The sequence below is a fragment of the Rutidosis leptorrhynchoides genome, chromosome 1 (assembly GCF_046630445.1).
Source record: "Rutidosis leptorrhynchoides isolate AG116_Rl617_1_P2 chromosome 1, CSIRO_AGI_Rlap_v1, whole genome shotgun sequence".
Classification (NCBI taxonomy): domain Eukaryota; kingdom Viridiplantae; phylum Streptophyta; class Magnoliopsida; order Asterales; family Asteraceae; genus Rutidosis; species Rutidosis leptorrhynchoides.
Window position 1 is genome coordinate 621386893 of NC_092333.1, and position 72089 is coordinate 621458981.

The following is a 72089-nucleotide window of genomic DNA, read 5'->3' on the forward strand; positions in this document are numbered from 1 at the left end:
TCGGACAGTGCAAGTCTATATGGAGCACGGGCAACCGGTGCAGCTCCTGATACAAGATCTATTTGAAATTCTACAGATCTAAATGGAGGTAATCCCGGCAACTCTTCCGGAAAAACTTCAGGAAAATCTCTTGCCACAGGCACGTCGTTGATGCACTTCTCTTTTTCTTTCTTTTCGACTTTATTAACATGTGCTAGAATAGCATAACATCCCTTTTCTAAACACTTCTTGGCTTTCAAACAGCTAATGAGTTTTAGCTTTGAGTTACCCTTTTCTCCATAAATCATCACCGGCATTTTATCCTTACAAGGAATGCGAATTGCCTTCTTGGCACACACAACTTCAGCTCCTACTTTGGACATCCAGTCCATGCTGACTATTACATCAAAACTTCCTAATTCTACGGGTATTAAGTCAATTTTAAATGTTTCTCCGGCTAAATTTATTTTACAATCGCGGCAAATTTTATCGGCTTTAATTAGTTTACCATTAGCTAACTCAATCATGTACTTAGCATCTAGAGGTAATGATGAACAATTCAATTTAGCGTAAAAGCCTCTACTCACGTAACTTCTATCGGCACCAGTATCAAATATAATAGATGCGGATAAGTTATTAATGGTAAACGTACCCGTAACAAGCTCCGGGTCTTCACACGCCTCTCTAGCATTAATAACAAATGCTCTTCCTCGTGCAGATCCATTATTCTTCTCTGGATTCGGACACTGGCTCTTATAATGACCCTGTTTTCCACACCCATAACAAGTAATGGTAGCCAAAGCAGTTCTATTTGCATTGGTGGCAGGAGTCTTGGTACCATTTGTATTTGTAACGAGAGCCCTACAATCTTCAGCAAGATGACCCTTTCGATTACATTTATTGCATACCACATTACAGTAGCCAGAGTGATGTTTGTGGCATCGGTTACATAAAGGATTTTGTCCTTTGTAACCAAAGCTTAAACCACTACCCGCACCTTGCGTGGTTTCTTGTTTCTTAAAAGATTGTTGTTGATTACCTCGATCATAACTTCCATTCCACTTTCTTTTGTTACCTGATACCTTCACATCAGTATTGGATGCTTTCTTATCCAAGATGACCTGATCCATTAGCTCATTTGTCATGGTTATAGCTTCATGAATTGTCTTAGGTTTCGATGCTGTAACGTTTGCCTTGACCTTTGTGGGCAAACCATCTTTGTACATTTCAATCTTCCGTTCTTCGGTTGGAACCAATTCAGGACATAGCAAAACTAATTCCATGAATCGCTGATTGTAGTTGGTGATTTCAGTACCAACAACCTTCAGGCTTCGTAATTCATCTTCCAACTTCCTAACCTCGTTCCTTAGACAATACTCGTTGATTAACATTGTTTTGAATTCTTCCCATGGAGTATCATAAGTTACATCTCCTCCTACAGCCTTCACAAAATTTTTCCACCACGTGAGTGCACTATCTTGTAACATGATCTAAGGATGTTTTAATATCTCATTTTGTATTAATAACAATAAGTTATAAGTATATTTTGAAACTACTAACTTAAGTTTTCAAAACAATAACCATACGTAACGTTATTTGACATAAATACTTATAACATATAATGTTTATACATATATCGTATATGTAATGTATTTAATCACTTTTAAAGACCTAAATACATAAAACAATATAAGTATATTCACAAAAGATAGCTATATTTGAATTCTCATTCCATTTTTCACAAAATTTCTATACGTATATCTAGAGTACATGTACTCGTATCATACCTAGCTTCTATACGTATTTACTATTGGTATATACACATCAAATCACCACCAACCAGCCCTTGTTCATGCCTTATGTATAAGGTAACTCTCTTGTTCATGCCTTATGTATAAGGTAACTACTTTTGATGTTTAGTATGACTAATTACATAAAAATACAACATGAAGTTTTGTCCATGTTTTTCCATTAATCATGTTTTTATGGCCTTAAATACATCTTCCATTTTCAAATTTTACTACCTCATTTCTTTAACCAAAAACACACTCTTAAGAAACTCCATAACCATTCAGCTAGTATCCATGAAGATCTAGCCATAAAAACATCACTTAATCACCATAAGAAAACTCTTACAAAAACACTTCAAGAATCCTTCCAAGAACACAAGTTTACTTCCAATCTTTCATCCAACTCCATCACTCTTTTGGTTCTAGATTTTTACTTCTCTTTTACAGCAATCTTGTCCAAGTAACTTGAGGTAGTAACTTTGTTCATAACCTTATTCGATTCATATATATATAGCTATCTTATTTTGTGGTATAAAATTTTAACAACAAGAACATAGTTTGAATGTTTTCAAACTTGTTTGCAAACTAAATAGATCCTTCTAACTTAACTTTTAAAATACTTCAAGACCTGTAATATATCATAAATATATACTAATTTAACAAGGTATAACTTGGTTTTTCAAAGAACACCTTAAAAACTGAATTTACGACGTCGGAGTGCAACCGGGGGCTGTTTTGGGTTGGATAATTAAAAACCATCTTAAACTTTGAATTGGAGGTTTATTTTCTGGAAAAATGATTTTTACTATGAATATGATAACACATAAAAATTTCATGATTTAACTCAAAGTATAAGTATTTTTAGAAAAATAATCATTTAAGGTTGTTTACATGATGGAAAATGATTAACTTCATAAGTTTCACTAAAGTTTGACCTATGACCTGTGATTTCGAATACAAACTAAGGTATTTACAGTTCATAGTCTTAAAGAGGGACTCGATCCAAGGAAGTGGCAAGTTGAATCAACGAAAACGGAGTTGTAACGAAGAAACTATGACCAAAACGAGATCGGATATCTAAGACTAGTTTAGCTACGAAAATAATTGGAGAAAATTAAATAAATCACATCTTTTTAAAATAACATGATATTTTATATATATGTACTCATAATTTAATTTTATATGATTCAGGATCACCCGTAAACAATACGAGAAGATTAATCATAAGATCCCATGATTGTACGTAACACGTCATTTGACAACACCGGTACTTTATGTACGCAACACGTCATTTGACAACACCGGTACCATGGGTCAAGATTAATCTCGACCAATACATATATGATGGGGGTTTTTATTTATTTCATTGGGGGTTTATTAAACACCTAAAAATGAACCATTAAAATTGAATTACTAACATCGGACTGCTAACTACGGACTAAGGAATTATTAAAAGTATTAAAAGTATTATAAGTATATATATGTGACGTTTGTTTAAAAAGAAAAGGTATTGATATATTATATATGGATAGGTTCGTGATATCAATCGGAGACCAAGTCAAAATTACATATCTTCAAGACGAAAGTGAGTATATAGTCCCACTTTTAAACTCTAAGTATTTCGGGATGAGAATACATGTATTTTATGTTTTACGTTATGGACACAAGTAACTGAAAAATATATTCTACGTTGAGTTGTACCACTGGCATACTTCCCTGTAGCTTGGTAACTGTTATTTACAGCGGTATTGTAAACGCGAATCCTGTTGATAGATCTATCGGGCCTGATAACCCCAACCGGACTGGACGACCAGTATTCAACGGTTGCACAGTACTTCGTTTCGTGACTACACTTGGTACGGTGTAGTAAGATTTCATAATAAAGGGAATATGCGACGTGATTAAATGTTAAGTATGGTTACCAAGTGCTCAACCACTTAGAATATTTTTATTAAAATGTTTATATGTGAAATCTTGTGGTCTATATATATATTGCTGCCGGCATTAAACCTATATCTCACCAACTTTATGTTGACGTTTTAAACATGTCTATTCTCAGGTGATAACTAAAAGCTTCCGCTGCAACATGTTGAATTTAAACAAGATCTTGAGTATGCATATTTGTGTCAAAAATAAAACTGCATATCGGAGGATTTGTAATGTAAATTATGCTAGAAATCGTATTGTTATCATCACATGTAAAGTTTGTAAGTCTAAGATTATCGCTAAACGATAGTCATCTTTTTATTGTCTAAAGCTATTTACTTAGTAAAAATTTATTATTTAAAACTGTTCTTATATATATAAAGAGCATATTGAATAAATATGATTTTGGACCTATTCTGTAAACAGCTGTAACACTCGGTCGACATTTCTTTAGTGTTCATAATGATATAGTACATATGTATGAAGATTTAAAATGAAAGTTGAACTGTAAATCGATTACGAAGATTTTTGGCTTCATGAAAATATTTTTACCTTTTTAAGATTAAATACTAGTACTCCGTACATATAAATTGGAACAGAAAATAAATAATTATCGAATCTTTTTGATCAGGTTTCAAACTGTTAATGAGTGAAATAATTAAATATATTTATTCTAAAAGTTTGGGATTTTTAGGAACACTTTTATACGACAACTGTTTAGCAATGGACATGATACAGTCATCCGGGATAAACTGTCGGTAGAGATTACTAATTGATGCATGTTTAAATTTCAATGAGAATTAATTATCATTATATTGCCAGTTGTTTAACATAACCACTTGTGATATTATTTTTAAATTATTATTATTATGATATAAGATATATAGCTATAGATGACAGATAGATAGATGAATATATATATGCAATTTTGATCAAACCCACTTCAAGCCATTTACATTTTTGCTTTGGTTTCACATTCGATCAAACTATCACCTAGCTTCATCATCATACCACGATCAAAATTGACAACCACATCGATCACCTTGTGAACAACAACATCACCTTCTCCCTCTTTTCAGTTTCTATTCGACTAAAATCTTATTATTTAACTGTATTAGATTTTGTTTTTGTCTCTTAAATTGATTCCATCTGTTTTTTTTATCAGTACAATCCAAACTATAAAGTGAATTAATACAGCTAGCCATCCACTTCTCCTGTTATTTTCCCCTGTATTTGATTTAACACCATATCGATCTTAAATCCTTATTTAACCCCATCAATCCCAGCTATATTCGATCCAATCTAATTCACTCAAGAACTCAACACCACACTCATCTCATTCGGCACACCAACATCGAACCACCACCTTGTTTTCCCATAAACCCGTCACCTAACCATAGTGATTCATATCCACCTTGAGACCACCCAAAATCACCGAGGACCTTCACCTTTGGTAACTATCTCCATCAAGATTATCATAACCACCACCTACATCACCTTCCAATCGTCATCACTCAACCACCATAAACTCACCAACTCTATCACCACCTCTATCACTCTCTCTTATACCATGAATCACCACCTTCACCCTACATCACAAACCCACTTTGATCAAAACTATTACCATCGACTCGAATTTTTTGAAGCATACAACCACCATAATGAATCTATTTCCAACACACATATTATCATCCTTCTCGTTGCTGTAGAGTATCCGAAAGCCACCATTCCTAATCATTGCTGCCGTTGTATTTTTTTTTCTTTTATTTCGAATGAGATCATCAAACTCACAATAGCCACTAACCTTCTCATACTCCTTCTCTTTCTCTCATTATATTTTGATTACACCCGTCATCACCATCCATTCAAGAATCACCACCGAAACAGTCCAAACACCACCACCACTACTGTTGTTACTTGTATCCGTTTCTGTCGAGAAGAAACCTACAACCTGTTACTTGAACTGCAAATTTTCGATGCTATTATTGGTGTACTTCTGCTCGATCATCACAAACCCAAACGACACCACTTTTGAACACAACCATAAACGCCTCCACGAAAACTTGCTGCATCTTGTTACCGTTCCTGTTGAGAATCAAAACACAAATTTTGTTAAGATAAGTGATTGAGTTGAAGATATTAATCGTGAACGAATGAGGGTGATTTTATGTGACTAGCGACATAAAAATATGTTGGTAATAATTAAAGAACGTATGAAAATGTTGAACTAAACCCTACTTGATGAACTAATAATGGAAACCAGCTGTATATTGTCGGCCATCATTTTATTTAAGCCATAGAATACCGAAATCTTTAATTAAGGCAAAATGGGCTGTCTATGATGTATGATTGGGCCGAGGTTCCATTTAGGATTGTGATTAGGCATGCTAATTGAAGAAGGAAAGATAGAAACAGAAATAAAGACGAAATAAAAGATATTGGGGTATAATATAATTCGGAAATGTACTTATCGTGTCGGAAACATATAAAGGTTAAGGTCTAAATTTAGTCAGAAATTTCCGGGTCATTACAGTACCTACCCGTTAAAGAAATTTCGTCCCCGAAATTTGATAGAGGTTGTCATGGATAACAGTAAGAATGTTTTCATGACGAATATGAGGTAATAATGGAGTTTTATCTTTATTGGGATATATAGATAAAACGATTCGATCATGTGAAGCGTACAAGTGAAGCTATTACAAAGGAGTGAAATGAGTAATATGAAGTTATCTAATTCTCTGATACCACATGTAATAACCCGTCCTTATCCCCCTGGACGAAATCAACAACATCTGGTTCCATTGCGATGATCGACTCCAAGTAATGTTCTTAACACGAGCAAATGCACAGCGGAAGACTTTATTCGTACCTGAGAATAACATGCTTTAAAATGTCAACATAAAGTTGGTGAGATATATAGGTTTGATGCTAGCAGCGTTATAACTATGGACCACAAGATTTCATATTTATACATAATACACTCCTCGTGTATGGAAAAGACGTTGAGCACTTGGTAACCATACTTAACTAAAAGTCACAGCAGCATACTCTTAAATAAACCCTACACCGTACCAAGTGTAGTAACGAGAACGAAGTACTGTGCAACCGTTAAATGCTGGTCGTCCAGCCCGGTTGGGGATGTCAGCCCGATAGATCTATCAACAGGATTCGCGTTTACGCTCCTCACGTAATTAGCAGTTACCAAGTATAAAGAGATATGCCATGGTACAACTCAACGTAGAATTTATTTTTGATCACTTGTGTCCATAACGTAAATCATTTATAAAAACAGCGCATGTATTCTCAGCCCAAAAATATTTAGAGTTTAAAAGGGACTATATACTCACCATACTGTATTTTGTAGTAAAAATACATATAACATCATTGAATAAGTGTAAGGTTGGCCTCGGATTCACAAACCTATATCAGTTGTATTTATATTAACACACATTTTTGAAATCGAACAAATATATACATATTATTTGTTTATCTAGACAGTAATTTTTAATTATACCAAATTAATATTTATAATTATAAAAATGATGATACTATTATTATTAATGTGCTTATGTTACTAATAATAGTTATAATATAATAAGAATACTAATATTTATAAAAATTGTATTATTTTTATAATAATAATATTTAATCATATTCATAATAATGATAATAATATTTAAAATGGCAATTTTAGTAATAATGACAGTGTTAGTAATATTTATAATAATACTACTGATAATATTAAGAACAATACTATTTAATAGTAGTACTAGTATTGTTAATATCATAAACTATATTAATGAAACCAATCGTGTTATTTTTAATAATATTAATAATACTGTATTTCTATTCAATAGAATTGATAAATAATAATAATAATCCTAAGTAATATTACTATTTGATAATAGTGTTAGTATAATTCCTAAAATCGTAACATTAATAATTATATTTTTAAATTATAATCCTAATAATAGATGTTAACTATTATTTATAATGATAATAACATAACAATAGGAATAACAATAATCTTAATAATAATACAAATAATTAATCACATAAATATAAAAGAAAGTAAGCTACCTCAAAAAGCTTTTCTAAAAAAATATGGCGGTTACAGGACTCGAACCCGGATCCCTCGTAAACCCGTTAACACACTGGACCATTGGGCTGTTGCCCACTATTCGAAATTATCATAAACCCTTAGATATATAACCCGTGTTATTCTTCTCTCATGTTTTCTTCTTCACTATCGTAATTCGCTCAGAACCAAAAACCACTCCCTCAACGAATTAATTATCTGGTTTTAGGAATTTCAATTAAGGCATAAACGTTTATAGAACAGTGGTTGTGATTAATCAAAACAGAAAGAAAAAAAAATAATAAATAATTGTGATATTCACCGGATGAACACGATGAACTCATACAACGATTTCGAAATTGTGACTGTTATAGACCATAATTATTACTTGAAAAAGATTTTAAATCATCCCAAGAATATTTTTGAAACATCAATTGAATCTGAAACATCAACTAGTCTTCGAATTTCTCCAAAATCAAACCGTTTGTTTTTTTTTATAATTCTTTAACTCTAAAATTCAATCTTGTTGGAAAGATTTGAAGAAAGATCTTTTGCAGAAAGTTTATAATAATGAATCCTAACTAGACTACGTTATTACATTCTGCGTTTGATTTTGAATTTGGGTTTGAGCAATAAAGGCGAAGAACAGAGCTTTATGAGTCTGTTAATGAAAAATTGAGGTAATTAATCATATAAATGGAAGTGACAGAGATTGTAACTGATATCTAAAAATTTGATGAACCGTTTGAACACCATGGTCTGATATCGTGATTAATCTGCTGAGTTATATATAAAAAATATCTCGACATACTCTCACGGGTTCACAGTGAGTAAAAGAAAATTTTAATATGCTGATAGTGATGGCTTATTATTGGTTATGCGTATTTTATCAGTATTTTCATCCTATATATCTGTATTTTATTTTTTTTATATTTTATATAACTACATTGTAGATATTAATCTTAATAGTTAATAACTATATTAATTAATAATATTAATACTTTTAATTTTATAAATTCTGATAAAATAACAATAATAAATTTTTATTATTATTAATGATACTTATGATAATAATTATAATAATAACAATAATACTAATAGATTACAATTACACATAATTATTTCCATGAAAGATTTTAAATATATATATATATACATATCTTTTATAAATTACTTCTTTTTCAATATTCATATAAAACAAGTATTTCCTAAGTAATGTATTCAAAGTTTCTAAAATACCATAAATGTAACCATTACATAAAAATTCTATTACATAGATATATGGATTAAATATACCTATATATTGAAATTCATAAACTTAAAATGTAATATTATACATTAAATGTTTTGTTAATGTTTTTAATTTATCATATACATACACATGTTTATATAAATATTTATATATATATATATATATATATATATATATATATATATATATATATATACATATTTATTGAGAAAAAGGTTATTCGTGAATCGTCGGTAATAGTAAAAGGGTAATTGATTACCTAAACATAGATTTCAAGCTTTCTAGACTCAATATTACAAATTTTACTTATCGTGTCGGAAACATATAAAGGTTAAGGTCTAAATTTAGTCGGAAATTTCCGGGTCATTACAGTACCTACCCGTTAAAGAAATTTCGTCCCCGAAATTTGATAGAGGTTGTCATGGATAACAGTAAGAATGTTTTCATGACGAATATGAGGTAATAATGGAGTTTTATCTTTATTGGGATATATAGATAAAACGATTCGATCATGTGAAGCGTACAAGTGAAGCTATTACAAAGGAGTGAAATGAGTAACTATGAAATTGTTTTAACCGATGACGTGGCTAGGATTGATTTTCCAGAATTTGCTAAATTTTAAAGAGAATCTTGCGTAATAAGATTGGATTCTTCTGCGATCAGGATCTTCGTTGATTTAATGCGGCAATCTGTTTCGATTTCTTTGTCGGATATTTCACTATAATTTTACCCCTTCGTTTCCTTATTTTCCACAACTTATACCTTCTACTTTTTCTCCTTAATTCCTACATTAAGACATTCGTCAATATGCTCCATCCCATTCTGATCCTTGATATACTCTTAATTTTCACATCTATTATCCTTCTCTTTCATCTACCACCGGAAGAATCTATTTACCTCTACTATACTCTTGGGTTTTTAATGTTTCTAGTTCTCCCGTGTCTTTATATCGCTATCTGCATCGATATATACGGTTTATAATTTCTGGGTGGTTGTTGGGTTTTATATCTTTCCTTATACTTCGGTGTTCCTGTTTCTGTCTTCTATAATCATTGTCATCCACAGTTAATGCTCTCTCCTATTTACTGTGATTTTTACTCCAATTTCTATTTCGAAGCTTCGTTCTTTCGTTTCCTCTTCTTGCGATTAAGCATCTCTTGTAATGGTCCAGAATTTACACATATGAATTTTGGAATGAACATAGCTAATGCTTTTTAAAAGAAATGGTAATGGCACGATTTTGATTTGTCAGATTACCAGAATATCCTGGAAAAGATGGAACTATCAAGATGATATGTTTTCTAATATGTTTGGAGATTGAATAGAATGTAAGAGCCGTGTAACATGGCACATGATGATAGTACTGTGAATCATCACATTCCATTAGAACTTAACATGACTTACTGTAATATAATGAAGTTGATCAAGTTTCATTATATTATACTAATTCATGTATCAGTTTCCAACACTACTTCAAAACATTCCTATTTTAAACTCGAAGGTTTCAGAATTTAGAAACTAATACAGCTTCTTTTATATTGTAACGCAGAAATTACAGAGAGATCATTGATCGTATATAGGAATAGTTATGAAAATATCTTCAGAAATATGGAGAATATGTATAACGGAAGATATGAAGATATCTTATAATATCTAAGATAAGATGATGATGATGAATATCATCTGGAAAGGTTTAGAATAAGGATTAGGGTTCTTACTAACAGTTTCAGCAGACACTGAATCGTTTGGATTCTTTGAATACAGGTTCAGTTCTTGTGATTTATCCACAGCCTCTTTCATACTTTGCTCAATCCATTTTCCAATTCCAACCCCTTCTATTTTTTTGAGCTTTACCAACACACTATACTTTATCATCAAACTTTTAATTGTTAAAGTCGTTTATGGTTTTTGCTGCTTCATCAGCATTCCAAGAACTACTTCGCAGTTCAGGGTGTTTTTCAAAAACTTCTCATTCGGAGTATGAAATTCTTAGGGATAGACGTTTTCGGTATAACTGGGAAAATTTCTACGAGATTTTCAAAATACTGATTGCGGATTTCGCCAAAGAGATAACGAATTGCTGGTACATCTGCTGATGATGTTGTGAAATATAAAAGGTTCTCCGGTACGACGGCGAAAGGACAAGGTATAAATATCGAGATTATAATAGGAGTAGTCTCACTGAGAAGTCGAAGTGGAGCTGTGACAAAATTAGCTTCCTGAAAAGAAATTGCAGGGTTGTTTTTGCTAATAAATGGCAAAGGATTCAACACGATATGTGTTAAACTATGAATTTGGATTCGAAAGTTTTTCAGTTGCATAAATCTTTTCTTCTGTAGATGAAGTGTGGTTGGTTCATCTTTTCGATCGAGGTGTTTTCAAGAATCATGAAAAGTTGTGAATGTGAATTGTAATCGTCAAGATACGAATGAGGTTTAAGATAGAATCAAGTGGCAAACTTGAAGATTAGTTTAGTTTCATATGTTATAATCAATAGTTTAATTCATTTAATTGTCCAAAGTTAGCAGTCCAATAGTCCGATTGTCCAATGGTCCAATAATTTCATATATAAATTAAATATATAATATTCGAATTAATTAATACGTATCGTTACCCGTGTACCGGTCTCAGTGTCGATCACAACTCAAAGTATATATATATTTTGGAATCAACTCCGACCCTGTATAGCCAACTCCCACCTTCACATATAGAGTGTCTATGGTTGTTCCGAAATATATATATAGATGGGTCAATATGATAAGTCGAAACTTTGCATACGTGTCCCGTTATTTAAAATGTGTAAAATAAATAAATATATATCATAACCCATTATACAACGTGTTGTCTCAGAATTAATCCGACGTATTGTTGTACATGTGTCCCGACGGTATGTAAAGTGCGGAAATTAAATAACAATAAATAAAATTGCGAGAATGTAAATTGCGATAAATTAAATGTTAATCAGTCAGCTGGGAACAGTTAGCTCGGAACAGTTAGCGTGGAATCTTAACAATATTTCAATTAGTTAATTCATTTGTTTCTAACAAATTTTAATTTGTCCGATGTTTCTTCATTATGCCACTTGTTGGATTATGATAGGTCAAAATTCAAATATGAAATTTGAATGGAAATGGTTATTCTGTGGTGAACGGATACGTATATCGGTGATTGTAAGTAGGATAGCAAAGGACCGTTGAATCAGATTCGAAGAATGTACAGTGTAACTTATTAATGTGAAATCTAAATATTCCGCGGGTATTACCTACCCGTTAAAATATTTTCATCATTAATAATTTGTACGAAGGAAATTTTAATTCCAAACTTTATGAAAATATATTTGCATATATATTTTCGTCGGATGTAACCATGGATTTAATGAGTCAATAAGATATTAAACTCATTTGATTTATCGTTAACACTAGATTACATAATCTCTAAAACATTAAAGATTACATAATCACTATGTCGAACGAAAATAAATGGGATAGAACGATACGTAAAGCGAAGATAATTGATGTAGAATGATATGTAGAACGAAGATCATACTTGAAGTACAGATGATGATATTGAAGCGTGTGAGATTGATATCCGAGGCACAGATTATGATGTTGAGGTTTACAACGTGGTTGTGGTTGGGTGTAATAAGGGTACTGTTGGCGTTGATGGTGGTGGTACTGATTATGCTGCTGGTGCTGCTGCTGGTGTTTGCAACCTTCGCACCATGTTCTCCAAAGCCGTCACGCGAGCGCGAAGTTCGTTAACTTCTGCTAGTACACCGGGATGATTAGCGGTTGGAGTGAGCGAATGAACAAAATTTCGAGATATGGGATAGTATATAATCGTGACGAGATACTCCAGAAATGAGAGAGAAAATGGTGTTTCAGATAGGTTCGCCGGTAAGTGCTTCAGGTTCGTCGCTAAGAGGGCAATTTGGCGGATGAAAAGGATCTTCGATGTGGAATGATCTTCGGATATCAGATGATATTCTAACTATATAGAATATCTCTATATATAATACTAAAGATTTCGTAGACTACAGAGGAACCTACGGTATATGTCAGGCAAGTATACAGATGCGCTAAGATATGAATTTTGTCCATACACTATCGATGCACTTAATGCAGTAAGACGTGTCTAGACTTAAGAATGATAAGCAGGCAATTCCCTAAGGATGATAAGTAGATGATTTCCGACTAGATATGATAAGCAAAACTTTTGACATGTAGACACAACCATTGTTTAGAAAAGGGATGTTATGCTATTCTAGCACATGTTAATAAAGTCGAAAAGAAAGAAAAAGAGAAGTGCATCAACGACGTGCCTGTGGCAAGAGATTTTCCTGAAGTTTTTCCGGAAGAGTTGCCGGGATTACCTCCATTTAGATCTGTAGAATTTCAAATAGATCTAGTACCAGGAGCTGCACCAGTGGCTCATGCTCCATATAGACTTGCACCATCTGAGATGAAAGAGTTACAAAGCCAGTTACAAGAATTACTGGACCGTGGTTTCATTCGACCAAGCACTTCACCGTGGGGAGCTCCGATTTTATTCGTCAAGAAGAAAGACGGATCTTTCCGAATGTGTATAGATTATCGTGAATTAAATAAGTTAACTATCAAGAATCGGTATCCACTACCGAGAATTGATGACTTATTAGATCAATTGCAAGGATCATGTGTTTACTCAAAAATCGACCTAAGGTCGGGCTATCATCAACTACGCGTCAAAGAAGAAGATATTCCGAAAACTGCTTTTCGGACACGCTACGGTCATTATGAATTTTTGGTCATGCCGTTTGGATTAACGAATGCACCAGCTGTATTCATGGACCTCATGAATCGAGTTTGTAGTCCGTATTTAGATAAGTTTGTTATCGTTTTCATTGATGATATTCTTATCTATTCCAAGAGTGAGCAAGAGCATGAACATCATTTAAGATTGGTATTAGAATTGTTAAGAAAAGAACAATTATACGCCAAATTTTCTAAGTGTGCGTTTTGGTTGAAAGAAGTGCAATTTCTTGGCCATGTTGTTAGTAGCAAAGGAATTCAGGTTGACCCAGCTAAAATTTGAGGCCATTGAAATATGGGAGACTCCTAAGACACCAACGCAGATACGCCAATTTTTGGGTTTAGCCGGTTATTATAGAAGGTTTATTCAAGATTTTTCCCGAATAGCTAAGCCGTTGACAGCGTTAACGCAAAAAGGGAAGAAATATGAATGGACCTCTGAGCAGGAGAGTGCATTTCAATTACTAAAGAAGAAGTTAACTACGGCGCCTATTTTATCGTTACCAGAAGGGAACGATGATTTTGAAATATATTGTGACGCTTCGCGACAAGGTTTTGGTTGTGTTCTTATGCAACGGAAGAAAGTTATTGCATACGCATCCCGACAATTGAAGATTCACTAGCGGAATTATACGACGCATGATCTAGAACTGGGAGCAGTCGTGTTTGCATTGAAGATATGGAGACACTACTTGTATGGGGTTAAATGCACTGTGTTTACTGATCATAAAAGTCTTCAACATATTTTTGATCAGAAACAGTTGAACATGAGACAACGTAGGTGGGTCGAGTTAATAAACGACTATGATTGTGAAATTCGTTATCATCCCGGGAAGGCGAACGTGGTGGCCGATGCTTTAAGCAGAAAGGAACGAGAACCAATTCGAGTTCGAGCGATGAACATAAAAATTCGCATGAATCTCAACTCACAAATCAAAGAGGCTCAACGAGAAGCACTTACTAAAGAAAATATAGAAAATGAAATAATGAAGAAGTATGAGAAGCAACTCGTTATACGGGAAGAATGAATTCGATATTTTGCAAATCGTATTTGGGTACCGAAGTTGGGTGGATTAAGGAAGTTGATATTGAACGAGGCACATAAGACAAGATACTCGATACATCCTGGAGTTGGAAAGATGTACCAAGATCTTAAGACACATTATTGGTGGCCTAATTTAAAGACAGACGTTGCAACATATGTTGGGGAGTGTTTAACTTGTTCCAAAGTCAAAGCAGAACACCAAAAGCCGTCAGGGTTACTTCAACAACCAGAAATCCCAGAATGGAAATGGGATGGTATTACCATGGATTTCATCACGAAGTTACCAAAGACTGCCTGGGGATACGACACCATTTGGGTGATTGTTGATCGTCTTACCAAATCTGCACATTTCTTGCCTATAAAGGAAACGGATAGAATGGAGAAATTATTACGATTATATATAAAGGAAATTGTTTCAAGGCATGGAATACCTATTTCCATTATATCCGATCGGGATAGTAGATTTACATCAAAGTTCTGGCAATCACTACAGGAGGCCCTAGGAACTCGTTTGGATATGAGCACCGCATATCATCCGCAAACCGACGGGCAGAGTGAAAGAACGATTCAAACTCTTGAAGACATGCTCAGGGCATGTGTGATCGATTTTGGAAACGGATGGGATAAATATCTACCATTAGCAGAATTCTCGTATAATAATAGTTATCATGCGAGCATTAAAGCTGCGCCATTCGAAGCACTGTATGGAAGGAAGTGTAGATCTCCTATCTGTTGGAATGAAGTAGGAGATCGACAATTAACTGGTCCCGAGATCATACATGAAACTACAGAAAAGATAGTACAAATTAAGGAAAGATTGAAAACAGCCCGTAGTCGCCAAAAGAGCTACGCCGATGTTCGAAGGAAACCATTAGAGTTTCAGATCAGTGACATGGTTATGTTAAAGGTGTCACCATGGAAAGGTGTAATACGTTTCGGAAAAAGGGGTAAATTGAACCCAAGGTACGTAGGCCCGTTCAAGATCATCGAACGCATTGGACCGGTAGCATATCGACTCTAGTTACCGCAACAACTCGCCGGAGTACATAATACCTTTCACGTCTCAAACCTTAAGAAGTGTCTTGCAAAGGAAGATCTCACCATTCCTCTTGAAGAAATCCATGTCGACGAGAAACTACAATTCGTCGAAGAACCAATCGAAATCATGGACCGTGAAGTTAAACAGCTCAAGCAGAGCAACATACCGATCGTTAAGGTTCGTTGGAATGCTCGAAGAGGTCCTGAGTTTACTTGGGAACGAGAGGATCAGATGAAACAAAAGTATCCACACTTGTTTCTCGATGACGCAAAATAGGTACAATTTTAAAATTTCGGGACGAAATTTATTTAATGGGTAGGTACTGTAATGACCCGCACTTTTTCGATCAATTTATACTTATAAGATTAATATTTACATAAATTAAACCTTACCAACATGATAAGCAATCCAAATTGTTGAGACTTATGTTTTCAAAGAGAGTTTTACACAACGATTGACCGTCTAGTTTGACCGATGATATCACGAACTATACAATATATGATAATTATACGTTTGTGTATATATATGTATATATACATATTTAACATGATCTAAGGATGTTTTAATACCTCATTTTGTATTAATAACAATAAGTTATAAGTATATTTTGAAACTACTAACTTAAGTTTTCAAAACAATAACCATACGTAACGTTATTTGATATAAATACTTATAACCTATAATGTTTATACATATATCGTATATATAATGTATTTAATCACTTTTTAAAGACTTAAATACATAAAACAATATAAGTATATTCACAAAAGATAGCTATATTTGAATTCTCATTCCATTTTTCACAAAATTTCTATACGTATATCTAGAGTACATGTACTCGTATCATACCTAGCTTCTATACGTATTTACTATTGGTATATACACATCAAATCACCACCAACCAGCCCTTGTTCATGCCTTATGTATAAGGTAACTCTCTTGTTCATGCCTTATGTATAAGGTAACTACTTTTGATGTTTAGTATGACTAATTACATAAAAATACAACATGAAATTTTGTCCATGTTTTTCCATTAATCATGTTTTTATGGCCTTAAATACATCTTCCATTTTCAAATTTTACTACCTCATTTCTTTAACCAAAAACACACTCTTAAGAAACTCCATAACCATTCAGCTAAAATCCATGAAGATCTAGCCATAAAAACATCACTTAATCACCATAAGAAAACTCTTACAAAAACACTTCAAGAATCCTTCCAAGAACACAAGTTTACTTCCAATCTTTCATCCAATTCCATCACCCTTTTGGTTCTAGGTTCTTACTCCTCTTTTACAGCAATCTTGTCCAAGTAACTTGAGGTAGTAACTTTGTTCATAACCTTATTCGATTCATATATATATAGCTATCTTATTTTGTGGTATAAAATTTTAACAACAAGAACATAGTTTGAATGTTTTCAAACTTGTTTGCAAACTAAATAGATCCTTCTAACTTAACTTTTAAAATACTTCAAGACCTGTAATATAACATAAATATATGCTAATTTAACAAGGTATAACTTGGTTTTTCAAAGAACACCTTAAAAACTGTTTTTACGACGTCGGAGTGCAACCGGGGGCTGTTTGGGGTTGGATAATTAAAAACCATCTTGAACTTTGAATTGGAGGTTTATATTCTGGAAAAATGATATTTCTTATGAATATGTTAACACATAAAAATTTCATGATTTAATTCAAAGTATAAGTGTTTTTAGAAAAATGGTCATTAAATGATATTTTTGTAACAAAAATGATTAACTTCATAAGTTTCACCAAAGTTTGACCTTTGACCTGTGATTTCAAATACAAACTAAGGTATTTACAGTTCATATTCTTAAAGAGGGACTGGATCCAAGGAAGTGGCAAGTTGAACCAACAAAAACGGAGTTGTAACGAAGAAACTATGACCAAAACAAAATCGGATATCCAAGACTTGTTTAGTCACGAAAATAATTGGAGAAAAATTAAATAAATCACATCTTTTTTTAAAATAACATGATATTTTATATATATGTACTCATAATTTAATTTTATATGGTTCAGGATCACCCGTAAACAATACGAGAAGATTAATCATAAGATCCCATGATTGTACGCAACACGTCATTTGACAACACCGGTACTTTATGTACGCAACACGTCATTTGACAACACCGGTACCGTGGGTCAAGATTAATCTCGACCAATACATATTCGATGGGGGTTTTATTTATTTCATTGGGGGTTTATTAAACACCTAAAAATGAACCATTAAAATTGAATTACTAACATCGAGCTGCTAACTACGGACTAAGGAATTATTAAAAGTATTAAAAGTATAACAAGTATATATATGTGACGATTTTTTTAAAAAGAAAAGGTATTGATATATTATATATGGATAGGTTCGTGATATCAATCGGAGACCAAGTCGAAATTACATATCTTCAAGACAAAAGTGAGTATATAGTCCCACTTTTAAACTCTAAGTATTTCGGGATGAGAATACATGTATTTTATGTTTTACGTTATGGGCACAAGTAACTGAAAAATATATTCTACGTTGAGTTGTACCACTGGCATACTTCCCTGTAGCTTGGTAACTACTATTTACAGCGGTATTGTAAACGCGAATCCTGTTGATAGATCTATCGGGCCTGACAACCCCAACCGGACTGGACGACCAGTATTCAACGGTTGCACAGTACTTCGTTTCGTAACTACACTTGGTACGGTGTAGTAAGATTTCATAATAAAGGGAATATGCGACGTGATTAAATGTTAAGTATGGTTATCAAGTGCTCAACCACTTAGAATATTTTTATTAAAATATTTATATATGAAATCTTGTGGTCTATATATTTATATCGCTGCCGGCATTAAACCTATATCTCACCAACTTTATGTTGACGTTTTAAACATGTCTATTCTCAGGTGATAACTAAAAGCTTCCGCTGCAACATGTTGAATTTAAGCAAGATCTTGAGTATGCATATTTGTGTCAAAAATAAAACTGCATATCCGAGGAATTGTAATGTAAAATATGCTAGAAATCGTATTGTTATCATCACATGTAAAGTTTGTAAGTCTAAGATTATCGCTAAACGATAATCATCTTTATATTGTCTAAAGCTTGTATTAACATAAGAGTTATGGTTTGTAATGTAAAATAAATGCAGTTGTTCTTTTAAAAATGTCGCATATAGAGGTCAATACCTCGCAATGAAATCATACGTTATCTAACTCGTCCTTATGATACCACATGTCATAACCCGTCCTTAACCATAAGAACGTGTTAGATAACGTATGATTTCATTGCGAGGTATTGACCTCTATATGCGACATTTTTAAAAGAACAACTGCATATATTTTACATTACAAACCATAATTCTTATTTTGATACAAGCTTTAGACAAAATAAAGATGATTATCGTTTAGCGATAATCTTAGACTTACAAACTTTACAAATGATGATAACAACACGATTTCTAGCATATTTTACAATACAAATCCTCGGATATGCAGTTTTATTTTTGACACAAATATGAGTACGCAAGATCCTGCTTAAATTCAACATGTTGCAGCGGAAGCTTCTAATTATCACATGAGAATAGACATGCTTAAAACGTCAACATAAAGTTGGTGAGATATAGGTTTAATGCCGGCAGCAATATATATATGTAGACCACAAGATTTCATATATAAACGTTTTAATAAAAATATTCTAAGTGGTTGAGCACTTGGTAACCATACTTAACATTTAATCACGTCGCATATTCCCTTTATTATGAAATCTTACTACACCGTACCAAGTGTAGTCACAAAACGAAGTACTGTGCAACCGTTGAATACTGGTCGTCCAGTCCGGTTGGGGTTGTCAGGCCCGATAGATCTATCAACAGGATTCGCGTTTACAATACCGCTGTAAATAACAGTTACCAAGCTACAGGGAAGTATGCCAGTGGTACAACTCAACGTAGAATATATTTTTCAGTTACTTGTGTCCATAACGTAAAACATAAAATACATGTATTCTCATCCCGAAATACTTAGAGTTTAAAAGTGGGACTATATACTCACTTTCGTCTTGAAGATATGTAATTTTGACTTGGTCTCCGATTGATATCACGAACCTATCCATATATAATATATCAATACCTTTTCTTTTTAAAACAATCGTCACATATATATACTTATTATACTTTTAATACTTTTAATAATTTCTTAGTCCGTAGTTAGCAGTCCGATGTTAGTAATTCAATTTTAATGGTTCATTTTTAGATGTTTAATAAACCCCCAATGAAATAAATAAAACCCCCATCGTATATGTATTGGTCGAGATTAATCTTGACCCATGGTACCGGTGTTGTCAAATGACGTGTTGCGTACATAAAGTACCGGTGTTGTCAAATGACGTGTTGCGTACAATCATGGGATCTTATGATTAATCTTCTCGTATTGTTTACGGGTGATCCTGAACCATATAAAATTAAATTATGAGTACATATATATAAAATATCATGTTATTTTAAAAAGATGTGATTTATTTAATTTTCTCCAATTATTTTCGTAGCTAAACTAGTCTTAGATATCCGATCTCGTTTTGGTCATAGTTTCTTCGTTACAACTCCGTTTTCGTTGATTCAACTTGCCACTTCCTTGGATCGAGTCCCTCTTTAAGACTATGAACTGTAAATACCTTAGTTTGTATTCGAAATCACAGGTCATAGGTCAAACTTTAGTGAAACTTATGAAGTTAATCATTTTCCATCATGTAAACAACCTTAAATGATTATTTTTCTAAAAATACTTATACTTTGAGTTAAATCATGAAATTTTTATGTGTTATCATATTCATAGTAAAAATCATTTTTCCAGAAAATAAACCTCCAATTCAAAGTTTAAGATGGTTTTTAATTATCCAACCCAAAACAGCCCCCGGTTGCACTCCGACGTCGTAAATTCAGTTTTTAAGGTGTTCTTTGAAAAACCAAGTTATACCTTGTTAAATTAGCATATATTTATGATATATTACAGGTCTTGAAGTATTTTAAAAGTTAAGTTAGAAGGATCTATTTAGTTTGCAAACAAGTTTGAAAACATTCAAACTATGTTCTTGTTGTTAAAATTTTATACCACAAAATAAGATAGCTATATATATATGAATCGAATAAGGTTATGAACAAAGTTACTACCTCAAGTTACTTGGACAAGATTTCTGTAAAAGAGAAGTAAAAATCTAGAACCAAAAGAGTGATGGAGTTGGATGAAAGATTGGAAGTAAACTTGTGTTCTTGAAAGGATTCTTGAAGTGTTTTTGTAAGGTTTTTCTTATGGTGTTTAAGTGATGTTTTTATGGCTAGATCTTCATGGATACTAGCTGAATGGTTATGGAGTTTCTTAAGAGTGTGTTTTTGGTTAAAGAAATGAGGTAATAAAATTTGAAAATGGAAGAAGTATTTAAGGCCATAAAAACATGATTAATGGAAAAACATGGACAAAATTTCATGTTGTATTTTTATGTAATTAGTCATACTAAACATCAAAAGTAGTTACCTTATACATAAGGCATGAACAAGAGAGTTACCTTATACATAAGGCATGAACAAGGGCTGGTTGGTGGTGATTTGATGTGTATATACCAATAGTAAATATGTATAGAAGCTAGGTATGATACGAGTACATATACTCTAGATATACGTATAGAAAATCTTGTGAAAAATGGAATGAGAATTCAAATATAGCTATCTTTTGTGAATATACTTATATTGTTTTATGTATTTAAGTCTTTAAAAGTGATTAAATACATTACATATACGATATATGTATAAACATTATATGTTATAAGTATTTATGTCAAATAACGTTACGTATGGTTATCGTTTTGAAAACTTAAGTTAGTAGTTTCAAAATATACTTATAACTTATTGTTATTAATACAAAATGAGATATTAAAACATCCTTAGATCATGTTAAATATGTATATATACATATATATACACAAACGTATAATTATCATATGTTATATAGTTCGTGATATCATCGGTCAAACTAGACGGTCAAACGTTGTGTAAAACTCATTTCAAAAACATAAGTCTCACCAATTTGGATTGCTTATCATGTTGGTAAGACTCCTAAGACACCAATGCAGATACGTCAATTTTTGGGTTTGGCCGGTTATTACAGAAGGTTTATTCAAGATTTTTCCCGAATAGCTAAGCCGTTGACAGCGTTAACGCAAAAAGGGAAGAAATATGAATGGACCTCTGAGCAGGAGAGTGCATTTCAATTACTGAAGAAGAAGTTAACTACGGTGCCTATTTTATCGTTACCAGAAGGGAACGATGATTTTGAAATATATTGTGACGCTTGGCGACAAGGTTTTGGTTGCGTTCTTATGCAACGGAAGAAAGTTATTGCATACGCATCCCGACAATTGAAGATTCACGAGCGAAATTATACGACGCATGATCTAGAATTGGGAGCAGTCGTGTTTGCATTGAAGATGTGGAGACACTACTTGTATGGAGTTAAATGCACTGTGTTTACTGATCATAAAAGCCTTCAACATATTTTCGATCAAAAACAGCTGAACATGAGGCAACGTAGGTGGGTTGAGTTAATAAATGACTATGATTGTGAAATTCGTTATCATCCCGGGAAAGCGAACGTGGTGGCCGACGCTCTAAGCAGAAAGGAACGAGAACCAATTCGAGTACGAGCAATGAACATAAAAATTCGCATGAATCTCAACTCACAAATCAAAGAGGCTCAACGAGAAGCTCTTACTAAAGAAAACATAGGAAATGAAATAATGAAGAAGTATGGGAAACAACTCATTATGCGGGAAGATGGAATTCGATATTTTGCAAACCGTATTTGGGTACCAAAGTTGGGTGGATTAAGGAAGTTAATATTGAATGAGGCACATAAGACAAGATACTCGATACATCCTGGAGTTGGAAAGATGTATCAAGATCTTAAGACACATTATTGGTGGCCTAATTTAAAGACAGACGTTGCAACATATGTTGGGGAGTGTTTAACTTGTTCCAAAGTCAAAGCAGAACACCAAAAGTCGTCAGGGCTACTTCAACAACCAGAAATCCCTGAATGGAAATGGGATGGTATTACCATGGATTTCATCACGAAGTTACCAAAGACTGCCTGGGGATATGATACCATTTGGGTGATTTTTGATCGTCTCACCAAGTCTGCACATTTCTTGCCTATAAAGGAAACGGATAGGATGGAGAAACTATTACGATTGTATATAAAGAAAATTGTTTCAAGGCATGGAATACCTATTTCCATTATATCTGATCGTGATAGTAGATTTACCTCAAAGTTCTGGCAATCACTACAGGAGGCACTAGGAACTCGTTTGGATATGAGTACCACATATCATCCGCAAACTGACGGGCAGAGTGAAAGAACAATTCAGACTCTTGAAGACATGCTTAGGGCATGTGTAATCGATTTTGGAAACGGATGGGATAAATATTTACCATTAGCAGAATTCTCGTATAATAATAGTTAGCATGCGAGCATTAAAGCTGCACCATTCGAAGCACTGTATGGAAGGAAGTGTAGATCCCCTATCTGTTGGAACGAAGTAGGAGATCGACAATTAACTGGACCCGAGATCATCCATGAAACTACTGAGAAGATAGTGCAAATGAAGGAGAAATTGAAAACAGCCCGTAGTCGCCAAAAGAGCTACGCCGATGTCCGAAGGAAACCATTAGAGTTTCAGATCGGTGACATGGTTATGTTAAAGGTGTCACCTTGGAAAGGTGTAATACATTTTGGAAAAAGGGGTAAACTAAACCCAAGGTATGTAGGCCCGTTCAAAATTATCGAACGCATCGGACCGGTAGCTTATCGACTCGAGTTACCGCAACAACTCGCCGGAGTACATAATACATTTCACGTCTCGAACCTTAAAAAGTGTCTTGCAAAGGAAGACCTCACCATTCCTCTTGAAGAAATTCAAGTTGACGAGAAACTACAATTCATAGAAGAACCAATCGAGATCATGGACCGTGAAGTTAAACGGCTCAAGCAGAGCAACATACCGATCGTTAAAGTTCGTTGGAATGCACGAAGAGGTCCCGAGTTTACTTGGGAGCGAGAGGATCAAATGAAACAAAAATACCCGCATTTGTTTCCCGATGACGCAAAATAGGTACGATTTTAAAATTTCGGGACAAAATTTATTTAACGGGTAGGTACTGTAATGACCCGGACTTTTTCGATCGATCTATACTTATAAGATTAATATTTACATAAATTAAACCTTACCAACATGATAAGCAACCCAAATTGTTGAGACTTATGTTTTTGAAAAGAGATTTACACAACGTTTGACCGTCTAGTTTGACCGATGATATCACGAACTATATAACATATGATAATTATACGTTTGTGTATATATATGTATATATACATATTTAACATGATCTAAGGATGTTTTAATACCTCATTTTGTGTTAATAACAATAAGTTATAAGTATATTTTGAAACTACTAACTTAAGTTTTCAAAACAATAACCATACGTAACGTTATTTGATATAAATACTTATAACCTATAATGATTATACATATATCGTATATATAATGTATTTAATCACTTTTTAAAGACTTAAATACATAAAACAATATAAGTATATTCACAAAAGATAGCTATATTTGAATTCTCATTCCATTTTTCACAAAATTTCTATACGTATATCTAGAGTACATGTACTCGTATCATACCTAGCTTCTATACGTATTTACTATTGGTATATACACATCAAATCACCACCAACCAGCCCTTGTTCATGCCTTATGTATAAGGTAACTCTCTTGTTCATGCCTTATGTATAAGGTAACTACTTTTGATGTTTAGTATGACTAATTACATAAAAATACAACATGAAATTTTGTCCATGTTTTTCCATTAATCATGTTTTTATGGCCTTAAATACATCTTCCATTTTCAAATTTTATTACCTCATTTCTTTAACCAAAAACACACTCTTAAGAAACTCCATAACCATTCAGCTAGTATCCATGAAGATCTAGCCATAAAAACATCACTTAAACACCATAAGAAAAACCTTACAAAAACACTTCAAGAATCCTTCCAAGAACACAAGTTTACTTCCAATCTTTCATCCAATTCCATCACCCTTTTGGTTCTAGGTTCTTACTCCTCTTTTACAGCAATCTTGTCCAAGTAACTTGAGGTAGTAACTTTGTTCATAACCTTATTCGATTCATATATATATAGCTATCTTATTTTGTGGTATAAAATTTTAACAACAAGAACATAGTTTGAATGTTTTCAAACTTGTTTGCAAACTAAATAGATCCTTCTAACTTTTCGTTGATTCAACTTGCCACTTCCTTGGATCGAGTCCCTCTTTAAGACTATGAACTGTAAATACCTAAGTTTGTATTCGAAATCACAGGTCAAAGGTCAAACTTTGGTGAAACTTATGAAGTTAATCATTTTTGTTACAAAAATATCATTTAATGACCATTTTTCTAAAAACACTTATACTTTGAATTAAATCATGAAATTTTTATGTGTTAACATATTCATAAGAAATATCATTTTTCCAGAATATAAACCTCCAATTCAAAGTTCAAGATGGTTTTTAATTATCCAACCCCAAACAGCCCCCGGTTGCACTCCGACGTCGTAAAAACAGTTTTTAAGGTGTTCTTTGAAAAACCAAGTTATACCTTGTTAAATTAGCATATATTTATGTTATATTACAGGTCTTGAAGTATTTTAAAAGTTAAGTTAGAAGGATCTATTTAGTTTGCAAACAAGTTTGAAAACATTCAAACTATGTTCTTGTTGTTAAAATTTTATACCACAAAATAAGATAGCTATATATATATGAATCGAATAAGGTTATGAACAAAGTTACTACCTCAAGTTACTTGGACAAGATTGCTGTAAAAGAGGAGTAAGAACCTAGAACCAAAAGGGTGATGGAATTGGATGAAAGATTGGAAGTAAACTTGTGTTCTTGAAAGGATTCTTGAAGTGTTTTTGTAAGGTTTTTCTTATGGTGTTTAAGTGATGTTTTTATGGCTAGATCTTCATGGATTTTAGCTGAATGGTTATGGAGTTTCTTAAGAGTGTGTTTTTGGTTAAAGAAATGAGGTAGTAAAATTTGAAAATGGAAGATGTATTTAAGGCCATAAAAACATGATTAATGGAAAAACATGGACAAAATTTCATGTTGTATTTTTATGTAATTAGTCATACTAAACATCAAAAGTAGTTACCTTATACATAAGGCATGAACAAGAGAGTTACCTTATACATAAGGCATGAACAAGGGCTGGTTGGTGGTGATTTGATGTGTATATACCAATAGTAAATACGTATAGAAGCTAGGTATGATACGAGTACATATACTCTAGATATACGTATAGAAAATCTTGTGAAAAATGGAATGAGAATTCAAATATAGCTATCTTTTGTGAATATACTTATATTGTTTTATGTATTTAAGTCTTTAAAAGTGATTAAATACATTACATATACGATATATGTATAAACATTATATGTTATAAGTATTTATGTCAAATAACGTTACGTATGGTTATCGTTTTGAAAACTTAAGTTAGTAGTTTCAAAATATACTTATAACTTATTGTTATTAATACAAAATGAGATATTAAAACATCCTTAGATCATGTTAAATATGTATATATACATATATATACACAAACGTATAATTATCATATGTTATATAGTTCGTGATATCATCGGTCAAACTAGACGGTCAAACGTTGTGTAAAACTCATTTCAAAAACATAAGTCTCAACAATTTGGATTGCTTATCATGTTGGTAAGGTTTAATTTATGTAAATATTAATCTTATAAGTATAGAACGATCGAAAAAGTGCGGGTCATTACAGTACCTACCCGTTAAATAAATTTCGTCCCGAAATTTTAAAATTGTACCTATTTTGCGTCATCGAGAAATAAGTGTGGATACTTTTGTTTCATCTAATCCTCTCGTTCCCAAGTAAACTCGGGACCCCTTCGAGCATTCCAACGAACCTTAACGATCGGTATGTTGCTCTGCTTGAGCTGTTTAACTTCACGGTCCATGATTTCGATTGGTTCTTCGACGAATTGTAGTTTCTCGTCGACATGGATTTCTTCAAGAGGAATGGTGAAATCTTCCTTTGCAAGACACTTCTTAAGGTTTGAGACATGAAAGGTATTATGTACTCCGGCGAGTTGTTGCGGTAACTTGAGTCGATAAGCTACCGGTCCAATGCGTTCGATGATCTTGAACGGGCCTACATATCTTGGGTTCAGTTTACCCCTTTTTCCAAAACGTATTACACCTTTCCATGGTGACACCTTTAACATAACCATGTCACCGATCTGAAACTCTAATGGTTTCCTTCGAACATCGGCGTAGCTCTTTTGGCGACTACGGGCTGTTTTCAATCTCTCCTTGATTTGTACTATCTTTTCAGTAGTTTCATGTATGATCTCGGGACCAGTTAATTGTCTATCTCCTACTTCATTCTAACAGATAGGAGATCTACACTTCCTTCCATACAGTGCTTCGAATGGTGCAGCTTTAATGCTCGCATGATAACTATTATTATACGAGAATTCTGCTAATGGTAGATATTTATCCCATCCGTTTCCAAAATCGATCACACATGCCCTGAGCATGTCTTCAAGAGTTTGAATCGTTCTTTCACTCTGCCCGTCGGTTTGCGGATTATATGCGATGATCGAATCCAAGTAATGTCCTTAAAATGAGCAAATGCACAGCGAAAGACTTAATTCGTACCTGAGAATAAACATGCTTAAAAGTGTCAACCATAAGGTTGGTGAGTTCATAGGTTTATCATAACAATCATTTCAATATCTTAATAGACCACAAGATTTCATAATTATAAACATAATACACCCGCAAGTGTATGTAAAGCATTCTAAGTGGTTGAGCACTTGGTAACCATACTTAACTATTAATCAACATCGCATATTCCCTTTATTATGAAATCTCACTACACTGTACCAAGTGTAGCCTACAAAACGAAGTACTGTGCAACCGTTGAATACTGGTCGTCCAGTCCGGTTGGGGTTGTCAGGCCCGATAGATCTATCAACAGGATTCGCGTTTACAATACCCATGTAAATAGTAGTTACCAAGCTACAGGGAAATATGCCAGTGGTACAACTCAACGTAGAATATATTTTTAAGTACTTGTGTCTATTTTGTAAACATTTATAAAAGCAGCGCATGTATTCTCAGCCCAAAAATATATATTGCACAAGCAATTAAAAAGGGAGCAAATGAAACTCACTTTTGCCTTGAAGGTATTTAATTCGACTTGGTCTCTGATAGATATCACGAACCTAACCATATATATAATATATCAACATATTTTCTTTTTAAGTAATCGTTACATATATATATATATATATATATATATATATATATATATATATATATATATATATATATATATATATATATATATATATATATATATATATACTTTTAATACTTTTAATATTTTCTTAGTCCGTAGTTAGCAGTCCGATGTTAGTGGTCCACAATTAGTTGCTTAAATAAAATAAATAAAGACCCCATCGTATTCGTATTGATCAGAATTAATCTCGACCCATGGTACCATGTTGTCAAATGACGTGTTGCGTACATAAAGTACCGTGTTGTCAAATGACGTGTTGCGTACAATCATGAGGTCTTATGATTAATCTTCTCGTGTTGTTTACGGATGGTCCTGAAATATATAAAATCAAATCATAAGTAATTATATATAAAATATCATATTAATTAGAAAAGATATGATTAATTTACTTTTTCTCCAAATATTTTCGTAGCTAAACTAGCTTCGGATACCCAATCTTGTTTTAGTCGTAGTTTCTTCATTACAACTCCGTTTTTGTTGGTTAAACTTGCCACTTCCTTGGATCGAGTCAAATTTTAAGAATATGAACTGAAAATACCTTAGTTTATATTCGAAATCATAGGTTATAGGTCAAACTTTGGTGAAACTTATGAAAGTGATCATTTTCCATCATAAAAACAACATTTAATGATCATTTTTCTAAAAATACTTACACTTTGAGTTAAACCGTGAAATTTTTATGTGTTAACATATTCATAAGAAATATCATTTTTCCAGAACATGAACTTCCAATTCAAAGTTCAAGATGGTTTTTAATTCTCCAACCCAAAACAGCCCCCGGTTGCACTCCGACGACGTAGATTCAGTTTTTAAGATGTTCTTTGTAAAACCAAGTTATATCTTGTTAGGTTAGCATATCATTATGATATATTACAGGTCTTGAAGTGTTTTAAAAGTCAAGTTAGAAGGATCTATTTAGTTTGCGAACAAGTTTGAAATCATTCAAACTATGTTCTTGTTGTTAAAATTTTATACCACAAAATAAGATAGCTATATGAATATGAATTGAATAGTGAGTCTGGACTTTGACCGTGTCTGCCTGTCAAAAGTTTTGCTTATCATTTCTAGTATTAAATTATTTGCTTATCATCCTTAGGGAATTGCCTGCTTATCATTCATAAGTCTAGACACGTCTTACTGCATTTAGTGCATCGATAGTGTATAGACAAAATTCATATCTTAGCATATCTGTTACTTTGGACTTTAGTTGACATCTTTTCAAAGATTCTCCGTAATTTATGGGATTTTGGTATTATATATACACATGTAAAGTATGTATTGAAGAGTACCAAATCTAACTTCTATAATCTATTTCATACCAAAAATTCATTTTTCCGATTATACAAGATGGATTCCGCATCTAGTTCGAATTCCTCAGATTATGACAGCTATGTTGATATGGATTTTCAATCAAGCTCCGAAGGCAGCGTCACCGGAATGGATCAACCAATCTCCCATCATCTATTCTGGATGAATTGGGGGTGGGTTCGTAATGTACTAAGTCACTGGAGACATGAAGAGGGTGATCCCTTCCATCCACCAAATTGCCCTCTTGGCGATGAACCTGAAGCACTTACCGGTGAACCTGTTCGAGAAACCATTTTCTCTCTCATTTCTAGAGTATCTCGTCACGATTATATACTATCCCATATTTCAGATCTTGTTCATTCGCTCACTCCAACCACCAATCATCCCGGTGTACTAGCAGAAGTTAACGAACTTCGCGCTCGCGTGACGGCTTTGGAGAATATGGTGCGAAGGTTACAAACACCAGCAGCAACACCAGCAGCATAATCAGTACCACCATCATCAACACTGACAGTACCCTTATCACCCTCAATTACAACCGCGTCGTAAACCTCAACATCACAATTTGTACCTCGGATATCAACATCACACACCTCAATATCACTACCTGTACTTCGAGTATGATCTTCGTTTTACATATCATTCTATATCGATTATCTTCGCTTTACATATCGTTCTACCTCATTATCTTCGTTCGACATGATGATTATGTAATCTCTAATGTCTTAGAGGTCATGTAATCTAGTAATAACGATAAATCAAATGAGTTTAATATCTTATTGACTCATTAAATCCAAGATTACATCCGAAGAAAATATATATGCAAGTATATTTTCATAAAGATTGTAATTAAAAATTCTCTCGTACAAACTGTTAATGATGAAAATATTTTAACGGGTGGGTAGTACCCGAGGAATATTTGGATTTCACATTAATAAGTTACACTGTACATTTTTCGAATCTGATTCAACGGTCATTTGCTATCCTACTTGCAATCACCGATATACGTATCCATTCATTCCAGATTAATCATTTCCATTTAAATTTCATATTTGGATTCTACCTACCCGAATCCAACAAGTGGCATAAAGAAGAAATATTGGACAAATTATAAAGTGTTAGAAACAAACAAATTAATTATGAGAAATTCTGTTAGGAATCCACGCTAACTGTTCCTAGTTAACTGTTCCCAGCTAACTGTTAATTCCGTATTACATTTTATCGCAATTTAATTTATTGTCATTTAAGTTCTGTTATTTATTTTACGCACTTTAAATAACGGGACACGTATACAAGGTTTCAACCTATCATATCGACCCATCTATATATATATTTCGGAACAACCATAGACACTCTATATGTGAATATTGGAGTTGGCTATACAGGGTTGAGGTTGATTTCAGAATATATATATGGTTTGAGTTGTGATTAATACTGAGACCGGTACACGGGTCACGATACGTATTAATTAATTCGAATATTATATATTAAATTATATATGAATATATTGGACTAGTGGACAACTGGACTATTGGACTGCTAACTTTGGACAATTAAAATGAATTAAAATATTGATTATAACATATGAAACTAAACAATTCTTCAAGTTTGCCACTTGATTTCATCCTAAACCTCATTTGTATCTCGACGTTTACAATCCGCGTACAAACCTATCAGGATTCTTGAAAATACCTCAATCGAGAAGTTGAACCGACCGCACTTCATCTACAGAAGAAAAGATCTATACACATGAAAAACTCTTGAACCCAAAGTCATAGTTTAACACGTACCGCGACGAATTCTTTAGCATTTATTAGCAAAAACAACCTTACGATTCCTTTTCAAAGTAGCCAATTTTGTCACAGCTTCAGCAGAACAACTTCGACCTTTCATTCGAATAAGTCTTATTATAACTTTGATATATACGATTGGTTTTCCTCATCGTTACCGGGGAACCTTTCATACTCCGCCATGTTATCATCAGCATTTAATCATCTAAAAACACAATTCGCCCAAAAACACCTCGGATTGATAATCGACGATTCAGATATGACTGCATTAAATGCAGAGGAAACAGTAAAATTTTAGATGGCCTAAATGGCCAAAAGTTTGATGATAAAGAAGGGAATGTTAGGAACGCTCGATAGAAAATTTAGTGCTGAAAAATGGATTGAGCTAACCGTGAAGGAAACAAAGAACAAATACAAGGAATGAACCTGCCTTTAAATAATGCAAATGATTCAGTGTCTGTTGAAACCGTCAGTATGAACCCTACTCCTTATTCTAAACTTTTTCAGATGATATTATTCATCATCATCTTATCTTAGATATTATAAGATATCTTCATATTTTCCGCTATACATATTCTCCATATTTCTAAAGATATTTTCACAACTATTCCTATCTGTAATCATCTATCTCCCCGTAATATCTGCGTTACAACATAAAAGAAACTATGTTAGTTTCTAAATTCTGAAATCTTGTCATAACCCGTCCTTAACCATAAGAACGAGTTAGATAACGTATGATTTCATTGCGAGGTATTGACCTCTATATGCGACATTTTTAAAAGAACAACTGCATTTATTTTACATTACAAACCATAACTCTTATTTTAATACAAGCTTTAGACAATAAAAAGATGATTATCGTTTAGCGATAATCTTAGACTTACAAACTTTACATGTGATGATAAAAATACGATTTCTAGCATATTTTACATTACAATTCCTCGGATATGCAGTTTTATTTTTGACACAAATATGCATACTCAAGATCTTGCTTAAATTCAACATGTTGCAGCGGAAGCTTTTAGTTATCACCTGAGAATAAACATGCTTAAAACGTCAACATAAAGTTGGTGAGATATAGGTTTAATGCCGGCAGCAATATATATATATAGACCACAAGATTTCATATATAAACGTTTTAATAAAAATATTATAAGTGGTTGAGCACTTGGTAACCATACTTAACATTTAATCACGTCGCATATTCCCTTTATTATGAAATCTTACTACACCGTACCAAGTGTAGTCACAAAACGAAGTACTGTGCAACCGTTGAATACTGGTCGTCCAGTCCGGTTGGGGTTGTCAGGCCCGATAGATCTATCAACAGGATTCGCGTTTACAATACCGCTGTAAATAACAGTTACCAAGCTACAGGGAAGTATGCCAGTGGTACAACTCAACGTAGAATATATTTTTCAGTTACTTGTGTCCATAACGTAAAACATAAAATACATGTATTCTCATCCCGAAATACTTAGAGTTTAAAAGTGGGACTATATACTCACTTTCGTCTTGAAGATATGTAATTTTGACTTGGTCTCCGATTGATATCACGAACCTATCCATATATAATATATCAATACCTTTTCTTTTTAAACAAACGTCACATATATATACTTATAATACTTTTAATACTTTTAATAATTCCTTAGTCCGTAGTTAGCAGTCCGATGTTAGTAATTCAATTTTAATGGTTCATTTTTAGGTGTTTAATAAACCCCCAATGAAATAAATAAAAACCCCCATCGTATATGTATTGGTCGAGATTAATCTTGACCCACGGTACCGGTGTTGTCAAATGACGTGTTGCGTACATAAAGTACCGGTGTTGTCAAATGACGTGTTGCGTACAATCATGGGATCTTATGATTAATCTTCTCGTATTGTTTACGGGTGATCCTGAACCATATAAAATTAAATTATGAGTACATATATATAAAATATCATGTTATTTTAAAAAGATGTGATTTATTTAATTTTCTCCAATTATTTTCGTAGCTAAACTAGTCTTAGATATCCGATCTCGTTTTGGTCATAGTTTCTTCGTTACAACTCCGTTTTCGTTGATTCAACTTGCCACTTCCTTGGATCGAGTCCCTCTTTAAGACTATGAACTGTAAATACCTTAGTTTGTATTCGAAATCACAGGTCATAGGTCAAACTTTAGTGAAACTTATGAAGTTAATCATTTTCCATCATGTAAACAACCTTAAATGATTATTTTTCTAAAAATACTTATACTTTGAGTTAAATCATGAAATTTTTATGTGTTATCATATTCATAGTAAAAATCATTTTTCCAGAAAATAAACCTCCAATTCAAAGTTTAAGATGGTTTTTAATTATCCAACCCAAAACAGCCCCCGGTTGCACTCCGACGTCGTAAATTCAGTTTTTAAGGTGTTCTTTGAAAAACCAAGTTATACCTTGTTAAATTAGCATATATTTATGATATATTACAGGTCTTGAAGTATTTTAAAAGTTAAGTAAGAAGGATCTATTTAGTTTGCAAACAAGTTTGAAAACATTCAAACTATGTTCTTGTTGTTAAAATTTTATACCACAAAATAAGATAGCTATATATATATGAATCGAATAAGGTTATGAACAAAGTTACTACCTCAAGTTACTTGGACAAGATTGCTGTAAAAGAGAAGTAAAAATCTAGAACCAAAAGAGTGATGGAGTTGGATGAAAGATTGGAAGTAAACTTGTGTTCTTGAAAGGATTCTTGAAGTGTTTTTGTAAGGTTTTTCTTATGGTGTTTAAGTGATGTTTTTATGGCTAGATCTTCATGGATACTAGGTGAATGGTTATGGAGTTTCTTATGAGTGTGTTTTTGGTTAAAGAAATGAGGTAATAAAATTTGAAAATGGAAGATGTATTTAAGGCCATAAAAACATGATTAATGGAAAAACATGGACAAAATTTCATGTTGTATTTTTATGTAATTAGTCATACTAAACATCAAAAGTAGTTACCTTATACATAAGGCATGAACAAGAGAGTTACCTTATACATAAGGCATGAACAAGGGCTGGTTGGTGGTGATTTGATGTGTATATACCAATAGTAAATACGTATAGAAGCTAGGTATGATACGAGTACATATACTCTAGATATACGTATAGAAAATCTTGTGAAAAATGGAATGAGAATTCAAATATAGCTATCTTTTGTGAATATACTTATATTGTTTTATGTATTTAAGTCTTTAAAAGTGATTAAATACATTACATATACGATATATGTATAAACATTATATGTTATAAGTATTTATGTCAAATAACGTTACGTATGGTTATCGTTTTGAAAACTTAAGTTAGTAGTTTCAAAATATACTTATAACTTATTGTTATTAATACAAAATGAGATATTAAAACATCCTTAGATCATGTTAAATATGTATATATACATATATATACACAAACGTATAATTATCATATGTTATATAGTTCGTGATATCATCGGTCAAACTAGACGGTCAAACGTTGTGTAAAACTCATTTCAAAAACATAAGTCTCAATAATTTGGATTGCTTATCATGTTGGTAAGGTTTAATTTATGTAAATATTAATCTTATAAGTATAGAACGATCGAAAAAGTGCGGGTCATTACAGTACCTACCCGTTAAATAAATTTCGTCCCGAAATTTTAAAATTGTACCTATTTTGCGTCATCGAGAAACAAGTGTGGATACTTTTGTTTCATCTGATCTTCTCGTTCCCAAGTAAACTCGGGACCCCTTCGAGCATTCCAACGAACCTTAACGATCGGTATGTTGCTCTGCTTGAGCTGTTTAACTTCACGGTCCATGATTTCGATTGGTTCTTCGACGAATTGTAGTTTCTCGTCGACATGGATTTCTTCAAGAGGAATGGTGAAATCTTCCTTTGCAAGACACTTCTTAAGGTTTGAGACGTGAAAGGTATTATGTACTTCGGCGAGTTGTTGCGGTAACTCGAGTCGATAAGCTACCGGTCCAATGCGTTCGATGATCTTGAACGGGCCTACATATCTTGGGTTCAGTTTACCCCTTTTTCCAAAACGTATTACACCTTTCCATGGTGACACCTTTAACATAACCATGTCACCGATCTGAAACTCTAATGGTTTCCTTCGGACATCGGCGTAGCTCTTTTGGCGACTACGGGCTGTTTTCAATCTCTCCTTGATTTGTACTATCTTTTCAGTAGTTTCATGTATGATCTCGGGACCAGTTAATTGTCTATCTCCTACTTCATTCCAACAGATAGGAGATCTACACTTCCTTCCGTACAATGCTTCGAATGGTGCAGCTTTAATGCTCGCATGATAACTATTATTATACGAGAATTCTGCTAATGGTAGATACTTATCCCATCCGTTTCCAAAATCGATCACACATGCCCTGAGCATGTCTTCAAGAGTCTGAATTGTTCTTTCACTCTGCCCGTCCGTTTGCGGATGATATGCGGTACTCATATCCAAACGAGTTCCTAGTGCCTCCTGTAGTGATTGCCAGAACTTTGAGGTAAATCTACTATCACGATCAGATATAATGGAAATAGGTATTCCATGCCTTGAAACAATTTCCTTTATATACAATCGTAATAGTTTCTCCATCCTATCCGTTTCCTTTATAGGCAAGAAATGTGCAGACTTGGTGAGACGATCAACAATCACCCAAATGGTATCATATCCCCAGGCAGTCTTTGGTAACTTCGTGATGAAATCCATGGTAATACCATCCCATTTCCATTCTGGGATTTCTAGTTGTTGAAGTAGCCCTGACGGCTTTTGGTGTTCTGCTTTGACTTTGGAACAAGTTAAACACTCCCCAACATATGTTGCAACGTCTGTCTTTAAATTAGGCCACCAATAATGTGTCTTAAGATCTTGGTACATCTTTCCAACTCCAGGATGTATCGAGTATCTTGTCTTATGTGCCTCGTTCAATATCAACTTCCTTAATCCACCCAACTTCGGTACCCAAATACGATTTGCAAAATATCGAATTCCATCTTCCCGTATAACGAGTTGCTTCTCATACTTCTTCATTATTTCATTTCTTATGTTTTCTTTAGTAAGTGCTTCTCGTTGAACTTCTTTGATTTGTGAGTTGAGATTCATGCGAATTTTTATGTTCATCGCTCGTACTATAATTGGTTCTCGTTCCTTTCTGCTTAATGCGTCAGCCACCACATTCGCTTTCCCGGGATGATAACGAATTTCACAATCATAGTCGTTTATTAACTCGACCCACCTACGTTGCCTCATGTTCAGCTGTTTCTGATCAAAAATATGTTGAAGGCTTTTATGATCAGTAAACATAGTGCATTTAACTCCATACAAGTAGTGTCTCCACATCTTCAATGCAAACACGACTGCTCCCAATTCTAGATCATGCGTCGTATAATTTCGCTCGTGAATCTTCAATTGTAGGGATGCGTATGCAATAACTTTCTTCCGTTGCATAAGAACGCAACCAAAACCTTGTCGCGAAGCGTCACAATATATTTCAAAATCATCGTTCCCTTCTGGTAACGATAAAATAGGCGCCGTAGTTAACTTTTTCTTTAGTAATTGAAATGCACTCTCCTGCTCAGAAGTCCATTCATATTTCTTCCCTTTTTGCGTTAACGCTGTCAACGGCTTAGCTATTCGGGAAAAATCTTGAATAAACCTTCTATAATAACCGGCTAAACCCAAAAATTGGCGTATCTGCGTTGGTGTCTTAGGAGTCTCCCATTTTTCAATGGCTTCAATTTTTGCTGGATCAACCTGAATTCCTTTGATACTAACAACGTGGCCAAGAAATTGCACTTCTTTCAACCAGAAAGCACATTTAGAAAATTTAGCATATAGTTGTTCTTTTCTCAACAACTCTAATATCAACCTTAAATGCTGCTCATGCTCTTGCCCACTCTTGGAATAGATAAGAATATCATCAATGAAAACGATAACAAACTTATCTAAATATGGACTACAAACTCGATTCATGAGGTCCATGAATACAGCTGGCGCATTTGTCAACCCAAACGGCATGACCAAAAATTCGTAATGACCATAACGTGTCCGAAAAGCAGTTTTCGGTATATCTTCTTCTTTGACGCGTAATTGATGATAGCCCGATCTTAGGTCAATTTTTGAGTACACACATGATCCTTGGAGTTGATCAAATAAGTCGTCAATTCTCGGTAGTGGATACCGATTTTTGATAGTTAACTTATTTAATTCACGATAATCTATACACATCCTAAAAGATCCATCTTTCTTTTTAACAAATAGAATCGGAGCTCCCCACGGTGAAGTGCTTGGTCGTATGAATCCACGGTCTAGTAATTCTTTTAACTGACTTTGAAGTTCTTTTAATTCGGACGGTGCAAGTCTATATGGAGCACGAGCCACTGGTGCAGCTCCTGGTACTAAATCTATTTGAAATTCTACAGATCTAAATGGAGGTAATCCCGGCAACTCTTCCGGAAAAACTTCAGGAAAATCTCTTGCCACAGGCACATCGTTGATGCACTTCTCTTTTTCTTTCTTTTCGACTTTATTAACATGTGCTAGAATAGCATAACATCCCTTTTCTAAACACTTCTTGGCTTTCAAACAGCTAATGAGTTTTAGCTTTGAATTACCCTTCTCTCCATAAATCATCACCGGCATTTTATCCTTACTAGGAATGCGAATTGCCTTCTTGGCACACACAACTTCAGCTCCTACTTTGGACATCCAGTCCATGCCGAATATTACATCAAAACTTCCTAATTCTACGGGTATTAAGTCAATTTTAAACGTTTCTCCGGCTAAATTTATTTCATAATCACGACAAATTTTATCGGCTTTAATTAGTTTACCATTAGCTAACTCAATCATGTACTTAGCATCTAGAGGTAATGATGAACAATTCAATTTAGTGTAAAAATTTCTACATACGTAACTTCTATCAGCACCAGTATCAAATATAATAGACGCTGATAAGTTATTAATGGTAAACGTACCCGTAACAAGCTCCGGGTCTTCACGTGCCTCTCTAGAATTAATAATAAATGCTCTCCCACGTGCAGGTCCGACATTCTTCTCTGGATTCGGGCACTGGCTCTTATAGTGACCTTATTTTCCACACCCAAAACAAGTAACGGTAGCCAAAGCAGTTCTATTTGCATTGGTGGCAGGAGTCTTGGTACCATTTGTATTTGTAACGAGAGCCCTACAATCTTCAGCAAGATGACCCTGTCGATTACACTTGTTGCATACCACACTACAGTAACCAAAATGATGTTTGTGGCATCGGTTGCATAAAGGACTTTGTCCTTTGTAACCAAAACCTGAACCACTACCCGCACCTTTCGTGGTTTCTTGTTTCTTAAAAGATTGTTGTTGGTTACCTCGATCATAATTTTCATTCCACTTTCTTTTGTTACCCAATACCTTCACATCAGTATTGGATGATTTCTTATCCAAGATGACCTGATCCATTAGCTCGTTTGCCATGGTTATAGCTTCATGAATTGTCTTAGGTCTCGATGCTGTAACGTTTGCCTTGACCTTTGTGGGCAAACCATCTTTGTACATTTCAATCTTCCGTTCTTCGGTTGGAACCAATTCAGGACTGATAATGCTAAAAACGAACATATATTTCATAGCATTATTCCTCAAGAAAGACAAGCTTTTAGTTGCAATTGTTCTATTTACAAGTGATATTCGTTTAAATAATAAAAGGTGAAGACAAAAGGCAGATTCGACAAATTGAAGACAAAAAGGTCCAAAGAGCTAAAAAGTACAAGATACAATCAAAAAGGTTCAAAATATTGATGAGGAACGTCTCAAAATGACAAGAGTACAAGTTACAAGACGCAAAGTACACGATATAAAATAATACGCGAGGACGTCCGAAAATCCGGAACCGGGACCTGAGCCAAGAAGAAACGCCCGACGCAACGGACCAAAAATATCTAGTCTACTATGCACAAGAATATAATATAATATATATATAATTATATATAATTATATATTATATATATTATTATTATTATATTACGTCGGCAAGAAGAAAACAAAAGTAGTTGGCTGAATCCAGGGTGGCCATGCGACTCGCATGGCCAGAAGCACAAAACCATGCGAGTCGCATGGTTTGAGATTGCTGGTCAGGTCCTATAAATAGCCAGTTTTCTGACGAGTTTTATCATCCTTTTTCTCTTCCTCTTCATATACGATTTATATTTATATTTATAATTTATATTTTAATTTTAATTATAATTCTAATAATAAGGGTATGTTAGCAAATGTTGTAAGGGTGTAAGTCGAAATTCTGTCCGTGTAACGCTACGCTATTTTTAATCATTGTAAGTTATGTTCAACCTTTTTATATTAATGTCTCGTAGCTAAGTTATTATTATGCTTATTTAAAACGAGGTAATCATGATGTTGGGCTAATTACTAAAATTGGGTAATTGGGCTTTGTACCATAATTGGGGTTTGGATAAAAGAACGACACTTGTGGAAACTAGGCTATGGGCTATTAATGGGCTTTATATTTGTTTAACTAAATGAAAGTTTGTTAATGTTAATATAAAGATTTACAATTGGGCGTCCCTATAAATTACCATATACACTCGATCGGACACGATGGGCGGGGTATTTATATGTACGAATAATCGTTCATTTAACCGGACACGGGAATGGATTAATAGCCACTAGAATAATTAAAACAGGGGTGAAATTACATTCAAGGGTAATTGGTGTAATTGTTAACAAAGTAGTAAAACCTTGGTTTACACGCAGTCGATAACCTGGTGTATTCATTAAACAAAGTATTAAAACCTTGTTACAATTCGAATCCCCAATTAGTTGGAATATTTATCTTCGGGTATAATAATAATTTGACAAGGACACTTGCAATTTATATTTATGATTGATGGACTGTTATGGACAAAAACCAGACGGACATATTGAATAATCCAGGACAAAGGACAATTAACCCATGGGCATAAAACTAAAACCAACACGTCAAACATCATGATTACGGAAGTTTAAATAAGCATAATTCTTTTATATCATATTTTATTTCCTTTATTTTATATTTAATTGCACTTCTAATTATCGCACTTTTATTTATTGTTATTTTATTTAATCGCACTTTTAATTATCGTACCTTTTAATTATCGCAATTTTATTTTATCGCATTTTTATTCGCAATTTCATTATCGTTATTTACTTTACGCTTTAATTTAAGTCTTGTATTTATTTTATATTTTACATTAGGTTTTAACTGCGACTAAAGTTTTAAAATCGACAAACCGGTCATTAAACGGTAAAAACCCCCCTTTATAATAATAATATTACTTATATATATATTTGTATTTTTATAAAAGTAAACTAATATAGCGTTGAGCTTTGCTTAAAGATCTCCCTGTGGAACGAACCGGACTTACTAAAAACTACACTACTGTACGATTAGGTACACTGCCTATAAGTGTTGTAGCAAGGTTTAAGTATATCCATTCTATAAATAAATAAATATCTTGTGTAAAATTGTATCGTATTTAATAGTATTTTCTGCTAAAAATTAATAGTATTTTATACCCCTCTGCTTTGACATCAAGTATTTTTGGCGCCGCTGCCGGGGAACATTCGCCGAAGCGAAACGCCATATTTTTAATTTTTAAGTTATAATTAGTTTTTGTAAAATTTATATTTTTGTTTAAAAAATTAAAAAGATAAAAAAAAAAATTAAAAAAAAAAGGGGCATTTAAAAAAAAAAAAAGTATTTTAAATATATTTTTAAGTTTTTCTTTTTACAAAATTATAAAGTATTTTAAGTTTATTTTTAGTTTTAAAAAATTAAGTTTTATTTTAATTATATATATACATTTATATTTTAAATATAAAACAGAGAAAAAAAAAATATAATAATAATCGGGCCAAGGTACTGTAGCAGCCCAACTTTTGGCCTGGATCCGAACATCATGCGAGTCGCATGGCATTTCAACTAAACCCCATGCGAGTCGCATGAGGGGTCTGACAGGACCACATCTGAACCCTAATTTCGTAATAATTACGGATATTATTTATTATTATTATTTAAACCCTAGTTTTATTTATTATTATTAATTAAGTTTTAGTTATTTAAATTAATTATTACTTTTAACTAGTTTTAATTATATAATACTTAATACTTTAAATTATAAAATATAAAAATAATATTTTTATAAAATCTAATATTTTTATAACTTTTAATAACTTTTAATATTTTGTACCTTTTTAATCGTTGTAGCGTAATATTTGTATTTCTAACTCATATTTAATTTTAAACTTAGTTTTTGCTATAGTTATTTTTACTCCTAGATTTTTAGGCTTTGCCGTAAAATTCCTTAAGAGCTTTTTCTTTAGACTAAGATTTAGGTGCTTTAGAATTTTGCGACGCCTTTTTAAGTTTTAGTTTCTTTTTAAGTTATTTCCATTTGGGATTTAGTTTTTTCCTGTAAGCTTTAATATTTTTAGACCTTTTACTATGTATCAATTATCATTCCAATTAGTAATTTCAATTTGCGATTATAATTTTAAGTTAGTTGTAGTAATAAGGTTAAATTAGTTAAGTATTTTTAAGTTTTGATAAGTTTCTTTTATTTTTCCGTCACCTTTTATTTTTCAACCAATTTTTCTTTTTCGACATTTTTCGACGCGCAATCTTTTTCTTTCTTATTTCTCGTTATTCTAGTTTTTAGGACTTAGAATTTTATTCTACTTCTTATCTAAATTTCTTAAAATTACGAAAATTTATTTTGAGTGATTAAATTGATAGACATCAAAATTTTCTGGTTCGTAGTAATAGTTGGATTTGTACGTGGACCGGGTTATTGGAGCCAAACAGTCCTCAATTATATTGAGACCAAACGAATCCTGCCCCTCTGCTGCATCTTTTGGCTATTCGAAACGTGGGCAAAATCAGAAAAGTCTATTGATTGGATAACTTATTATAATTTTTCTTTCCTTTTAAAAACTAATAGGATATTCAGTGAATGCACCGAGCAAGACGTTCACCACCTTTTGTACGTTCACCACCTGTAACTCGATCAAGACATCGTTTAACAAATATAACCGCCGTTGATTTTTCTTTAGAATCGTCATCCAGTCGACCAAGTACTTCAGTTCAAATTTCCGATAATCCATTTTTTGAACCCAACCTCACAATTGAGAATCCAGAAAATATTCAGGAACGGTTCATAGATCCTGAACCATTAAACTTTCCTCCGGAACCACCAATCATTCAAACAGAGATTGTTGAGGAACGAACTATTAAATCAGAACCATCTAGTGATACCGATTCAACAAATTCAATTATGGAGAATCTGGAACCTTTAAGTATGGAAGACCGAATGAGAGCTAAACGCACTGGCCAAGGTCACGCAATTACTCATCCAGACATTAATGCGCCAGATTATGAAATCAAAGGACAAATTCTACACATGGTGACTAATCAATGCCAATTTAGTGGTGCGCCGAAGGAAGATCCAAATGAACATCTACGTACCTTTAATAGGATCTGCACACTATTTAAAATACGAGAAGTGGAGGATGAACAGATATATCTCATGTTATTTCCCTGGACTTTAAAGGGAGAAGCCAAAGATTGGTTGGAATCGTTACCTGAAGGGGCGATCGATACATGGGATGTTTTAATTGACAAATTTCTTAAACAATTTTTTCCTGCATCTAAAGCCGTAAGACTTCAAGCAGAAATTGTTACGTTCACACAAAAGCCAAATGAAACTCTATATGAGGCGTGGACAAGATATGGAAAGTTATTAAGAGGATGTCCGCAACATGGTTTAGACACCTGTCAAATAGTACAAATATTCTACCAAGGATGCGACATCACTACAAGAAAAGACATAGATATAGCAGCTGGTGGTTCGATTATGAAGAAAACCGAAACTGATGCTTACAAAATTATTGATAATACTGCTTCCCACTCACATGAGTGGCACCAAGAAAAAGATATCATTAGATCATCTAAAGCAGCTAGAGCCGATTCTAGCCATGACTTAGATTCCATTTCGGCAAAGATAGATGCTTTCGAAAGACGAATGGAAAAGATGACTAAAGATATTCATGCTATACGAATTAGTTGTGAGCAGTGTGGAGGACCACATTTGACAAAAGATTGTCTCAGTATTGAATTAACAATGGAACAAAGAGAGAATATTTCATACATAAACCAAAGGCCTGGAAATAATTATCAGAATAATTATCAACCGCCAAGACCGATTTACAATCAAAACCAGAATTATAACCGAAATATTCCATACAACAACCAACAAGGTCCTAGCAATCAACAAGTATCTAATAATACTTATAATCAGCAAAGACCTAATTTTCAAAACAAACCACCACAACAAACCGATGATAAAAAGCCGAATTTAGAAGAAATGATGACGAAGCTAGTTGAAACTCAAACGCAGTTTTTCACATCTCAAAAACAAACAAATGAACAAAATGCTCAAGCATTTAGAAATCAACAAGCTTCTATTCAAAATCTAGAACAAGAAGTAAGTAACCTAGCAAGGTTAATAGGTGAAAGAAAACCGGGAAGTTTACCTAGTGATACAAACGCTAACCCCCGGAATGAAACAGCTAAAGCTATTACCACAAGAAGTGGTACAACACTTAAACCACCTGAAATACCTATAACTTCTGATGAAACTATTCCTACTCCACAAGAATCACAACCTGATCAAGATAAGGAAAAAGAACCGGTAGTTGAAAAGGTTAATGAAGATAACACAGTTAAGGATAAACCTTATGTTAAACCATACCAACCACCACTTCCTTACCCGAGTAAAATGAAGAAGGAAAAACTTGAAGCCGAGCAATCCAAATTCTTGGATATGTTTAAACAGATAAATGTAAATCTTCCTTTCATTGATGTAATTTCAGGAATGCCTAGATATGCTAAATTCTTGAAAGATCTAATCACGAATAGAAAGAAAATGGAAGAACTCTCGGCTGTTACTATGAATGCTAATTGTTCAGCAGTGCTGTTGAATAAGATACCAGAAAAACTATCTGATCCAGGAAGTTTCACAATTCCATGTTTTCTGGGTAGTCTTAGTTCAATAGAAGCATTAGCAGATTTAGGTGCTAGTATAAATCTAATGCCGTATTCACTATACGCTAAACTAGACCTTGGAGAATTGAAACCAACAAGAATAAGCATACAACTAGCTGATAGATCAATAAAATATCCTAGAGGGATAATGGAGAACATGCTAGTTAAAGTTGGTACTTTAGTATTTCCAGTAGATTTTGTTGTTTTGGACATGGAAGAAGATTCTCAAGTTCCTCTCATATTAGGAAGACCATTCTTAAACACGGCTAAAGCAATGATAGACGTGTTCGGTAAGAAACTGACCCTAAGTATAGAGGATGAGAGTGTTACCTTTTCAGTTGATAGAGCAATGCAACAACCACAATCTGCAGATGATACATGTTATTATATTAAAACTATAGATGCACATGCAGAATTATTAGAAGAATTTCCAGAATTACAAGGAACAGGAGAATGTTCTTTAGGAGAAGGCAATGAACCAATTGATGAAGCTGAAATGTTAGCTACACTTATAGCTAATGGATATGAACCAACAACAGAAGAAATTCAAATGCTAAAAGAAGAAGACAGATATCGATATAAATCATCGATAGAAGAACCTCCGAAATTAGAGTTAAAGCCACTTCCAAACCATTTGGAATACGCTTATTTACATGGTGAATCTGAATTACCTGTAATAATATCGTCTTCTCTTACTGAAAATGAGAAATCACAACTCATTTCTGTGTTGAAAGCTCATAAACCAGCCATTGCATGGAAGATTCATGATATTAAAGGAATAAGTCCTTCGTATTGCACACATAAAATCCTTATGGAAGAAGGTCATAAAACGTATGTGCAACGTCAACGAAGACTAAATCCTAATATGCAAGATGTAGTTAAGAAAGAGATTATTAAACTGCTAGATGCAGGTTTGATATATCCAATCTCTGATAGTCCATGGGTAAGCCCAGTTCAATGCGTACCTAAGAAGGGTGGCATGACTGTCATTACAAATGAGAAAAATGAGCTTATTCCTACTAGGACTGTAACAGGATGGCGTGTATGTATTGATTATAGAAAATTAAATGACGCCACCAGAAAAGATCACTTTCCCTTACCTTTCATAGATCAAATGTTGGAAAGATTAGCCGGAAATAGTTACTATTGTTTTCTAGATGGATTTTCCGGATATTTTCAAATTCCAATAGCACCCGAAGATCAAGAGAAAACCACATTCACGTGCCCTTATGGTACTTTTGCTTACAAACGCATGCCATTTGGACTTTGTAACGCCCCTGCAACCTTTCAAAGGTGTATGATGGCAATTTTTCACGACATGATAGAAGAATGCATGGAAGTATTCATGGATGACTTTTCAGTCTTCGGTGATACATTTAAATCATGTCTAGTTAATCTAGAACGAATGCTAATTAGATGCGAAAAATCAAATCTAGTACTTAATTGGGAGAAATGCCATTTCATGGTTAAAGAAGGCATCGTTCTTGGACATAAAATTTCAAAAGAAGGAATTGAAGTGGATAGAGCTAAAGTAGATGTAATTGCTAAACTTCCACATCCCACCAATGTAAGAGGAGTTAGGAGTTTTCTAGGGCATGCCGGTTTTTACCGACGTTTCATAAAAGATTTTTCTAAAATTGCCACTCCTATGAATAAACTCCTAGAAAAGGATGCACCATTCATCTTTTCAGATGAATGTATCAAATCTTTTAATATTCTTAAAGAAAAACTCACTAATGCACCGATCATGATAACACCAAATTGGAATCTACCATTTGAACTAATGTGCGATGCAAGTGATTTTGCAATGGGAGCCGTTTTAGGACAAAGGATTGAAAAACGATTTCAACCTATATATTATGCTAGTAAGACATTACAAGGAGCACAAACGAACTATACAACTACTGAAAAAGAACTCCTTGCTATTGTCTTTGCTTTTGACAAATTTCGATCATATCTCGTTCTAGCAAAAACGGTGGTCTATACCGACCATTCTGCTCTTAGATACCTATTTTCAAAACAAGATGCTAAACCAAGATTAATCCGTTGGATCTTACTCTTACAAGAGTTTGATATTGAAATCCGAGATAAAAAAGGAGCAGAAAATCTCGCCGCTGATCATCTTTCTCGTCTTGAAAATCCCGAATTAGAAGTTCTGAATGAATCGGCCATACAAGACAACTTTCCTGATGAATATCTATTGAAGATAGATTATAAAGAAATCCCATGGTTTGCAGACTATGCAAACTACTTAGTTTGTGGATTCCTTGAAAAAGGATTATCGTACCAAAGACGAAAGAAATTCTTCAGTGATATAAAACACTATTTCTGGGAAGATCCACATCTGTTTAAAAGTTGTCCCGATGGAATAATACGCCGATGTGTATTTGGAGATGAAGCTAGTAAAATTTTAAACCATTGTCACACAGGACCAACAGGAGGGCATTATGGGCCTCAACTAACAGCAAGAAAAGTTTATGAAGCTGGATTCTATTGGCCTACAATTTACAAAGACGCACACCTTCTTTGCAAATCCTGTGATGCATGTCAAAGGGCCGGAAAAATAAGTCAACGCGATGAAATGCCACAAAATGTCATACAAGTATGTGAAGTATTTGACATTTGGGGTATTGACTTTATGGGTCCATTTCCAAAATCTCATAATAATCTATATATACTCGTAGCCATTGATTATGTATCTAAATGGGCGGAAGCACAAGCTCTCCCAACTAACGATGCACGAGTTGTAGTAAACTTTTTAAAACATCTTTTTGCAAGGTTTGGAACACCGAAAGCTTTAATAAGTGATCGGGGTACTCATTTTTGTAATAATCAACTTGAGAAAGTTCTTAAAAGATATGGAGTAACTCATAAAATCTCCACCGCATATCATCCACAAACAAGTGGACAAGTTGAAAATACAAACCGAGCTTTAAAACGTATTCTAGAGAAAACTGTAGGATCAAATCCGAAGGAATGGTCCATTAAATTGGAGGATGCACTCTGGGCTTTTAGAACAGCCTACAAAACTCCAATTGGAACCACACCTTTTAGACTTGTTTATGGAAAAGCATGTCATCTTCCAGTAGAAATTGAACACAAAGCATTTTGGGCTTTGAAGACATGTAATCTTGATTTACATGAAGCTGGACGTCTACGATTAAGTCAACTAAACGAATTAGAAGAATTAAGACATGAAGCATACGAAAATTCGTTAATCTATAAAGAAAGAACGAAGAAATGGCATGATAAAAGAATCAGAAGTTCAAAAGAATTTAAAGAAGGAGACAGAGTTCTTCTTTTCAATTCACGATTCAAGCTATTTCCTGGAAAATTGAAATCAAGATGGTCTGGACCATTCATAGTCAAAAGAGTTTTCCCATACGGAACGATAGAATTAATAAATTCAAATGGGATTGAATTTAAAGTTAATGGTCACAGAGTTAAACATTACATACAGGGTCCGATGGAAGTCGACAACGAAGTTAATCACAATTTCGATACCACAGCTAACTAAGTGTGGGGAGAATCAAGTCTTTAAAGGATAATATATATTTCTGTTAGAGTTAGATTGTCTGTTTTCGTATAGTTCTCGAAAATGGAACACGTATGGTCTTTCCCTAGCAGACCCTAAAGAACTAGTCTTCTCCCCCCATTCTGAATTTTTATTTTTTTTTAGGTTTTTACAAAATGAAGACTGCCTGTGAATTAAACCATGGTCTAATGCTACACGCTTTGATCACTAAAAGAAATAATGACATACTACCAAGTGAATTAGTATCAGTAATCAGAGAAAGAATGGACGAAGTTAGAAAAGGATCCAGATGCGAAGATAATAAGTTACAATTTGGTAAAGGAAAATCAAAATCCGCAGCGAAAAGAAGAGCACGACACCTAGAAAAATGTCACAAATGCGGAAAATGGTCACATGGAGGTAAATGTTCAAATAATCAAACCTATTCAAATACCGAATTTGTTACTTTATGCAGAGACGGACCGTTCATATGTTTAGAAGAAAAGACAATGAATGCTAGAGGTTACGCCTATGCAGCCATGGAAGACCAATTAAACCGACTATCTTATGAATATAATAGATCATATAACTAAGAAATCTATTTCACAGGTATGTCTGTACAGTTTTGTTTTTATTTTTATTTTTATTTTTTTAACCTTTTGATAATAAACGCTAATTTGTTCGCTAAAAAGTATTAAATTGGTATTAAATAAAATTAGGTTTGGCGACCGAAATTATTGATATCATTCAAAAATTTATTACATCACTGCGAAATTTAACGTTTATTCTTAAGGTATAAATATCTTTAATCAATCAACGCAAAATATTTCAAAAATTCGTCATGAGTTAAATTAGGTCTTGGAACCGAAATTACTTTACCGAAAAGAGGGGCGCATATTTTTGATAATATTTGATTGATTAAAGTGGGATAAAAAGACAAAAAGATTTTTAATTTTATTTTTACCATGTTTTTTTTAATCTTAATATTTAAATCTTAAATTAATATTGTAAACCTTGTAAAAACAATATTTTTAAAATTGTAAATATTTGAAAAATTAATATAAGTTTGGTGTGAATTTTTAATATGAATTTTTAATTTTATGCATTTTAAATTTTAAGTTTGGTGTGATTATTTTTTTTATTAATTTTGAATTTTATATTTATGTTGTGTGAATTTAAAAACAAAAATTTACTTTATCTCATTAAGTTAAGAATATGATTTTTAAAATTCGTCGTAAGTTGAAGACTAGGTCTTTGAACCGAAATTGCTTTACCCGAGGGAGGGACGAGAACTTTTATTATCATTATTTTTAATCTTATTGATTTAAAGTATGCCAAAAACATTAAAAAAACCCAAAAATCTTAGCTTTTAAAACAATCGCTACAAAAAGACAAATTTTAAAATTTTGTCGAGGGACGGACTAGGGCATCGTCCCGAAACGACTTCGTCTTAAAAAGAAACAAAATTTTTAAAATTTTATTTAATTATATGTTTTAAAAGTGTAAGGTTTATGTTCAAAAAAAAAAAAAAAAAAAAAAAAAAAAAAAAAAAAAAAAAAAAAAAAAACAAGAATTCTGGAAAATACCCCCATGCGAGTCGCATGGGGAAAGGCTTAAGCCATGCGACTCGCATGGATGTTAAAAACTGGACAGGATCAAAAAGGCAGCCGAGTTCTGTTTCTTTCACAATAACACACACATACACGAACCATCTCCAAATCCTCTCAAAAATCCGCCATTTTTTACCAAATTTCTTGCAAAACTTCACCATAATCATGCCTAGATTCAGTAGTCTCAACCCCTTCAGGAGAAAGGTAAAGATTTCACCCCTAATCTCTTTAAATTCGAATTTTTGTGTTCTTGAGCTAGAAAATTTATATTTTGATTTTGTTAAATTTAGGTGTAATTAGAGCTAAATTGTTGTTATAATATGCATGTATATCCTAGATAGAAGATATTTAACATGAATTGAAGCTAAAAACTTCAAATTTTTAAGAATCTAGGGTTTGTGTTCTTGAGCAATTTGGGGCTTTTTGATATAAACAGGTTATGGCCGATTTTTGTCATGAATTGTTGCTAAATTAAGTAGTGTAACATGTTTAGGTAGTTAATTGATCCAAACTTTGAGCCTAAACATGTTTTTGAGAATTAAAGTAGACTTTTTAAGTCTAAAAATTCATGAACTTGGATAATTTGATATAAAGGCCATTTGAAACTTGTCTCATTGCTAGTAGTGATTATTTTGGCATGTTATTTGAGATAAATGCTTATGAACTTGATGTACATTTTTCGTATATGCTTATTTGACAAAGTGTAGACTTGACAAAAATATGAAAATGAGCACTAGTTTGATTTGAATGCCATGTAACAAGTGTTTAATTGTTATAATAATTATTGTTGACATGTTTAAGAGTTTAAATGTGATAAAACATTATACACATTTTCGTATGTAAAAGTGTAGAATTGTTATCGTTAAGAAAATGTGTATAAAATGTGTTATGAATTGAACAGGTCATCATAATTGTTTCAAGTTATTATTTTGCTAACACTAATGCATATTTGGATGCACAAATTTTGTGTTTAATGTGTTTTGCAGAAAGCCGATACTGGAGGATCAGGAGCATCATCGTCCAGGCAACCAGAGCCCGAACCGGAAATGTTTCATGAACAGGAACAACATATGCAACAAGAAGAAGAAGAACAGGAGGAGCAACATATTCCTTATCACGATCAAGATCAATTATTCGTGAATCAGTTTCGTCAATTCGCTCCACATCAAAGGATTCTGAGTTTAGACATTAATGAAGATCAGTTACACCCAAATCTGAGATTTGATCGATGTTGGATAGAGTATCCAGATTATCAAAAGAACATGCACATTCTCTACAATAAGGTTGTTGAAATGCCAAGGGCAATTGACTGGGTACCTTTGGAAACAGTTGACCTTGCCGAACCGATTCGGCAATTATTGGTGCAAAGGTATGGTAATTCTCAGTTTAACGATTGGATGCGCCTATTTTCCATTCGTAGAACCATATATAGGGAATGGTGTATAGAATTACTTAGTACTATTAAGTTAAACAGTGATGTTAGGAGGATAGATGATAGAAGCTTTATTAGATTTCTGTTAGGTGGACGCATGTACAGAATGTCCATGATAGATTTAGCCAGGGCCTTACAGATTTACACCCCTGCTGAACTTTTGAGCCCCGACTGTAATAGCCTGATTGCCCAAGGAGAAAGGGTAGATAGGGAATTTGATGTTAACGCTGTCTGGAGGCGTATGTCACACTTTAATGAATTTCACGCCAGTGGAAATCATACATACTTAGATATAGACAGAGCTGAACTCCGGGTGATTCATAGATTCTTAGCAAACACAATTACACAAAGGGGTAGGAATAAGGAGAAATTGACCGTAAACGATTTGTTCTACCTTAAGTGTATTAGAGACCCGAGGAGTTTCGTTAACATTCCCTATTGTGTTGGTTATTATCTCGCTAATGTAGTTTCGGGGATGAAATCGGGGAGTATTATAGGTGGTGGTATTTTCATTACTCTCATTGGAGAGTATTTAGGTGTAGATAAGCACCAAGGGGGTCCAATGCACGAAATAGAGGACGGAGGTGAAACTATAAGTTCAAACCTTTATCACGGTGCAAGGGTATTATTGATGAGACGTGGTCGGGTACATCGATACGAGGGACCTCAGCGACAGGTAGAGAGAGGTTCGGATGACGAGATGGAGGAGGCGAACAACATTATAGGAGTTGTTCGGGAGACTGCTCTTGATTTAGGTATTCGTATGGAGGATGAATACATGACGAACTATGATAGGCATATGCAGTACGAGGCATGGCAACGCCGGAATGACTACGAGCATTCCCGGCAACGAGAGCATGACCGATGGGATTATCATCAGCGCCAAATTATAAGCCAGTTGCAGCCTGGTGAGATGTATTATCCGACCCGACCCGCATACTATCCCGCACATCAGCCAGAGATGAGACCACCCTATGATTCATATGATTATGACGCAGCATACCAGTACACCTATAATCAGCCATGGAACCCGGACGCGAACATGAATTGGGATCCATATCCTAATTTTCCTCCTAACCCACCTCCTGATCAGTAGAGATAAGTGGTAATTTTTATTTTTATTTTAAACACTTAACATTTTATTATATTTATGTAATGTTTGATATTTTATTATTATTGTGTACTAATATTTTTCTTATAGTTCGAAAGTGGGATGCCAAAGTTCCATTTCAAATTGCATGTATGATTATATTTGTATTGTATGTATTCTCTTTTATGCACAAAACAGGGTAAAACAACGCGTTTTCAAAGACTGGCATTAAGTTCAGCAAAAGCAAGTAATTTTGACGACAATGATGCAAAATGTATGTGAAATAACAACAAGACGGAATGAACAAATGACGTGCACCATTTATCATTCAGCAAACAAACGCCAATATATTTGGAAACTTTGGTAAAAATTTAATCATTTTCACACAAATCACCCTCAATAATTTAAATTGTTACTGATTTCTTGCAAATGAGGACATTGCAAGATCTTAAGTGTGGGAAGGGATTAAATTCTTTCGGATTTTAAAATTTTTATATTAAACACTTGGTTACCATTAAAAATACTAGTAAAGCAGTAGTTGTATTAGAATCTAGTGCTCTCTGATAATAAAGAACAGCCCTGGTCTTATATACTGACTACCCAATTCTAGTAAAATTTTTCAAAATTTTCAAATAAATGAATTCAAAATCATGTTTATACATATTTATGAACGATAAAACTAGGTTTTAACACCGAAATTATTGTTACCTCGGAAAGGACATAAATTGAGAAACAAACTAAAATGTTAAAATTCATTTAAAATGGAATAGAGGACGATAAAAAGAAAAATAAAAAGCCAAGTGTGGGAAAATTTACCAAGTTATTTTAAACATATGCCACATATATTTGTAACAAATAACTGAAAATACTTTTGCTTTGAACTAAACTAAACTGTTTTACCCAATGAAAGAAAAGAAGAGATGGATCTACACGATGAATCAATTCCATCATTAAAAGGAAGTAAAGTCTTCCGAAAAAGACACGCGCTTCTTGATTTAGGTCATGAAGTTGTCGTTCAGACCAGCTGTAGGTTGACGAAAAACCTAGAAAAGTCATCACTAAAATCAGCAGGAAATCCACGGACCTCAGCATTAAACAGGGTCGCCAAGTGGTCAGATTTATCCTAACCATGAGAAGGATTTATCTCGTACAATGGGGAGGCACCGTGCAAATTAGCTGGATAAGACTAATGAATCAGATCCCCAGAAAGGATAATCTCCTTAAAGATTAAAAATCAGCTTTTAAGACTGATATTACTCAATCCTAGAGATTGACCTTAAAGATTGAGAATTACAAACTCATGGAATTCAATGATATCTAAACTCGAGCTTGAACGAGAAAATATTTTGATCAAAATTATAAACCGATTTGTTTTCTGAAAAACCCTATTTTCAATGCGTTCATTACCATTGAACGTAAAATCCTAGGAATTCACCTGGAATTCATTAGGTCACCTGAACTAAATCGGGTGTCAACCGTAAGAACGGTGGTTGCATAGCATGGTCAAAGACAGGACCTTGTGCCAGACCGACAAATTATAAGGGTGAGCTTTACTATTGCTCCTACCAAGGATAGTAATTGCGTCCGACACGTTATAGACCATAATCAAAAGCATGTCACGGGACATTGCCTTAAACAGTTGCTTGTTCAACGCTTTCCTTTACAACCGGACGGTAGTTTGCCGAAAGGTAATATACGGGACAAGTAAACTGGACGTGTTGCTTTCCGAATACAAGGTTAGCAAGTGGGTGACACAAAACCGCAAGTTTTGAGCTAAAATTTTCAAATTTGAAACCCACCAAACCCACAAAAATATTTTGCAAACACCGGTAAAGGGTTATTCCGGAAAACTTATCTAGGGTAAAAACTAGATTTAATTTTCAAAAGATCAAATGTTTTCATAAAGATCCAATTTCCTTAATGGATCTAAATTTTTATAGTCATGTGGGACTGTAAACCATATCGTCACTACCATTGTTTATACCGCCGTATAAAAATCACTGATGTACAAAGTATGAAGAATAAAGAAGTGATTCTAGTATTTCAAGACAATATTGCTTGAGGACAAGCAACGCTCAAGTGTGGGAATATTTGATAATGCTAAAAACGAACATATATTTCATAGCATTATTCCTCAAGAAAGACAAGCTTTTAGTTGCAATTGTTCTATTTACAAGTGATATTCGTTTAAATAATAAAAGGTGAAGACAAAAGGCAGATTCGACAAATTGAAGACAAAAAGGTCCAAAGAGCTAAAAAGTACAAGATACAATCAAAAAGGTTCAAAATATTGATGAGGAACGTCTCAAAATGACAAGAGTACAAGTTACAAGACGCAAAGTACACGATATAAAATAATACGCGAGGACGTCCGAAAATCCGGAACCGGGACCTGAGCCAAGAAGAAACGCCCGACGCAACGGACCAAAAATATCTAGTCTACTATGCACAAGAATATAATATAATATATATATAATTATATATAATTATATATTATATATATTATTATTATTATATTACGTCGGCAAGAAGAAAACAAAAGTAGTTGGCTGAATCCAGGGTGGCCATGCGACTCGCATGGCCAGAAGCACAAAACCATGCGAGTCGCATGGTTTGAGATTGCTGGTCAGGTCCTATAAATAGCCAGTTTTCTGACGAGTTTTATCATCCTTTTTCTCTTCCTCTTCATATACGATTTATATTTATATTTATAATTTATATTTTAATTTTAATTATAATTCTAATAATAAGGGTATGTTAGCAAATGTTGTAAGGGTGTAAGTCGAAATTCTGTCCGTGTAACGCTACGCTATTTTTAATCATTGTAAGTTATGTTCAACCTTTTTATATTAATGTCTCGTAGCTAAGTTATTATTATGCTTATTTAAAACGAGGTAATCATGATGTTGGGCTAATTACTAAAATTGGGTAATTGGGCTTTGTACCATAATTGGGGTTTGGATAAAAGAACGACACTTGTGGAAACTAGGCTATGGGCTATTAATGGGCTTTATATTTGTTTAACTAAATGAAAGTTTGTTAATGTTAATATAAAGATTTACAATTGGGCGTCCCTATAAATTACCATATACACTCGATCGGACACGATGGGCGGGGTATTTATATGTACGAATAATCGTTCATTTAACCGGACACGGGAATGGATTAATAGCCACTAGAATAATTAAAACAGGGGTGAAATTACATTCAAGGGTAATTGGTGTAATTGTTAACAAAGTAGTAAAACCTTGGTTTACACGCAGTCGATAACCTGGTGTATTCATTAAACAAAGTATTAAAACCTTGTTACAATTCGAATCCCCAATTAGTTGGAATATTTATCTTCGGGTATAATAATAATTTGACAAGGACACTTGCAATTTATATTTATGATTGATGGACTGTTATGGACAAAAACCAGACGGACATATTGAATAATCCAGGACAAAGGACAATTAACCCATGGGCATAAAACTAAAACCAACACGTCAAACATCATGATTACGGAAGTTTAAATAAGCATAATTCTTTTATATCATATTTTATTTCCTTTATTTTATATTTAATTGCACTTCTAATTATCGCACTTTTATTTATTGTTATTTTATTTAATCGCACTTTTAATTATCGTACCTTTTAATTATCGCAATTTTATTTTATCGCATTTTTATTCGCAATTTCATTATCGTTATTTACTTTACGCTTTAATTTAAGTCTTGTATTTATTTTATATTTTACATTAGGTTTTAACTGCGACTAAAGTTTTAAAATCGACAAACCGGTCATTAAACGGTAAAAACCCCCCTTTATAATAATAATATTACTTATATATATATTTGTATTTTTATAAAAGTAAACTAATATAGCGTTGAGCTTTGCTTAAAGATCTCCCTGTGGAACGAACCGGACTTACTAAAAACTACACTACTGTACGATTAGGTACACTGCCTATAAGTGTTGTAGCAAGGTTTAAGTATATCCATTCTATAAATAAATAAATATCTTGTGTAAAATTGTATCGTATTTAATAGTATTTTCTGCTAAAAATTAATAGTATTTTATACCCCTCTGCTTTGACATCAAGGACATAGCAAAACTAATTTCATGAATCGCTGATTGTAGTTGGTGATTTCAGTACCAACAACCTTCAGACTTCGTAATTCATCTTCCAACTTCCTAACCTCGTTCCTTGGACAATATTCGTTGATTAACATTGTTTTGAATTCTTCCCATAGAGTATCATAAGCTACATCTCCTCCTACAGCCTTCACATAATTTTTCCACCACGTGAGTGCACTATCTTGTAAAGTGCACGATGCATACTTGGTCATGTCCTTTTCAACACAACCACTGATTTTAAACACAGTCTCCATCTTTTCTATCCACCGGGTTAAACCGATCGGTCCTTCCGTTCCACTGAATGATGAGGGCTTGCAAGCTTGAAAAGTTTTGTAGGTGCAGTAGCTCTTGCAGCCTCGACCCATAACATTCTGTCGTTCACTCGCTGATTGATGAGTTCCTGGATTTCTTATTCCGTCATTCGGTTCAATCGCGCCATAATCTTCAATAAGAATGAAAAAAAAATAATTATTCACATGGAATATTATAGATGTAGTATGTATTTACAGTACATCGTAGCTTATTAATAATATGAACCAGTTATTATTATAAAAGCCTTTTCTTCTTATTAGCATTTTATAATTATATCTAGGGTAGTACCTACCCGTTAAAGTTCATACTTAATAGCTTAGTACGAAAATCAATTACTACCACCCAAATAATACTTAACCATGGAAAATTATTGCATTTCACACTTCACTATTTTACATATGCTTATCTTACATCGAACATTAAGCAAACCACACTAATAATATTATACAAAACATTATATGATCCCATGGTTTAATACGGCAGCGCATCGTTTGGTCTATTTTCTAGGACATTTAGGTTCAAAGAATCGCTTAACGCTTATCCTGGCTGTCTGCCTATATTTTGGCTGTGGGACTGAAGAACTGGATGCCGGGATAGAACGAATAGGAATAGCGGGAATAGGGGTGGTAGTGTCTAGTGGAGTTGGTGCCACATCATCCTTACTAAACTTGGGTCCTTATCCATCTGAACGAAATCATCAACATCTGGTTCCATTACGTTGATCGACTCCAAGTAAGGTCCTTAACATGAGCTTATGCACAGCGGAAGACTTAATTCATACCTGAGAATAACATGCTTTAAAATGTCAACATAAAGTTGGTGAGATATATAGGTTTGATACTAGCAGCGTTATAACTATGGACCACAAGATCTCATATGTAAACATTTAATTAAAAATATTCTAAGTGGTTGAGCACTTGGTAACCATACTTAACATTTAATCACGTCGCATATTCCCTTTATTATGAAATCTTACTACACCGTACCAAGTGTAGTCACGAAACGAAGTACTGTGCAACCGTTGAATACTGGTCGTCCAGTCCGGTTGGGGTTGTCAGGCCCGATAGATCTATCAACAGGATTCGCGTTTACAATACCCATGTAAATTGTAGTTACCAAGCTACAGGGAAATATGCCAGTGGTACAACTCAACGTAGAATATATATTTTCGTCACTTGTGTACATAACGTAAATCATTTATAAAAACAGCGCATGTATTCTCAGCCCAAAAATATTTAGAGTTCAAAAAGGGACTATATACTCACCATACTGTATTTTGTAGTAAAAATACATATAACATCATTGAATAAGTGTAAGGTTGGCCTCGGATTCACAAACCTATATCAGTTGTATTTATATTAACACACATTTTTGAAATCGAACAAATATATACATATTATTTGTTTATCTAGACAGTAATTTTTAATTATACCAAATTAATATTTATATTTATAAAAATGATGATACTATTATTATTAATGTGCTTATGTTACTAATAATAGTTCTAATATAATAAGAATACTAATATTTATAAAAATTGTATTATTTTTATAATAATAATATTTAATCATATTCATAATAATGATAATAATATTTAAAATGGCAATTTTAGTAATAATGACAGTGTTAGTAATATTTATAATAATACTACTGATAATATTAAGAACAATACTATTTAATAGTAGTACTAGTATTGTTAATATCATAAACTATATTAATGAAACCAATCGTGTTATTTTTAATAATATTAATAATACTGTATTTCTATTCAATAGAATTGATAAATAATAATAATAATCCTAAGTAATATTACTATTTGATAATAGTGTTAGTACAATTCCTAAAATCGTAACATTAATAATTATATTTTTAAATTATAATCCTAATAATAGATGTTAACTATTATTTATAATGATAATAACATAACAATAGGAATAACAATAATCTTAATAATAATACAAATAATTAATCACATAAATATAAAAGAAAGTAAGCTACCTCAAAAAGCTTTTCTAAAAAAATATGGCGGTTACAGGACTCGAACCCGGATCCCTCGTAAACCCGTCAACACACTGGACCATTGGGCTGTTGCCCACTATTCGAAATTATCATAAACCCTTAGATATATAACCCGTGTTATTCTTCTCTCATGTTTTCTTCTTCACTATCGTAATTCGCTCAGAACTAAAAACCACTCCCTCAACGAATTAATTATCTGGTTTTAGGAATTTCAATTAAGGCATAAACGTTTATAGAACAGTGGTTGTGATTAATCAAAACAGAACGAAAAAAAAATAATAAATAATTGTGATATTCACCGGATGAACACGATGAACTCATACAACGATTTCGAAATTGTGACTGTTATAGACCATAATTATTACTTGAAAAAGATTTTAAATCATCCCAAGAATATTTTTGAAACATCAATTGAATCTGAAACATCAACTAGTCTTCGAATTTCTCCAAAATCAAACCGTTTGTTTTTTTTTTATAATTCTTTAACTCTAAAATTCAATCTTGTTGGAAAGATTTGAAGAAAGATCTTTTGCAGAAAGTTTATAATAATGAATCCTAACTAGACTACGTTATTACATTCTGTGTTTGATTTCGAATTTGGGTTTGAGCAATAAAGGCGAAGAACAGAGCTTTATGAGTCTGTTAATGAAAAATTGAGGTAATTAATCATATAAATGGAAGTGACAGAGATTGTAACTGATATCTGAAAATTTGATGAACCGTTTGAACACCATGGTCTGATATCGTGATTAATCTGCTGAGTTATATATAAAAAATATCTCGACATACTCTCACGGGTTCACAGTGAGTAAAAGAAAATTTTAATATGCTGATAGTGATGGCTTATTATTGGTTATGCGTATTTTATCAGTATTTTCATCCTATATATCTGTATTTTATTTTTTTTATATTTTATATAACTACATTGTAGATATTAATCTTAATAGTTAATAACTATATTAATTAATAATATTAATACTTTTAATTTTATAAATTCTGATAAAATAACAATAATAAATTTTTATTATTATTAATGATACTTATGATAATAATTATAATAATAACAATAATACTAATAGATTACAATTACACATAATTATTTCCATGAAAGATTTTAAATATATATATATATATACATATCTTTTATAAATTACTTCTTTTTCAATATTCATATAAAACAAGTATTTCCTAAGTAATGTATTCAAAGTTTCTAAAATACCATAAATGTAACCATTACATAAAAATTCTATTACATAGATATATGGATTAAATATACCTATATATTGAAATTCATAAACTTAAAATGTAATATTATACATTAAATGTTTTGTTAATGTTTTTAATTTATCATATACATACACATGTTTATATATATATATATATATATATATATATATATATATATATATACATATATATATATACATATTTATTGAGAAAAAGGTTATTCGTGAATCGTCGGTAATAGTAAAAGGGTAATTGATTACCTAAACATAGATTTCAAGCTTTCTAGACTCAATATTACAAATTTTACTTATCGTGTCGGAAACATATAAAGGTTAAGGTCTAAATTTAGTCGGAAATTTCCGGGTCATTACAGTACCAACCCGTTAAAGAAATTTCGTCCCCGAAATTTGATAGAGGTTGTCATGGATAACAGTAAGAATGTTTTCATGACGAATATGAGGTAATAATGGAGTTTTATCTTTATTGGGATATATAGATAAAACGATTCGATCATGTGAAGCGTACAAGTGAAGCTATTACAAAGGAGTGAAATGAGTAACTATGAAATTGTTTTAACCGATGACGTGGCTAGGATTGATTTTCCAGAATTTGCTAAATTTTAAAGAGAATCTTGCGTAATAAGATTGGATTCTTCGGCGATCAGGATCTTCGTTGATTTAATGCGGCAATCTGTTTCGATTTCTTTGTCGGATATTTCACTATAATTTTACCCCTTCGTTTCCTTATTTTCCACAACTTATACCTTCTACTTTTTCTCCTTAATTCCTACTTTAAGACATTCGTCAATATGCTCCATCCCATTCTGATCCTTGATATACTCTTAATTTTCACATCTATTATCCTTCTCTTTCATCTACCACCGGAAGAATCTATTTACCTCTACTATACTCTTGGGTTTTTAATGTTTCTAGTTCTCCCGTGTCTTTATATCGCTATCTGCATCGATATATATGGTTTATAATTTCTGGGTGGTTGTTGGGTTTTATATCTTTCCTAATACTTCGGTGTTCCTGTTTCCGTCTTCTATAATCATTGTCATCCACAGTTAATGCTCTCTCCTATTTACTGTGATTTTTACTCCAATTTCTATTTCGAAGCTTCGTTCTTTCGTTTCCTCTTCTTGCGATTAAGCATCTCTTGTAATAACATCAGAATTACCACCTCTACTCCACCATCTTCAAATCTAGAAGACCCACCGGCCACCACTTAATCGCCACTACGGTTATCATCGACTATAACCACTTTCACTTTCAAATGATAACCACCACTCTATAACTATCATGTCCATCAAACCGATTACCATCTCACGTTTACTACTATTGTTCCGAACACTCTTCTGATTCATATCCAACACATCATCATAATCATTATATTTTTCACTAATAAAAACACCATATGAACACCTCCTAAATGCTACAACTTATATTAAAAATTAATACACTCCTCGTGTATGGAAAAGACGTTGAGCACTTGGTAACCATACTTAACTAAAAGTCACAGCAGCATACTCTTAAATAAACCCTACACCGTACCAAGTGTAGTAACGAGAACGAAGTACTGTGCAACCGTTAAATGCTGGTCGTCCAGCCCGGTTGGGGATGTCAGCCCGATAGATCTATCAACAGGATTCGCGTTTACGCTCCTCACGTAATTAGCAGTTACCAAGTATAAAGAGATATGCCATGGTACAACTCAACGTAGAATTTATTTTTGATCACTTGTGTCCATAACGTAAATCATTTATAAAAACAGCGCATGTATTCTCAGCCTAAAAATATTTAGAGTTTAAAAGGGACTATATACTCACCATACTGTATTTTGTAGTAAAAATATATATAACATCATTGAATAAGTGTAAGGTTGGCCTCGGATTCACAAACCTATATCAGTTGTATTTATATTAACACACATTTTTGAAATCGAACAAATATATACATATTATTTGTTTATCTAGACAGTAATTTTTAATTATACCAAATTAATATTTATATTTATAAAAATGATGATACTATTATTATTAATGTGCTTATGTTACTAATAATAGTTCTAATATAATAAGAATACTAATATTTATAAAAATTGTATTATTTTTATAATAATAATATTTAATCATATTCATAATAATGATAATAATATTTAAAATGGCAATTTTAGTAATAATGACAGTGTTAGTAATATTTATAATAATACTACTGATAATATTAAGAACAATACTATTTAATAGTAGTACTAGTATTGTTAAATATTATTATTATTATTAGTAAATCAATATTTTCAAAAACTATCATTCCAACAAATAAATATTTTGAACATTAAATATATTTATTATATAAGTATACTAATATTATATAAAAATTATGTATTAACAATATTATAACGTTAATTGAATTATATATCAAATAAGTATTATAACATATTATAAGTATTAATAATATATATATATATAAGAATATTAATCTTAATACATAACAAAATAAATATAAGTTGTTCGACTACAATTATGTGTGTTAATATATATATAAATGATATAGGTTCGTGAATCGAAGACCAACCTTGTACTTGTTAAATGGTGTTATATGTATTTTTACTACAAAATACAGTATGGTGAGTATATAGTCCCCTTTTAAACTCTAAATATTTTTGGGCTGAGAATACATGCGCTGTTTTTATAAATGATTTACGTTATGGACACAAGTGATCAAAAATAAAATCTACGTTGAGTTGTACCATGGCATATTTCTTTATACTTGGTAGCTAATATTTACGTGAGGAGCGTAAACGCGAATCCTGTTGATAGATCTATCGGGCCTGACAACCCCAACCGGGCTGGACGACCAGTTTTAAACGGTTGCACAGTACTTCGTTTCGTTACTACACTTGGTACGGTGTAGGGTTTATTTAAGAATATGCTGCTGTGATTTAAATGTTAAGTATGGTTACCAAGTGCTCAACGACTTTTTCATACACGAGGAGTGTATTATGTTTAACTATATGAAATCTTGTGGTCCATAGTTATAACGCTGCTAGCATCAAACCTATATATCTCACCAACTTTATGTTGACATTTTAAAGCATGTTATTCTCAGGTAAGAATAAAGTCTTCCGCTGTGCATTTGCTCGTGTTAAGAACATTACTTGGAGTCGATCATCGCAATGGAACCAGATGTTGTTGATTTCGTCCAGGGGGATAAGGACGGGTTTTCACATACACATGTTTATATAAATATATATATATATATATATATATATATATATATATATATATATATATATATATATATATATATATACATATTTATTGAGAAAAAGGTTATTCATGAATCGTCGGTAATAGTAAAAGGGTAATTGATTACCTAAACATAGATTTCAAGCTTTCTAGACTCAATATTACAAATTTTACTTATCGTGTCGGAAACATATAAAGGTTAAGGTCTAAATTTAGTCGGAAATTTCCGGGTCATTACAGTACCTACCCGTTAAAGAAATTTCGTCCCCGAAATTTGATAGAGGTTGTCATGGATAACAGTAAGAATGTTTTCATGACGAATATGAGGTAATAATGGAGTTTTATCTTTATTGGGATATAAATACAAATACATAATTACAGATAATTCATAAATATAGATAGAGATAGATAAATATGGATATTATAGATATATACACATACTAAGACTAATAATATAGAAACAGATATATGTTACTAGAATCTGCACGATTTTATTATTTAACTGTATTAGATTTTGTTTTTGTCTCTTAAATTGATTCCATCTGTTTTTTTTATCAGTACAATCCAAACTATAAAGTGAATTAATACAGCTAGCCATCCACTTCTCCTGTTATTTTCCCCTGTATTTGATTTAACACCATATCGATCTTAAATCCTTATTTAACCCCATCAATCCTAGCTATATTCGATCCAATCTAATTCACTCAAGAACTCAACACCACACTCATCTCATTCGGCACACCAACATCGAACCACCACCTTGTTTTCCCATAAACCCGTCACCTAACCATAGTGATTCATATCCACCTTGAGACCACCCAAAATCACCGAGGACCTTCACCTTTGGTAACCATCTCCATCAAGATTATCATAACCACCACCTACATCACCTTCCAATCGTCATCACTCAACCACCATAAACTCACCAACTCTATCACCACCTCTATCACTCTCTCTTATACCATAGATCACCACCTTCACCCTACATCACAAACCCACTTTGATCAAAACTATTACCATCGACTCGAATTTTTTGAAGCATACAACCATTGAACACCATAATGAATCTATTTCCAACACACATATTATCATCCTTCTCGTTGCTGTAGAGTATCCGAAAGCCACCATTCCTAATCATTGCTGCCGTTGTAATTTTTTTTTCTTTTATTTCGAATGAGATCATCAAACTCACAATAGCCACTAACCTTCTCATACTCCTTCTCTTTCTCTCATTATATTTTGATTACACCCGTCATCACCATCCATTCAAGAATCACCACCGAAACAGTCCAAACACCACCACCACTACTGTTATTACTTGTATCTGTTTCTGTCGAGAAGAAACCTACAACCTGTTACTTGAACTGCAAATTTTCGATGCTATTATTGGTGTACTTCTGCTCGATCATCACAAACCTAAACGACACCACTTTTGAACACAACCATAAACGCCTCCACGAAAACTTGCTGCATCTTGTTACCGTTCCTATTGAGAATCAAAACACAAATTTTGTTAAGATAAGTGATTGAGTTGAAGATATTAATCGTGAACGAATGAAGGTGATTTTATGTGACTAGCGACATAAAAATATGTTGGTAATAATTAAAGAACGTATGAAAATGTTGAACTAAACCCTACTTGATGAACTAATAATGGAAACCAGCTGTATATTGTCGGCCATCATTTTATTTAAGCCATAGAATACCGAAATCTTTAATTAAGGCAAAATGGGCTGTCTATGATGTATGATTGGGCCGAGGTTCCATTTAGGATTGTGATTAGGCTTGCTAATTGAAGAAGGAAAGATAGAAACAGAAATAAAGACGAAATAAAAGATATTGGGGTATAATATAATTCGGAAATGTAGGAATGGCTAAGTGGGTGGAGTCTTTGTTGGGTTTCGAGAGGTCTCAAGTTCGAGACTAGTTGTGGGCGCTTATTTTTTAAAAACCCAATCCTTTAGAGGTAGAATTCAGTTTATTATCATTATTATTATTATTATCATTATTATTATTATTATTATCATTAAAATTATCATCACTATTACTATCAATATTACTACTAATATTATTATCATTATAAGTATTATTATTTTTAGAATCATAATTATTATCATTATTAAGTATTAATATTATTATTATAAAATAATACAACCTTTTATTTATTATTAATAATATTATTTTATCAAATGATTTTTAGTTACATAACATTATAGTTAAAACATATAACATATCTATATTAACATTTTATAATAAATACTAATTATCTAGTTAAAATATATAAAATAGAAATATTTAAATTACTTATTTATAAAATATACAATTTAACAAAAATATTACTAATTACTAATAATATGTAAATTTAGTTGTTTGATTACAAATCTATGTGTTAATATATATAAATGTTATAGGTTCGTGAATCCGAGGCCAACCTTATACTTGACCAATGATGTTATATGTATTTTTACTACAAAATACATTAGGTGAGTATATAGTCCCACTTTTAAACTCTAAATATTTCGGGATGAGAATACATGTATTTATATGTTTTACGATATGGACACAAGTAACTGAAAAATATATTCTACGTTGAGTTGTACCACTGGCATACTTCCCTGTAGCTTGGTAACTACTATTTACAGCGGTATTGTAAACGCGAATCCTGTTGATAGATCTATCGGGCTGACATCCCCAACCGGGCTGGACGACCAGCATTTAACGGTTGCACAGTACTTCGTTCTCGTTACTACACTTGGTACGGTGTAGGGTTTATTTAAGAGTATGCTGCTGTGACTTTTAGTTAAGTATGGTTACCAAGTGCTCAACGTCTTTTCCATACACGAGGAGTGTATTATGTATAAATATGAAATCTTGTGGTCCATAGTTATAACGCTGCTAGCATCAAACCTATATATCTCACCAACTTTATGTTGACATTTTAAAGCATGTTATTCTCAGGTACGAATAAAGTCTTCCGCTGTGCATTTGCTCGTGTTAAGAACATTACTTGGGGTCGATCATCGCAATGGAACCAGATGTTGTTGATTTCGTCCAGGGGGATAAGGACGGGTTATTACATGTGATACCACATGTCATAACCCGTCCTTAACCATAAGAACGAATTAGATAACGTATGATTTCATTGCGAGGTATTGACCTCTATATGCGACATTTTTAAAAGAACAACTGCATTTATTTTACATTACAAACCATAACTCTTATGTTAATACAAGCTTTAGACAATATAAAGATGATTATCGTTTAGCGATAATCTTAGACTTACAAACTTTACATGTGATGATAACAATACGATTTCTAGCATATTTTACATTACAATTCCTCGGATATGCAGTTTTATTTTTGACACAAATATGCATACTCAAGATCTTGCTTAAATTCAACATGTTGCAGCGGAAGCTTTTAGTTATCACCTGAGAATAGACATGTTTAAAACGTCAACATAAAGTTGGTGAGATATAGGTTTAATGCCGGCAGCGATATAAACATATAGACCACAAGATTTCATATATAAATATTTTAATAAAAATATTCTAAGTGGTTGAGCACTTGATAACCATACTTAAAATTTAATCACGTCGCATATTCCCTTTATTATGAAATCTTACTACACCGTACCAAGTGTAGTTACGAAACGAAGTACTGTGCAACCGTTGAATACTGGTCGTCCAGTCCGGTTGGGGTTGTCAGGCCCGATAGATCTATCAACAGGATTCGCGTTTACAATACCGCTGTAAATAGTAGTTACCAAGCTACAGGGAAGTATGCCAGTGGTACAACTCAACGTAGAATATATTTTTCAGTTACTTGTGTCCATAACGTAAAACATAAAATACATGTATTCTCATCCCGAAATACTTAGAGTTTAAAAGTGGGACTATATACTCACTTTTGTCTTGAAGATATGTAATTTCGACTTGGTCTCCGATTGATATCACGAACCTATCCATATATAATATATCAATACCTTTTCTTTTTAAAAAAATCGTCACATATATATACTTGTTATACTTTTAATACTTTTAATAATTCCTTAGTCCGTAGTTAGCAGCTCGATGTTAGTAATTCAATTTTAATGGTTCATTTTTAGGTGTTTAATAAACCCCCAATGAAATAAATAAAACCCCCATTGAATATGTATTGGTCGAGATTAATCTTGACCCACGGTACCGGTGTTGTCAAATGACGTGTTGCGTACATAAAGTACCGGTGTTGTCAAATGACGTGTTGCGTACAATCATGGGATCTTATGATTAATCTTCTCGTATTGTTTACGGGTGATCCTGAACCATATAAAATTAAATTATGAGTACATATATATAAAATATCATGTTATTTTAAAAAAAGATGTGATTTATTTAATTTTTCTCCAATTATTTTCGTGACTAAACAAGTCTTGGATATCCGATTTTGTTTTGGTCATAGTTTCTTCGTTACAACTCCGTTTTCGTTGGTTCAACTTGCCACTTCCTTGGATCGAGTCCCTCTTTAAGAATATGAACTGTAAATACCTTAGTTTGTATTCGAAATCACAGGTCAAAGGTCAAACTTTGGTGAAACTTATGAAGTTAATCATTTTTGTTACAAAAATATCATTTAATGACCATTTTTCTAAAAACACTTATACTTTGAATTAAATCATGAAATTTTTATGTGTTAACATATTCATAAGAAATATCATTTTTCCAGAATATAAATCTCCAATTCAAAGTTCAAGATGGTTTTTAATTATCCAACCCCAAACAGCCCCCGGTTGCACTCCGACGTCGTAAAAACAGTTTTTAAGGTGTTCTTTGAAAAACCAAGTTATACCTTGTTAAATTAGCATATATTTATGTTATATTACAGATCTTGAAGTATTTTAAAAGTTAAGTTAGAAGGATCTATTTAGTTTGCAAACAAGTTTGAAAACATTCAAACTATGTTCTTGTTGTTAAAATTTTATACCACAAAATAAGATAGCTATATATATATGAATTGAATAAGGTTATGAACAAAGTTACTACCTCAAGTTACTTGGACAAGATTGCTGTAAAAGAGGAGTAAGAACCTAGAACCAAAAGGGTGATGGAATTGGATGAAAGATTGGAAGTAAACTTGTGTTCTTGGAAGGATTCTTGAAGTGTTTTTGTAAGGGTTTTCTTATGGTGATTAAGTGATGTTTTTATGGCTAGATCTTCATGGATTTTAGCTGAATGGTTATGGAGTTTCTTAAGAGTGTGTTTTTGGTTAAAGAAATGAGGTAGTAAAATTTGAAAATGGAAGATGTATTTAAGGCCATAAAAACATGATTAATGGAAAAACATGGACAAAATTTCATGTTGTATTTTTATGTAATTAGTCATACTAAACATCAAAAGTAGTTACCTTATACATAAGGCATGAACAAGAGAGTTACCTTATACATAAGGCATGAACAAGGGCTGGTTGGTGGTGATTTGATGTGTATATACCAATAGTAAATACGTATAGAAGCTAGGTATGATACGAGTACATGTACTCTAGATATACGTATAGAAATTTTGTGAAAAATGGAATGAGAATTCAAATATAGCTATCTTTTGTGAATATACTTATATTGTTTTATGTATTTAAGTCTTTAAAAAGTGATTAAATACATTATATATACGATATATGTATAAACATTATAGGTTATAAGTATTTATATCAAATAACGTTACGTATGGTTATTGTTTTGAAAACTTAAGTTAGTAGTTTCAAAATATACTTATAACTTATTGTTATTAATACAAAATGAGGTATTAAAACATCCTTAGATCATGTTAAATATGTATATATACATATATATACACAAACGTATAATTATCATATATTGTATAGTTCGTGATATCATCGGTCAAACTAGACGGTCAATCGTTGTGTAAAACTCTCTTTGAAAACATAAGTCTCAACAATTTGGATTTCTTATCATGTTGGTAAGGTTTAATTTATGTAAATATTAATCTTATAAGTATAAATTGATCGAAAAAGTGCGGGTCATTACAGTACCTACCCGTTAAATAAATTTCGTCCCGAAATTTTAAAATTGTACCTATTTTGCGTCATCGAGAAACAAGTGTGGATACTTTTGTTTCATCTGATCCTCTCGTTCCCAAGTAAACTCAGGACCTCTTCGAGCATTCCAATGAACCTTAACGATCGGTATGTTGCTCTGCTTGAGCTGTTTAACTTCACGGTCCATGATTTCGATTGGTTCTTCGAAGAATTGTAGTTTCTCGTCGACATGGATTTCTTCAAGAGGAATGGTGAGATCTTCCTTTGCAAGACACTTCTTAAGGTTTGAGACGTGAAAGGTATTATGTACTCCAGCGAGTTGTTGCGGTAACTCGAGTCGATAAGCTACCGGTCCAATGCGTTCGATGATCTTGAACGGGCCTACGTACCTTGGGTTCAATTTACCCCTTTTTCCGAAACGTATTACACCTTTCCATGGTGACACCTTTAACATAACCATGTCACCGATCTGAAACTCTAATGGTTTCCTTCGAACATCGGCGTAGCTCTTTTGGCGACTACGGGCTGTTTTCAATCTTTCCTTAATTTGTACTATCTTTTCTGTAGTTTCATGTATGATCTCGGGACCAGTTAATTGTCGATCTCCTTCTTCATTCCAACAGATAGGAGATCTACACTTCCTTCCATACAGTGCTTCAAATGGCGCAGCTTTAATGCTCGCATGATAACTATTATTATACGAGAATTCTGCTAATGGTAGATATTTATCCCATCCGTTTCCAAAATCGATCACACATGCCCTGAGCATGTCTTCAAGAGTTTGAATCGTTCTTTCACTTTGCCCGTTGGTTTGCGGATGATATGCGGTGCTCATATCCAAACGAGTTCCTAGGGCCTCCTGTAGTGATTGCCAGAACTTTGATGTAAATCTACTATCCCGATCGGATATAATGGAAATAGGTATTCCATGCCTTGAAACAATTTCCTTTATATATAATCGTAATAATTTCTCCATTCTATCCGTTTCCTTTATAGGCAAGAAATGTGCAGATTTGGTAAGACGATCAACAATCACCCAAATGGTGTCGTATCCCCAGGCAGTCTTTGGTAACTTCGTGATGAAATCCATGGTAATACCATCCCATTTCCATTCTGGGATTTCTGGTTGTTGAAGTAACCCTGACGGCTACATAAATTAAACCTTACCAACATGATAAGCAATCCAAATTGTTGAGACTTATGTTTTCAAAGAGAGTTTTACATAACGATTGACCGTCTAGTTTGACCGATGATATCACGAACTATATAACATATGATAATTATACGTTTGTGTATATATATGTATATATACATATTTAACATGATCTAAGGATGTTTTAATACCTCATTTTGTATTAATAACAATAAGTTGTAAGTATATTTTGAAACTACTAACTTAAGTTTTCAAAACAATAACCATACGTAACGTTATTTGATATAAATACTTATAACCTATAATGATTATACATATATCGTATATATAATGTATTTAATCACTTTTTAAAGACTTAAATACATAAAACAATATAAGTATATTCACAAAAGATAGCTATATTTGAATTCTCATTCCATTTTTCACAAAATTTCTATACGTATATCTAGAGTACATGTACTCGTATCATACCTAGCTTCTATACGTATTTACTATTGGTATATACACATCAAATCACCACCAACCAGCCCTTGTTCATGCCTTATGTATAAGGTAACTCTCTTGTTCATGCCTTATGTATAAGGTAACTACTTTTGATGTTTAGTATGACTAATTACATAAAAATACAACATGAAATTTTGTCCATGTTTTTCCATTAATCATGTTTTTATGGCCTTAAATACATCTTCCATTTTCAAATTTTACTACCTCATTTCTTTAACCAAAAACACACTCTTAAGAAACTCCATAACCATTCAGCTAAAATCCATGAAGATCTAGCCATAAAAACATCACTTAATCACCATAAGAAAACTCTTACAAAAACACTTCAAGAATCCTTCCAAGAACACAAGTTTACTTCCAATCTTTCATCCAATTCCATCACCCTTTTGGTTCTAGGTTCTTACTCATCTTTTACAGCAATCTTGTCCAAGTAACTTGAGGTAGTAACTTTGTTCATAACCTTATTCGATTCATATATATATAGCTATCTTATTTTGTGGTATAAAATTTTAACAACAAGAACATAGTTTGAATGTTTTCAAACTTGTTTGCAAACTAAATAGATCCTTCTAAATTAACTTTTAAAATACTTCAAGACCTGTAATATATCACAAATATATGCTAATTTAACAAGGTATAACTTGGTTTTTCAAAGAACACCTTAAAAACTGAATTTACGACGTCGGAGTGCAACCGGGGGCTGTTTTGGGTTGGATAATTAAAAACCATCTTAAACTTTGAATTGGAGGTTTATTTTCTGGAAAAATAATTTTTACTATGAATATGATAACACATAAAAATTTCATGATTTAACTCAAAGTATAAGTATTTTTAGAAAAATAATCATTTAAGGTTGTTTACATGATGGAAAATGATTAACTTCATAAGTTTCACTAAAGTTGGACCTATGACCTGTGATTTCGAATACAAACTAAGGTATTTACAGTTCATAGTCTTAAAGAGGGACTCGATCCAAGGAAGTGGCAAGTTGAATCAACGAAAACGGAGTTGTAACGAAGAAACTATGACCAAAACGAGATCGGATATCTAAGACTAGTTTAGCTACGAAAATAATTGGAGAAAATTAAATAAATTACATCTTTTTAAAATAACATGATATTTTATATATATGTACTCATAATTTAATTTTATATGGTTCAGGATCACTCGTAAACAATACGAGAAGATTAATCATAAGATCCCATGATTGTACGCAACACGTCATTTGACAACACCGGTACTTTATGTACGCAACACGTCATTTGACAACACCGGTA